This window comes from Sinocyclocheilus grahami, unplaced genomic scaffold (genome assembly GCF_001515645.1).
Source record: "Sinocyclocheilus grahami isolate Dianchi unplaced genomic scaffold, SAMN03320097.WGS_v1.1 scaffold29.1, whole genome shotgun sequence".
Lineage (NCBI taxonomy): Eukaryota > Metazoa > Chordata > Actinopteri > Cypriniformes > Cyprinidae > Sinocyclocheilus > Sinocyclocheilus grahami.
The window spans coordinates 479,796-551,884 of record NW_015505208.1 but is presented as its reverse complement, the minus strand read 5'-3'; the positions used below and the strand labels follow the sequence as shown (position 1 = coordinate 551,884).

General features: G+C 36.4%; 3 protein-coding genes across 3 annotated transcripts in view; 1 reads left to right on the top strand and 2 right to left on the bottom strand.

Moving 5' to 3' along the window:
- Positions 1 to 13,237: 13,237 nt before the first annotated feature.
- On the bottom strand, positions 13,238 to 18,954 carry LOC107571475 (rho-related GTP-binding protein Rho6-like). The gene is made up of 5 exons (XM_016257800.1): positions 18,903 to 18,954; positions 17,490 to 17,630; positions 17,172 to 17,305; positions 16,717 to 16,851; positions 13,238 to 15,806 (listed from the first exon to the last, which is right to left on the bottom strand). The coding sequence occupies exons 1-5, from the start codon at positions 18,952 to 18,954 to the stop codon at positions 15,561 to 15,563; spliced, it is 708 nt and encodes a 235-aa protein (XP_016113286.1). The 3' UTR covers positions 13,238 to 15,560.
- An 11,892-nt stretch (positions 18,955 to 30,846) lies between these two features.
- Positions 30,847 to 42,407, bottom strand: cacnb3b (calcium channel, voltage-dependent, beta 3b). The gene is made up of 14 exons (XM_016256436.1): positions 42,186 to 42,407; positions 38,804 to 38,923; positions 38,600 to 38,722; positions 38,393 to 38,514; positions 36,845 to 36,900; positions 36,612 to 36,631; positions 36,286 to 36,366; positions 34,542 to 34,600; positions 34,249 to 34,349; positions 33,951 to 34,102; positions 32,819 to 32,914; positions 32,526 to 32,696; positions 32,390 to 32,437; positions 30,847 to 31,924 (listed from the first exon to the last, which is right to left on the bottom strand). Exons 1-13 carry the CDS (start codon positions 42,225 to 42,227, stop codon positions 32,408 to 32,410), a joined length of 1,173 nt encoding a protein of 390 aa, XP_016111922.1. The 5' UTR covers positions 42,228 to 42,407; the 3' UTR covers positions 30,847 to 31,924; positions 32,390 to 32,407.
- A 15,549-nt stretch (positions 42,408 to 57,956) lies between these two features.
- Positions 57,957 to 72,089, top strand: part of adcy6b (adenylate cyclase 6b) — a 38,647-nt gene continuing 24,514 nt past the window's right edge. The window contains exons 1-3 of the mRNA XM_016257793.1: positions 57,957 to 58,265; positions 60,126 to 60,322; positions 60,825 to 61,713. Of these exons, the coding sequence (XP_016113279.1) occupies positions 60,826 to 61,713 (888 nt within the window). The 5' untranslated portion in view covers positions 57,957 to 58,265; positions 60,126 to 60,322; position 60,825. The remainder of the gene's footprint in view (positions 58,266 to 60,125; positions 60,323 to 60,824; positions 61,714 to 72,089) is intronic.

Below are 72,089 nucleotides of genomic sequence, written 5' to 3'. Positions count from 1 at the left end.
CAAATGATATTATCAGCATAAATATTTAAGTGAAATTTTAAATGATAACAATTTACATGAATTTCAGAATATTGTTTTTCTTTAGTCATAATAGTGCAGAATATTAGATATGATAAATATTTGTTTTTCATTTTACATCATTTTTTTTATTTTGGTTCAAAATACTTTGTCCAATTTTGTAAAGTATAATGATGATTAAAATTGGATTTAAAAAGTATTACCACTTTCTAAAAACATAGTATTTTCTGTAAGTCCAAACCAAAGTTTGGTATGTTTACCTCACTATCAAAAAGAACAACTGTGAAGTGAAAAGCAGCAGTGAAGCATCATGAAAGCTACATCAATTCCCAAATACCAAGAACATGACTTGTTTTTGGATCCCGTCAGCAGCATGGAACATAAAGTCACTCTGTGTTTCTTACATAACCTCCTTCAAGCTCACTTTGTGCTTCACTTCCTAGTCCTTATGAGTACATGGAGAAACATCCTCCAAGTGCTTGTTCAGGGAGTGTGATTCCTAATCGCAGCCCTGTCATTGGGCTTTAACATCAATTCTCACTCAGTCCAGTTCCTCGATCCTCAGCTTTTCCATGAGAGCTGTGCCTTTGAGAGCCAACCTCAGTCTGACGATAACAGGAGCTATTTTAATGCTTTGAACTGGATGGGTCAGGCAATCAGCTGACAAGGTGGAAGTGAAGGTCTGACAAAACATTATATTTTCCCACAGTGTGTAATGCTTTCTGAGTTGGACTCCTTTTTACTTAATGGCACAGAAGTAATTTAGGGACCTTGAGGTGATAAAATCTCATGGTTCTTCACACCACACATCCTGTTCTGAGCTTTAGCTAAATTGGGTTTTTAAAAAGTTATTACGCAGCTCTGTGGAATAACAATCACGATATTTGGTGGTCAGATATTTCCTAATTTTCACTGTTGTCACTTATCTGGAAACTAGAACTGGAGCTACTTTCACACCACAGACTTGCTCTGACATTTCATGGAAATGCAATTTGCTGAATTTTAAACCTCAGAGGACTTGTTATTAACATTGCTATTGTTGCAGTTTTTGTCTTGTTGCTAGAATGACTGTTTTGCACATTTTAAGGGGCCATTCCCACAGAACACATTTTAATGATTAAATTGTTTAAAAAACAGTCTAAAGACGCAAAACAACTTATTGTAATTTGAGCGACACATTTTTAGAACACTTTGTAATGTGTGAGACGCTGAAAACGACGCAAGACACAATCACAACAGTCAAAGACGTCCATCTAAGTAGCAAAATGATGGCTGAAAACACCAGCAGAATGCAAAAATGCATTCTGTGAGACCTAATTTTATCTTATTGGAAATCTAAACAACCTAAATAAAAACCAAAAACAATATTTCATGTACGCATATTTATTTGGTGAGTAGCCATGTTAGGGGCTGTTCACACAAAATTGTTTTTGTACTCCACTGTGCTACTTTTTCATAGTTTTTCTATGCAAACGTACTAGATGGATGCGTTTGGGGTGGTTTACACACAACACATCTCAGCTTTTAAAAATGTAAGACGCAGGGCAATGGAATAGAAAAAATGCAAGGTCTTGAGATTTCTTAGCGCAAGACTTAACACCTAAAAATAATTTCAACTCAATCAAATATTTCAATATTTCAAGGGCAAGGAGCCCTTGTTAGGTGCTGTTCTAACAAAATTTTGTATTCCACTGCACTGCTTTTCCATTGTTTTTTTATGTAAACATAAGCTAGATGAATGTGTTTGGGGCAGGTCACGCAGAATGCGTTTCTGCGTTTAAAAAAGTGAGATGCAAGGCAGTGGAATGGGAAAAAAACCTCCATGTTTCAAGGTATGAAATCAAGGTTATATTTTTTTTAGATGTGCGAATGCAACAAACAAAGACATCCGTCTAGTGCATTTACATGGAAAACAATAGAAAAGGACCACGAATGTGTCTTGTGTGAACGGCCCCTTTGACCATTGCACTTGCGTCACGCATGATAAGATAAGTTTAACTTTTAAAAAATGCTTTACAATGATCTTTCTGGTGCAAACTTTTGCATCGCTATGCATTTTTTAATTCCACTGCCATGCATCTCACATTTTTAAACACAAAAACGCATTTTGTTTGAACGGCCCCTTATGTTGGATAATGTACAGTCAGCCGGTCATCACTGCAAAATAAACCCAGACAGGGTGACTGAAGGGTAACTGAAAAAGCGAGTTGTCTGGGTTTGACAGGGATGAATCATCTTGGCCGTGTTCAGTACACAGTGGTTTACCCCCTCCTTGTTGTTTGGCAGATTTACTTGCAGGACACGGTTGGTCATCGCTTGGGTGCTCGCCTATATTTCGTTCTTTCTCTTTCACTTGGAGGTAATGAGAACAATGTCAGTAAACCTGACTTGTGGCTTGAATACACGGCTTTGCTCCGGCTGCCCCACTCAGGGCATTCAACACAGTCTGTCACATTCTGCACATCAGACCTCGCTGCCAATGCTGCAGCCTTTGTGTGCACCGTTGCCTAGTGATGTCACGAGGAATAGCACAATGTGAGTGTGTGCATATCTTTGCATGTTTGTGCGTCTTTTCTTCAGGTTGCTCAATATCCTGTTTCAGTTTATGCAGAGCAGGCATATTGTTATAATCGGAACCAATATTTAATTAGACAATTAAATGAGCACCCAAATAAATACACACAGATGAAAAGAATCACAGCTAAATTTGCAATTACTCATCCAGACAGGAAAAACGGAAACACTTGACTGAATCATGGGACAGGACATACCGTTTAATGTGTTTGGATGTGTCCTAGAAACACAAGGAAGATTTTAGTGCTTCTGTTGCAAAACAATGGAAGAAAGCGAGCCTGGCAGAGCTTCAGGAACGTTGAACAATTGATCATGTCTGCTTTTGCCCTCTTGAGAGCGAGTGGGTGGACAGGGTGCTCATGGGAGACTACAGGATCAGACTACTGTCAGCTGGTTGCAGGATGATTAAAGGAGCACACAAATGGAAAAGACATTTTGCTTGGGTAAACTAAATTGTTTATAATGTTTGTTAACCTTCCATGAATAAATTTGAGCCATTAAGAGAGGTTTAGGGTAATTATGAAAAGAAAATTTGGATAGAAAATGAACAAACAGAGCATAAAACCTAGAATATTTATGCAACACTAATTTGTTAACATTCTACAACTAATATCAAGAATAATATTGGTGATTTGTGTTCAATTTGAATTACAGTGGGGTCCAAATATCTGGAATTCAAAATATATTTTAAACCTGGAAATGAACAAAGTTTTAGGATTTTAAATGTGTTTTTAAATAAATAAATGAATGATGATGTAAAATAAATATATTCTGCACTATTTCTAAATCACTAATCAAGGTTTTACATAAACTTGAGACATTTTTACATAACATATTCTTTTATAATGAAAAATCTTGCCTTAAATTAGAAAAATTTAAAATAATAATATTAAAAATGTCAATATCCCAAATAAAAATACGATTTTCTCATTCAGAGGCCTAGACCTTCTTAACCCTATACAACCATTAAAATCATGACGGTTGAAAATCGGCTAAATTGAGATTTAATTCAGAGTATTAAAACTATTTTTAATTACTAATTCATTTAAATGACCAAGAAATCATGTTATCGCATGATTTTCCCATTACAAAAACATTCCTCAAATTTGTGTCATTCAAATTTGAAACATTTTAAGACAAGACGGCAATTAATTCATAATATTAATGTTATATTATATTGTATTTAATAATTAACAATTTCATTTTCTCAGTTTTACCCAAGTTACTGTAAGAAACAAAATATTTTGATTAATTTTCTAGTATTTATGAGAAATTTACCACTAAATATTGTTATCATTATTTTAACTTTTTATTATGTCTTTTATTTTCAGTATTCTTAAAGTCTATTTAATTGTAAAGTCTATGTACAGTGTAATAGTTGCTCTGTGGGGTTTTGAATCATTTTTGTTACTGTGGTAAATGCAGGGCACATATTACCCTTGCAGCTCTGCATGTCTGCTTCATTAGTCTGCCCAGAGCACACAGACGCTTATGGACCTTCACAAATGGAGTGCCAGATCAAATATGTCACATTATCATTGTGCAAAAAAATATATATTTACATACACCGCTGAAATGTTTTGGCCCGATATAAAAACATCAGTCACCCTCAACCCAGAGAGGGCACAAAAGAGTGCCTGCTGACCCTGACACGCCGTAGTAAGACAGAGGCAGTAGTGATGGCTGCTGATGATCTGGCTGGGCCCTGCACTGCGGCAGAGACTGTGTGTGAGACAGGGAGAGGGTGGAAGTGTCTGTGGGTCTGCTGCAGAGGCAGACGGCTCATCAGTAATCAGAGAGCGATGCTCGCTTTCCCTCCTCAGGAGGTGTGTGTTCACACACATTCAGACAAGGATAAGAAACCCTAACTGAAACAGTGATCTGGTTTTTAGGATTGCAGCTCACCGTTCTTTCAGAGACACTTTGAGAAAAGGTGCATTATGGGATGCTGAGATGTTTTTACACAAGACACACCTGTCAGAACAAGATCATGTCAATAGGCTCTATCAGCTAAAAATGTTGCTTTTGACCATCCTACCCTAGAGATGTAGACCTTGTTGACTGTATCCAACAATTAAAATCATACACCAAAGTCGTATTTTTCACATTATCTGTTGAATCAATATTCAATTCAGTGTATTTAAAACACTTTTTAATTTTTTCTTGCTGTTTTTATGAATACTTGAGGTGCACAAAAGAGAAATGTCAAATATTTTTATAAAATAAAGCATAAAATATATTTTTCATCTATTTTAAAACTATTAAATTACATTTTTGTTATCCATGATCTGAACCATTTCTACAAGACAGGATGTTTTTCCACTGGTTTTTTTTATGTAAACATGTTAGATAGACATGGGGCAGGTCACACAGAACGCGATTCTGCGTTTAAAAAAGCCAGATGCAGGGCAGTGGAATGGAAAAAAAGATGCGTGTGCAACGGAACAAAGACATTCATCTTGCGCAATTATGTAGAAAAACAATGGAAAAGGAACACAGTGGAATGCATTCCATGTGAACGGCCCCTTTGACCACTGCACTTGCGTCTTTTGCAGCGTCTCGCTATTGACATGGGTTTTAGAAACACAGCACTCAAGTTAAGTTTAACTTTTAAAAAATGCATTACGTTGATCTTCCTGGTGCAAACTTTTGGATCTCTATGCTTTTTTTTTTTCATTCCACTGCCATGCATCTCACATTTTTAAATGCAAAAACGCATTTTGTGTGAATGACCCCTTATGCAGGATAATGTCTGCCGGTCATCATTGCAAAATAAACCCAGACATGGTGACCCCCAACTCAGAGCATACATAATTTACATTTAATCCCATCATGGCACTTGAACTGAAAAAGCGTATTTGTGCATTTGGGTGAGTTGTCTGGGTTTGACAAGGATGAATCATCTTGGCCGTGTTCGGTAGCCTACACAGTGGTTTAACCCTCCTTGTTGTTTGGCAGATTGACTTGCAGGACATGGTTGGTCATTGCTCGAGTGTTTGGCTTGCCTATATTTCTTTCTTTTTCTTTCACTTGGAGGTAATGTCAGTAACCTGACTTGTGGCTTGAATACATGGCTTTTCTCTGGCTGCCCCAGTGCATTCAACACTGTCACACTCTGCACATCAGACCACGCTGCCACTGCCGCAGCCTTTGTGTGCAACGTTGCCTAGTGATGGCATGAGGAAAAGCACAATGCGAGTGTGTGCATATCTTTGCATGTTTGTGTCTTTTCTTTGGGTTACTCAATATCCTGTTTCAGTTTATGCAGAGCAGGCATGTGGATATTGTTATAATCGGAACCAATATTTAATTAGACAATGAAATGAGCGGCGGTATGAATCACCCAAATAAATACACACAGATGAAAAGAATCATGGCTAAATTTGAGAGTACTCATCCAGACAGGAAACACGGAAACACTTGACTTGCTTCACTAAAACATGGGACAGGACATACCATTTAATGTGTTTGGATGTGTCCTAGAAACACAAGGAAGATTTTAGTGCTTCTGTTGCAAAACAACAGAAGAAACTAGACTGGCAGAGGTACAGAAACGTTGAACAATTGATCATGTCTGCATTTGCCCTGTAGAGAGCGAGTGGGTGGACAGGGTGTTCATGGAGACTACAGGATCAGACTACTGTCAGCTGGTTGCAGGATGATTAAAGGAGCACACGCATGGAAAAGACATTTTGCTTGGGTAAACAAAATTGTTTATAATGTTTGTTAACATTCCATTAATAAATTTGAGCCATTAAGAGAGGTTTGGGGTAATTATGAAAAGAATATTTGGATAGAAAATGAACAAACTGAGCATAAAACTTAGAATATTTACACAAAACTAATTTGTTAACATTCTATTACTTATATCAAGCATAGTAGTGGTTGTTCATGTTAAATTTGAATTATAGTGGGGTCTAAATATCTGGAATTCTAAATTTATTTTAAACCTGGAAATTAACAGAAAGTCTTAGGTTTTTAAAAACAGAATGTGTTTTACATGAACTTGAGATATTTTTAAGCCCATCTTTTCACTTGAATTGTTATGCTGACATAACATTCTTTCATAATGAAAAATGTTGCATTAAATTAGAAAAATCATAATGTTAAAAATAATATCATTATATAATAAAAATTATGTCAACATCCCAATAGAAATATTGATTTTTGGCTATCTCACCTCAGAGGTCTAGACCTCTGTATACAACTATTAAAATCATACAAAAATGTCATATTTTTGACATAATCTGTTGAAATGATATTCAACTCAGTGTATTAAAAACTATTTTCAATTATTAATTAATTTGAATGACCAAGAAATCATGTTACTGAATTATTTCCCCCATTACGAAAACATTCCTCAAATGTGCGTCATTCATTTTTTGAACCAAGACAAGAAGACAAATCATTCATAATATTAATTTTATATTATATTGTATTTCATCATTATTATTAACCATTTCATTTTCTCAGTTTTACCCAAGTTACTGTAAGAAACAAAATATTTTGATTAATTTTCTAGTATTTATGAGAAATTTACCACTAAATATTGTTATCATTATTTTAACTTTTTATTATGTCTTTTATTTTCAGTATTCTTAAAGTCTATTTAATTGTAAAGTCTATGTACAGTGTAATAGTTGCTCTGTGGGGTTTTGAATCATTTTTGTTACTGTGGTAAATGCAGGGCACATATTACCCTTGCAGCTCTGCATGTCTGCTTCATTAGTCTGCCCAGAGCACACAGACGCTTATGGACCTTCACAAATGGAGTGCCAGATCAAATATGTCACATTACTATTGCATGAAAAAATAGATATATTTACATACACCGCTGAAATGGTTTGGCCCAATATGAAAACATCTATCACCCTCAATACTGAGAGGGCACAAAATAGTGTCTAACTGGCTTGCTGACCCTGACGCGCCGTAGTAAGACAGAGACACTAGTGATGGCTGCTGATGATCTGGCTGGGCCCTGCACTGCGGCAGAGACTGTGTGTGAGACAGGGAGAGGGTGGAAGTGTCTGTGGGTCTGCTGCAGAGGCAGACGGCTCATCAGTAATCAGAGAGCGATGCTCGCTTTCCCTCCTCAGGAGGTGTGTGTTCACACACATTCAGACAAGGATAAGAAACAGTGATCTGGTTTTTAGGATTGCAGCTCACCGTTCTTTCAGAGACACTTTGAGAAAAGGTGCATTATGGGATGCTGAGATGTTTTTACACAAGACACACCTGTCAGAACAAGATCATGTCAATAGGCTCTATCAGCTAAAAATGTTGCTTTTGACCATCCTACCCTAGAGATGTAGACCTTGTTGACTGTATCCAACAATTAAAATCATACACCAAAGTCGTATTTTTCACATTATCTGTTGAATCAATATTCAATTCAGTGTATTTAAAACACTTTTTAATTTTTTCTTGCTGTTTTTATGAATACTTGAGGTGCACAAAAGAGAAATGTCAAATATTTTTATAAAATAAAGCATAAAATATATTTTTCATCTATAACTATTTTAAAACTATTAAATTACATTTTTGTTATCCATGATCTGAACCATTTCTACAAGACAGGAAGGCAATAAAATTAAAATAATCAATAATTAATAGTGAATAATTGAATGTAAATAATATTGACCAAATATTATTAAACAAAACAATATTTATTTTGTTTTATTTATGGATTATATAGTATACATCCATTACTAACAATATTAATATTATTGAAACATTATTATTAACTTTTACTTTAAATATCATTTAAAAGTCTATTTAATTTGAATGATTGTTTTATTGCTAGAAAAATCTCATCTTTCAAAGCATCTTTGTGACTCAATTTCATATCTTATAGACTCAAATGCCTGCATTGCCTACTAATAATAATTAACTATTAATAATAATAATAATCATTACATAACTATAAATGTAACTTATGAGGGCAATGTCACTGCAACAAGCAAATGATGTAAAATAAGCTACAATAGAAACAAATCTGTTTCCTACCCAGCAATTTTGTCTGGTTCTTAGACTGTGCCATGATGCCTGTGGCCCTAAACCATATCTGTTCATAGCCGAGTGAGCAATTCCTTTCCCTGTGTCTGTCCAGATGTTGGCCTAATTTGCTATGACTATCAGCGTATGCAGTTACAGCTCCCTCTCCATGCGTATGTGTAAGTATATGCTCCTGTTTTGTGCTAGCAGACACTAGAGCGGGCTGAGGTGAGACTGGACCCTTAGGTCCTTGTACGTTCACTGCATGTGTCTAGCATGGCATTTAACAATAACCTAGATCCTTCTAGCATGCTTTCATAAGCGCTGTTGAGTGGCTCAAAAGCACCGCAGGTGTTCAAGAGGTCGGAGACCCCGCAAACTCACTGATTTGAAGCAGGAGGGCAGTGCTTTTGATAAATTCCCACACTGACATCACTGAAGATTTTCAAAGTTGTAAATAAAAAGGATTGGAATACATTTTACAATACTATTTTAGTCTTTCTATTTTAAAATGTTAATGTTTAATTCAATGGCCCTTTACTGGGAAATAGAGATCATATATGAATAGGAAAAAAGATTGTTCTGATGTAAGAAGTCTGTTTTGGGTCAGTCATAAAGCTCTGTCAGAGATGTTTACAGTAAGCTCCACTGCTTTTACATTTTTTTCTATGTAAACATGAGCTAGACGGACATCTGACCATTGCACCTCGTTTTGCACATAAGACCCTGTCAAAGTCCCTTAAAGGCGAGTCATTTCACTCGGTGGCCATCTTTGAAACGCCTTGCAGGCAGCTATTTCAGTCATGAAAGTATAGCTTATATCTCTTTGAATGAGGAAACATATTCTTCAGATCTGTTTACCAAGGTTACAATTAGTCTACATAGCTACATTTCATATTTGAAATCACCAATGAAATCTGATAACACCTGTCTCTACAATTTTGTTTCTTCTGCTCAAATAGTATTGAAAAAGCTTGTTTTTAAGGCTAGACCAGCCAATATTATTACTAACCTACTGTATAAAGACCTTATTATTCGCCAGAGAAATGAGAGTGCAGCCATCTTTAGAATTCTGTCTCTGAATTTCCGTTTTTACGGTAGCTGTATAGCATCTCTGTAGTTATTATCTGGTGAAGTGGTTACCTATTGTAAAGTTAAAGAAAGTTATCATGTGCATTATTATGTTCAAAGCAAATGTCATAACAAATGTCAGTAGACTAGAACAATTTTAAAAGTGGAATCGTTCATAAATTTGTACGACCTTACCTTTATGCTGTGGAAATACAAGATAGAAAACAAGGAGCACAATGCTGGAAAGGGGCGGAGCTACATAAGTATTCGAAAAACAGTAGGCAAAAAGTACTACTTCCGGCGAGTTCCTGAAGTGCCCCAGATAGCACACGTATGTCTGCAAGATGTCTTTTAAAGATTGCTTGATCTGGAAAGCATCTGGTGTGTACAGACATCTGACAGACGTCTGAAAGACAGCTAATAAACGTCTATTTGACATCTGATGAAATGTCTTATAGACGTATTGCAGAGGAGCAAACACTAAAAAATATGTCTTGCAGATGTAAATGCAGACATCAAATAGACGTCTCTGTGATGTACATGTGCTATCAGGGTGTGCAATTAATGGACTTTACTATCCCATGAGGCCATGGGAAAGGATTTGTGAATGGCAGTGAAGCGATGCAACTGATGCTGGTAGGTCATGTGATAGTAACAACATTGTGGATGTAGTACGAATTCATACTACCCATATTCATACTATATAAAACACACTTTTTAACAGTCGTAAAGTTTGTTCAAATTCAAATGTAGTATATTCAGACAGTATGCGATGTCGGGCGCACAGTGACTCTCTATAGCAAACAGATCTTCTAACGGCAGTTACATGATGAATTTACGTGTTAGCGATTGGTTCTTTTATTTAGAAGGCAGGAGTGTTCTGCCTTATTGCGAGTTGCACTTTCTCCCATTCATAAGTAATATAGTGCACACCTAGCCTTTTTGGCATATTCTTTTCATCATTGTGTAGCCTACTGTAATAAATGACTCCTGTGTTTTTAAGAGAGAAAAAAAACAAGTTCTGTGTGATCATCCCCTTACACCTGTGCAAAAGCATCTTATTAGTAAAAAGATGAAACACCTCGATTTTGTGGCAATTTACCAGGTTTAATGTGTAAATGGGGCTAATAGCCTAATGTTAGGCTTACTTGCTTTTTTTTGTATGAAATTTACTAGCATCTTCTGAGTGAAAATTATTTCTACACAATTTTGTAGTGTGTTTGAGTTTAAAATTTAAAGTCATACTAGTCCTCTGTAGCAAGAGTGAGAGAGAGATCACAGTGGAGTCAGCTGTCTTAACCGTGGCTTGTGTACTGCACACATACCAGCTTCATTACTGTGTCTGTCACGCGACTCTCTTCCCCTTTCGGGCTCTGTCTTTACATTTATTTTGAAAGATGAAGCTCGCGATTATGGTAAGGGGCGTAACATTTCCGACGAGTGCTTGCGGTGTTCGGCCAATCACAATGCACTGGGTCAGCTTTCCAATTAGAGTAGACTGCGCTTGTCGGAAGTAGGGACTTTGTAGAAAACTAAGCATTTGAGAGAGGCGGGGGAAAATAGAGGACCTACAATAATGTACAGCATTTGAAAAATAATGTTTTTTGAACATTAAAGCATGTCAACATATTCTGTTACACCAAATACACAAAATAATGATCTTTAAAATAGCATCATATGACCCCTTTAAAACATTGTAATGCACAAAAGGTAATTTCACAGATGGTCAAGGGACTTAACGTCTGCAAATAGCTTCGCTATAAACAAGCATCACGCTAGCACTTCTTTAATCTAATGTTCTACTTTGTTGGATAAGCCTTGAGAGATGTTGCTTTCATAATGGAAAGCTCATTTTACATGCGCCCAATGAGTAACTTCATTATGGTTGTCTTTGTAGAGCCGTTTCCCGGTGAGATTGGAATCTGGGCTGTGTGGATGTCTCTTGGCTGCTGAGTCGGGGTCTCCACCTCCTGGCAGCGTTCCTCTTTTGGACACTGGCAACAGCTTGTGTCCCACGCCCCTCCCAGATGTTGTGTCTTGAGACAGATGTGCACCCCAACTCGATATCCAAGGAATCTAGGTAAGTATGTGGTTAAGGCGGGAGATGTCTTATACTGGCTGATATAAGGAAGGAACGTGCCAACACGACAGCCCACCTGGCATCCAAACAGCCGATAAGGGACGCTAACAGAAGGAGAGCTTGTATTTTATTGATGGATTTGTGTCAACTGTAAAAATGCTACAATATTTGCTGAATGTAAGACAAGTAATCTCATTAATTGATCAATTTACCTACTTGCTTAACACCAAATATTAGAATGATTTCTGAAGAATCATGTGAGAAGACTAGAGTAATGGCTGCTAAAAAAAACTAATCTTTCACAGGAATAAATTAAATTATTAATAAATCCAATTAAAAAAATATTAATTTGTATCTTTGATTATATTAATGAAGGCTAGGTGAGCATAAGACTTTAAAAAACAAACAAAAAATGTGATTACCTCATTTTTAACAGTAGTATATATTATAAAATTATACAGCCTTAAAAGTTTGAGTACAATATTACAATATACAATTATTTATGTAGATTAATAAAATGTATCTATATAAAAAGAAAAAGACAAATTAAGCATATGGCTTTCTTAGTCAAAGAAACACCATTTTTGGGCAACTTTTCGGTTTTCCTTGGCTGGAAATTAAATTCAATATTTTTAAATTCATATTTAAAAAGTATGAATACTTCGAGTACACAAAATAAAAAAAAATAAAAAAATTGCAACATGTAACTGGGGCCACTGGGGGCTTTTATAGCCTATACTGTAAAAAATGACCGTGAATTTAACAGTAAAAGACTGTAAAAATGCTACAGTAAAAACCTGTTAAATGGTTAACGGTAAATTCCCCTACTATATACGGTGAAAAACTGTATTGGACATTACATGTAATCTTACAGTAGTATACCGTTTTTGGAAGTGAAAAAGATTGTATAATTTACAGTGAATAACCGTAAGTTTACATTCCCAGAATTCCCTGCGTTACATTTCAAATTTGAAATAACTGTTTCTTAGTTTTTTCTTATCAGTTTTGTATATTAGGGTTGTATGTTACACTGATGTTGTTAAATGAATGTTTATTGCTTTATTTCAGTTTCATGTGTGTTACCCATGATGGTGTTTAGTGTTTGTGTGACTGACACTTATTTAAAAGCTGCTTGTGATGGGCTTTGGTTTATCATGTGACTTTCTCATCACCACCTGCATTTGGTGGTTATCAGTGAATTACAAAGGTACAAAACAGATTTCAGTACTTCAATAGGTTGGTATATTAACATCATTTCATTTAATGAAATGACGGTATTTAACTGTAAATTTAAGTTAAAACGTTGTTACCATATTTTTTACGGTAAAATTCCGGCAACCACAGCTGCAGTTTTTTTACCGTAAATTTTACGAAAAAATGTTTATGTTAATAATGGCAATAAGCATTTTTCTAAATTGCCTTCACAGAAAAGGGTTTAAAATAAAATACTAAAATAAAAATACTCAAATAAAATACTCATATACACTAAAGTCATGTGTGCCATACAAAGGCAAGCTTTATTACTGGAAAGACAAAGGGAGAAGTCATTTTAAAAATAACATTTTGAAATAAAACTGAGAAACACAAAACAAAAGTTACCTCAATAAATGAATCCAAATAAATAGGACTAAGCAATTTTACATCAAGCACATCTGTGTCAATCCACAACAAGAACAAATATTTAATCTTGTGACATTCTTTTAAATGTCTTACAAAGATTACAAAACAGGATATGTACAACTGAAAAAGTAGAGGACATGCTTGAAGTGTATTTGTTCCCAATATTGTGCAATGGCAGCATAATTACTGAATGTCCATCTCCATCTGGACGCTCACATTACCCAGAACTTAAACAGTAAATCATGATTTAAACTTCAGTAAAAAGTAAATCAGCAGCTACAATGTCTGACCAGCCATGTGACATGTATACATGCATGTTTATACTCCCTAGCACCCAAAATTCATCTTCAGTTTCTTTATTTACGCAGTCACTAGACAATGCAAAAAGGAATTTGGTGTGTGATCACAGTGGCAGAACTTGTAAACAGCCACGGCGGCTGCTCGCATCTTCCCTCCCACCACTGATGATTGAACAAAATGAGAAAAATATTGACTTCAAGTATACACGGATAAAGCAAAAACAATTATTTGAACAACAGTTCAAACATGGAAAAATATCTTTCATTAAACAGGACCAGCCTGTTCAGTTTTATTCCAAAAGTCGGTTTCCATTTCCAGTTTGACCTTGCAGATTCACAAACATCAAAGCTCTTATCAGGTCAGCTGATCCATATATTTAAAAGTTCCAGTCTGAATTTCCTTTCAGTCCATCTGCTCCTCATGCATTAACCTCACTTTATGCTCATGAACAGAACACTAATATTCCTATTTGGTTGAAAAGGAGAAGAAAAAAAAACCTGTTGCACTCCAATGGTCATATGCTCATCTAATTACTTTAACAAAGTCTGAACAGAGTCACAATATATTGGCTTGTTTTTACAGCAGTGCTGATGTATATCCACATAAATATACGTACGTCCACAAAGCAGTAGCATGAATTTATAATAGCCTTTTTTGTTTTAATTATTGCCACTGTACACACTTTGCATTATAAGCAATTGAACCATAATTATTGCTTTGTGGTGGAAAGCAGACTTCAAGATTAGCACTTTGCACAAGAAAACCTTTTTTTTCCCATTGATAATCAAGTTTAGAAACACATTGGACGATATTACCCACAAATATTTCAGCTGCTAGTGCTGCAAATGAGCATGGAGGCAATGAAATGGGAGATTCTGCCGCTCGATGACAGAATGCTACATAAGATGCATGACAAACTACACCCAAGCTGGTCTGATCTTAAACATCTCAAACCAGGTGACTTAGAAACCTTCTTGCATACATTTTGGTTTCAGAAATCCTCAACATAATGCTACGGCATCTCTGGAGGTAATTTTCAGGAATGAAAGCTTATTCATCATGCCGAATTCGATCCGATTGAGCCCTCGCAGAACTAGCACAGGGATCCCTTTGCAAATTCATGGTTGCCTACACTAGAAAGCAGCAGGAGACGTTAAGATACAGATAATCACTGTAATATGTACCCCAGTCACACCCATCCCATCTCTCAGATAGCGAATGCCTCTAAAAATAGAAGCGTGTATATATCATACAGTGTTCTAGTAGAGGAAAGAAGGGAAAATTGACTTTGGTAGTATCATAAATGGTCTTTTTACAAATATTTTTGGCCCGTCTCCCTCTATTCCTCCATCTTAGCGTTCAGATATAGGCGGCTCCCACTACTCTGCAGCCAATTCAACTTGCGTGACAATGCCAAATGGGCCACCTTCACCTGTACATGACCCGGCCTTCCGCACTGCTCCATAACGTCCCATTTCACAATTTTAGTGCATGCTGTAGGTATTTATTTTGAGACTTACACTAGAGAGCCTGTATTTATACATTGAATAACTTACATTGAACATTGGATTTTTTTTAACTAATTTAAAGTTTTACTCCTTTCAATCATTCCAAGCTTCAACTGGCACGAGAGCAAATCTCTTGATAACAAGGAGTGAACAGATGAGGCTGATGATCGAATCTCGTTTAAAAGCGAGATACAGTACTGAAAATACATATGCACTGTTGAAGAGCTCAGGACAAGGAGGACAGCGAGGTGTCCACTTGCTCTGAAAGGTGTTTCTTTGGGGGGTGAGGAAGGATTCCACACGTCAATGATGTGGCAATCGGAACCCACCCCCCTTCCCCAGACCAAAGCACAGGGAATGGTGTAGCTTTTGTTATGGGGGGTGAAGATCTCCACTCACATTACAGAGCAACTCTTGGCCTTCTCCTTTTTGAAGGTGGAGGAGAGGAGCTCGGACTTGCTGGGCAGGTGGAGCAGGCGTTTGGACAGCCGGCGGGTCGGGCTGGGTTTGGCGAGCGGCTGTAGCTTGTTGATGCAAGCCAGCGCAGCTGTGCGGAACACGCTGTGGATGCTCTTCTCAGAGGTGAAGGCTGAACACTCCAGATAAGCCTCAGCGCCCAACTGTTTGGCCATGGCAGAGCCCTGTGATGGGAGATGCACAAACTCAGTTTGCCATAGTTTCTCAGTCTTACAAGCTACAGTGTTTCAAAAGATCCAGTTTATAAATTCAAAAGCTCTGTTCATGTCATCAATAGTCTACATAGGTAGATGAATATTAATTCAGTGCACCAAGTAAAATAATTGTCTGATTTAATGATTTAAAACAGCAATTTATGATGTTCTTCCTTCCTAAAATATAAAGGACAGCTATATGTTTACATGTAACCATTTATATCAAGAGAAACATTTTATTAATATGCATATTGAGCATAACCATAACGGCATTGTATTAAATTGTCACCGTACTGAAGCCATAGCAAATTATTTAAACATTATCTAGCAATAAATGTGCATCTTATTTGAATAATAAACTATTTGTATTATAAGATTTCAAAATATAAACACACAGTTCAAACATTTGGGTTGGTAAAAATTATTAAATATTTTTGAAAGATGTCTCTTTTGCTCACCAAGACTGGATTTATTTGATCAAACATGCAGTAAAAACAATAAAATAACTGTTTCTATTTTAATATATTTTTAAATGTAATTTATTCCTGTGATGGCAAAGCTGAATTTTTAGCATTCATGACTTGAATTAAATCATTCTAATAAGCTGATTTGGTGCTGAAGAAACATTTCTTATTATCAATGTTGAAAATATTTTTGTGGAAACCGTGAGAATTTTTTTCAGAATTCTCAGGTTAATATCAAAGGAAATGCATCCTTGCTGAATGAAAGTATTATTTACTTTATACTTACTTTATACTTTTATATGCTTACCCCAAACGTTTGAATGGTAGTGTAGTTCAAAAAGCACTTTTACAGAGAATATTGCCTTAAAGTAAGCAAGATCAATGTGACCGTGCTAAGAAACAGCTTGCGGCTGTACCTGCTCATGAGTGATGGGTGTTTGTTTCTGATTGGACAGCTCCATCAGCGTGCAGACGTCCGTCCGAAGGTCCGTCTTGCAACCAACAAGGAGAATACGAGTACTGGGGCAAAAGTCGAGGATCTCAGCCCTCCACTGCAAAGACAGAATTCTAAGATGAATCAACTCTTGCAAAACACAGAAAACACATATTGTTCTGTATAACTAGGGTTTTGCATAACAGCGATTATCATAATCTGTGGTTGTTTTTGAGTGCCAAGCACTTCTGGCAAGTATAGTGTGATAAATATTGCAGCCCAAAATGAAGTACAGTAAGAAAACAAAAACAAATGAATCATTAATTTCATCATTCACCCAACAAAACATATTACAGTGAAGAAAGCACAACGTAATGATAAGCTCCTGCGAATCAGGGTCAGTGCTGGGATTGAATATTAATAGGAATATCTAGTTACCTTCTTAAGTCCACTGTCAAAGATATCTGGCCGACTGATGTCAAAACAAAGGAGCACTGCATCCGAGTCACTGTAGCAGAGGGGTCTCACATTATCATAGTATGGAGATCCTGAAACAACAGAGAGAGATGCTACTGAATAGGAAAGCACAATTCAGTGATGAGAGAAGAATGCTTTCTTTCTTTTAAACATGCGAGAGTTACAATTCTTTTAAAAAACATGATCAAATGTTCTTTCTGTTGAGCCTCAAGTGCAATTTGAGTGTCCTTGACATTGTTAAAATAATAAAATGCCCAAGACAGATGAGAGAACAACCACCTGGTTTCACAACACATTTAACTTTCATATGACACTTAAGTCCACTGTCAAAGATATCTGGCCGACTGATGTCAAAACAAAGGAGCACTGCATCCGAGTCACTGTAGCAGAGGGGTCTCACATTATCATAGTATGGAGATCCTGAAACAACAGAGAGAGATGCTACTGAATAGGAAAGCACAATTCAGTGATGAGAGAAGAATGCTTTCTTTCTTTTAAACATGCGAGAGTTACAATTCTTTTAAAAAACATGATCAAATGTTCTTTCTGTTGAGCCTCAAGTGCAATTTGAGTGTCCTTGACATATTGTTAAAATAATAAAATGCCCAAGACAGATGAGAGAACAACCACCTGGTTTCACAACACATTTAACTTTCATATGACGCATTTCAGAATGAAGCGGTTGATTGGGCGGATTTGTCTGTGCCTGTGTCGCCTTGTTTAAGTCAGCAGAAAACAAAATGTCATTTCAGAGGTGGAATGTTTTTAAATGTTACATTCTGATACAAAGTTATGAAAGCAAGCATTTTTTAGAATATCATTCATTGATCAAATCTCACAGTAAACAAGGAACATTAACAAAATAGTACATTTTAGTTTCACATCTTCAAGTTTTCAATACATTCGTTTGGATAAATCAAAGCAACATTTAAGACCATTTCAAATGCTTTTAAAAATATGAATCATGACCCTGCATTCTGAATCACAAAAAAAATTTATTAAATGACTAATGAAACAAAATTTTACACCATTTAAACTGTAGTAACAACTACATTCCATCCATCCATCAAGCTGTTATTGTTTGAATAGTGTAAAATATTTAGAAGTTACCTACATTTTACTTATAATGAAACAAAATTTTACACCATTTAAACTGTAGTAACAACTACATTCCATCCATCCATCCATCAAGCTGTTATTGTTTGAATAGTGTAAAATATTTAGAAGTTACCTACATTTTACTTAAAACGTTAGTCTAAATTAATATATTCATATTTTAAAGATCAATCATAGCTTTTACAACCGAGTTCTTGTGTATGAGTCTTTTAGCTAGAATTTAAGAAAAGCAGATCTGAGGAGTATGAATGTGCTGTATAAATCTGCAGCAGAATCAGACAAAGGCCGGAGGTACAGCTCCCCTCGTCATCACTTCATTTCCAGTCGGCTCAGCATACATCCTGTTAAAGCCCTCTTCCTCTCACTGCTTGCCATATTGGTATTTTAAAGGAGAAGAAAATGACAACTGAGCTCTAAATCCTCATTGATCTATGTGTCTCGCTCTCTCCCTCAATTTCTTTTTTCCAGTAGATTATGCAACTGGAGCGATGGGGCTGGGGTAGGCACTTCCTCTCACTCTTACTCAGAATCTTTAAGTATGCCCCCCCCCATACACACACACACCCCCACACGTACCCAATACCTCCAGTCCCCCTGTTTCCACAGCAACAGCCTTGGAGTCAACCATCTGCAGAGCGCCGTCTTCCTAAAGGCGTCCCTTAACTGCCTATCAATCATTTGATACAGAGCAGTGGCCACCCACTTGGTACGGAGGAGATGCTGGGGTGGTGTAAACAGCCTTATATACACCTCACTATTGCAGAGTCTCCTTTTCTGGATTCATTTTGCCTCGGTCTCCTCCTGAACCTCACATGTAACGGTCTTCAGGTCTTTGCATGAGTCATTAATACAAAAGTTAGGCCATGCATTGTAGAAGCCTCAAAGTTAGTAATATTGATTAACTTGCCATTGAAAATGGAGACCATTACCACTCAATAAAAGAAACATTTCAGTGTAGCCCAAGTGATTCCCAAACAAATCATGCTTATGAATTGAATCAGGTTTTTTCTTTTTAGCAAATCTATCAAGCATGCCCACTGTAAGACCGGTTGATTCCTAAACAACGGACTTGATTCTTATTAGACCAGCAAACAGTATAGTCTAACCGATTCCCGAACAAATGACTCATGATGTGCTAGTTCTTTGTAGTGAATCAAATATTATGCACCTGTGTGTAGTTTAACTGATTCCCAAACAAATGGATTCTTATGAGCTGGATCTTTTTAGTGAATCAAACATTTGATCAGTTATGTGCCATCTTTGAAAACATCTGAAAAAGAGTCTAAACACCCATTTAGCAAGAAGTGTTTTAAATTTATGCATTAATTAAATTCTCATCATTTGGCAATGACATTATATTTCTTTTTCCAAATATTACTTTCTCACAAGCAGTAAATCATTAATGGAACCAGAATTAAGGTTTTTTTGCAATCCCCAAACATTAAGTACAATCATGAGGCAATAAGTAACATTTGACATTTTATATCATGTTGATTTTAAGTTAATTAAAACTGTCAACATGATGCTTGAACAATTCTTTCAGTTAATCACTCACAAAGACTCAAAGAATCATGAGTTGTCATTTTGAATCAGTCTGATGAATCCTTCACAGACTTATTTCATGTTGACTGCAATTAAATCGCATTCAGTGAAGGATTCATCAGACTCACACAAACTGACAACTTTCAACATTCATTGAAAGAATTGCTCATAAGAGTCATGTTTTAAGTTTTAAATAACCTAACATCAACATGAATGTAAATGTATAAAGCCAATTTGCCTTCGTTTCATTATGGAGATCACTAGTTGAAAGGACTACTGCAGACTATCTTCACTCTGAAGCACAGATCACTGCCTATTTTCTCTCTCCTACCAAGACATCACGGACTCACAAACCTGAGCGTGAGGCTGCATTCAATTGCTGCTGATCCTAATGCAGCGATCGATGTAGATGTACACCTAGGGACTGAGGAGCAATTTCAATTAAACTTGACAAAATGACACATCCCAGCAGTCAGAGACAAAGACCCTCACATGACGAGTTTACCAAAACTCACTCAAACCACTGTTTGAAATCTGAAAAAGGACACATTGACGCTTACACTTTTGTCAGTGAGCATTATCTAACTTGAATCCTGTAACACCCGCAGTCTTGGATCACAGAACTGCTCTATTGAACAACCCTGCACACAGTGAACAAACCACAGCTCAGCTCTCAACCCTGGGCCACATGTTCCCCGGCTGAACAAGAGGATGTTATGCTGTCTGTGTATTAACAGATGGAGGGGTTGTGAAGCATGCAAAAAAGGGTGGGAAAAAAAAAGAGCAGAGCAGAGTTGCTACAATCGGAATAAATGCTTTTTGTTGTGACGCCATGCCTGGAGCAAAACTAGCTTCGCTGAAAAGTGGGCCAACGTGTGCATGTGATTGATATGAGACGGCCTTTTCCTTGGGCGCAGGAAGAGTCTTGTGAAGAGAACAGATGGAGGTGGAGTGGGCTGCTTTTGTGCGCCGCACAGACGAGAACCGTACCGCATTACATCTGCTGAACCCTTTCACTCTTTGAAAAACTAATTTAGCTGTTTTACCAATGACTTCGAACTGTGAATGTAACTAGCAAGTTGCATCAGACATATTCTGAAACATAATCAAATTGTTAAATACATACATTTTGGTGCGCACATGAGTGTGCTTGACGTCACATGTTTGTTTTGTGGAAACGTCACTTAAAAGGTGGTCTTTTTAATTTAGGAATGATTCATTTCAGTACTTATTAAAGGAGTTATGTTCACAGTTCTCATCTCTCATGACTAAGCCATCTCTGACAGTCTCAATGATACAGCAATAACAGATCCTGTCAATTATTATTGCTTAATGCTTTACTAAGGAAAGAAAATATAATTCAAGCGTGAATAAGATGGTATCATATAATGAAAATAATATGCCACTGTTTCCTGCTTCTCTACTCTCAATCTACAGTGACAGATCAAATAAATCATTTTATTCAAGTGAGTGAGCTTGTGGTCTCTATTGAATATGATGAGATAAAGACTGTGCAAAATAGTGTCAGACAATACATCTTTTTACGATGCTTTAGTTAGCTAAACTTAAAAAAGGTAAACATCTAGTGTAGTATTAGTATAATTAAAGAACAAATAACAAATTATTATTTTAATAAATCACTCAAAAAGACTAACAAGTTATCAGTTTGAATCATTTTGATGAATTCACTTAATGAACTATTCCGCAAATCATCAGCATTCAAGTTTGACTCATAATAAAGCATACATTTTGTGTACTTTTATATAGTTACTGATTATGTGTAGTTAAACATGTGCAACAAAATGACTTTAAAACGTTTTTTTTTATTATTTTAATGGAAAGATTAACTTTCATTTTAATGTAGGCTATAGGTTAATGTTTTAAAATGCATTTACTAAAACATTAAAATATTTTTTTGTATGTTAGGTGGGTAGATTTACAGAAATCTATATGAACTACTATTGTATAAAATGTAAAAATGCTTCAAATAAATGATAAGCAAATATTAAATGAAAAACTTAAGTTATAAAATGTTAACTTGGCAACTAACTGAAGACAAAGCTAAATATAAATATTAAAAATACAAAAATCACAAAATTACTAAAACTTATGCAACAAATAAAATGAAATAAAAGCCAATTATCAAAATATTAACGGTACATAAATATTGCATAGTAGTTCACATTTTAAATGTGGCACAGAATGAAAAAGCTGACTAAGAGTAAACTTCAAAGCAGTGGAATCTGTGGGAATTAATCAGCACTCTCAGACTCATGTAAATGTGAGTAGGGGGCTGAGAGAGGTCAACGTTCACAAAGGAGCTAGAAGCAAATGAAAGCCCCTGTCTGTCTTCCCAGTAGAGATGATGAGAACAAAACCTAGAGCGTTCTCCATATCCCCCCTCCCCCCGTTCCTTAAGATCCAAGAGATTCCATCACAGAACATGATGGGGGCCCAACAAAGAATCCCCCCTCTCTCTCTCACTGCGAGGGGCTGGCCATGACCCCTCAGGGAATACCATCTCGGAGCTACGGTGGTGTTTCCTCATTGGTGCCTGTCATCAACTGCTAATGGCCACTGGAGAGCCCATTAATCTACTGGCTGTTTTAATGTGCTAATGGAGCACTATTTTTACGCACATGATCTTGTGTAGTCATCCCATACCGAAGCAGAATTCATATTCGCAGAAGTGTACATCCAGTGTAACGGCAAATGCCACCTAATCCATTGCTAATTCCTCGATGAAAATTAAATATAGCCTCCATATTAGAAATACAGACAGCCATCTTCTAAGAGCCTGCAGTAGGTCCAATTGGCTGTCGTGATTAAGTGTGAGGATTGATTTTCACCTGTAACTCCTTTCTGGGCCTCAAAGCATGCCATTTGAAACCCAATGATGAGGTCAGCTCAATCAATGAGGAAAAGACTAATAAGAAGCCTCATTCACAGAGCTGATATAAACAGCACACAGCGAAATTCAAGAATATTACCATCCAGCATCTTACAGCCCATAAACAACATACATATGCATATGCAAAACTGCCACGCTGTAAAATTATTCCATCATTATGTCATAACATCTTTGTTTCCATTTAAATGTAATTTCTACTTCAGTTCAAACTAAATTTACTTCAGTAGTAATTTAATTCAAAGTGACTGAAAAAGTGAAATGAACTAATTACTCTAGGTTATGACTTTGGCACCGGTTTGATTTTATGCACAAAACTAAAGCAGCAGCAATTCAACTTTTTACTGTGCAGTGTGCACTGAATGTAATGGAACATCATTTAGCAGTTCTGTATAAATATATACACGCATTGAAATGTCTGGGACCAGGAATTTTTTTTAACAGAATTACTTTATATTTAACAGTAAATATATTTATAATGTTACAGAAGATTTCTATTTCAAATAAATGCTGTTCTTTGGAACTTTATATTCAAAGAATATTGAAAAGTCCACAAAAGTCAGCACAACTGTTTTTAACATTGAAAATAAAGAGAGTTTCTTGAGCACAAAATCAGCATATTAGAAAGATTTCTGAATGATCATGTGACACTGAAGACTGGAGTAATGGAATAGATGACATTTTAAACTATTTAAACAGAATAGAATTGTTTTAAATGGTCATAAATAATTCACAATATTACAGTTTTTACTTTTAATAATTACATTTTATATTTGAGAGTACTTTGACTTGGAATATCTGTTTGACTTAATGGAAATACAGTTCAAAATCTACAGCCTCAGCCATGATTAACGGCTAAAAAATTTATAAAACTCTGGTTTGCCCTCTCATCCTCATACAAGCCAGGACTCATCCCCTTAAACTGTACTCTGCGTTTCAGCTGGCTTGTCTCCAAGCAGACTAAATCAGATCAAAAAGCACGAGCAAAAGACTGAGGCATATTAACAGCACATATTTCATTCAACAATCTGTACATGAAATCGCAATCCTTGCTTGCTTGCTTTCTCACTCACAGTCTGCCAATCTCCACTGCACGCATACAAACACATCACAGAAACCTAGTCCTATCACCCACACTTCACAGTCAGTGGACGGCCAGACATTTCTGGGTGCTAATTATGATGCTTCTGTTGGCGTGCGTTTAGCACACATCCAAAGACACATGAGATTATAATGTCTGTCATTTACTAGGGATTCAGAAATGAGCAGTGTGAAGCAGACAAACAGCACATTATAATCAGGTCAATAGGCTACAATAGGAAGCCGTGGGCAGATGTGAACTGCCTCAGTGACCACATAGGCCTACTCCCTCGTTAGTCTGCTGACTTTGTATGGCAGCTGATAGACAGACAGACAGACGTCTAGTGTCATGCCTGACGCATACTGCACAGAAAACTAGAAAACACTGTTGATTTGACAAGCACTAATCTGATTGGCTGACTTTACGCAACTTCCTATATTACGGGCATAGATAGTTTATCATCAGTTTATCATAATTTGCTTCCATCTGAATATCATGTTAACAAGGTACTCAAGCACTTTTGAGAATGAAAATGACAGGATTTTCTAAAGTTTTACAATATTCAAGTTAACTAGATACCAGAGTGGTACAGTAAAATAATAATAATAAAATCATCTGCACTTATTACTTTCGAAACAGACAGAAGTTCTAATCACACTGAATTTGGTCCAGTGGACACTGTTTTGAATTGGTGACATTGATTTTAAACATCAAATCCATATAAAGCATGTAGAAATTTGTTTTTATGTGTGGGTTTCCTAATCAAGTCCAATCAGTATAATCAAACACAGCTGGATTCAAATGAAGGTGTAGAACCATCTCCAGGATGATCAGAAGAAATGGACAGCACCTGAGTTAAATATATGAGTGTCACAGCAAAGGGTCTGAATACTTAGGACCATGTGATATTTCAGTTTTTCTTTTTTAATAAATCTGCAAAAATGTCAACAATTATGTGTTTTTCTGTCAATATGGGGTGCTATGTGTACATTAATGAGAAAAAAAATTAACTTAAATTATTTTAGCAAATGGCTGCAATATAACAAAGAGTGAAAAATTTAAGTGGGTCTGAATACTTTCCGTACCCACTGTATATATAAGTGTGTAAGTGTGTAAGTGTGTGTGTGTGTGTGTGTGTGTGTGTGTGTGCGCGTGTGTGTGTACATGTGTTTCAAGGCCTAAATATGCCAAATGTGCTAAACATATAAATCATTTTTGAATAATTTGTAACAATTACATAATTATAACATAATTATTATACATAATTATAAAAACTAAAAAAGTTTTACATTAAATTGAAATATTACACATTTTTAAATTAAATGGTTTAATTATTATATAAAATAATTTAAAATAAACTATTATTTAAATTATTTGAATATATTTTTGAATATATTATTAAAAATTTTGATTTAATGTTTATTTTTATATTTAAATTTAAACATTCATATAACACACACACACATTGATTTGAAAGTGAAATTTTGAAGTAGAAACCCCCCCCCCCTGAAATTTAGTTTATATATTTTAGTATATAAATACAGTTGAAGTCAAAAGTTTACATACATCTTTCAGAATCTGCCAAATGTTAACTATTTTACCAAAATAAGAGGGATCATACAAAATGCATGTTATTGTTTATTTAATACTGACCTGAATAAGATATTTCACATAAATATGTTTACAAATAGCGCGCAAGAAAAAGTAATAGTTAAATTTATAAAAATGACCCCGTTCAAAAGTTTACATCCGCTTGATTCTTAATGCTGTGTTCTTACCTGAATGAGCCACAGCTGTTTTTTTATTTTAGTGATATTTTTTTATGAGTCCCTTGTTTGTCCTGAACAGTTAAACTGCCTGCTGTTTTTCAGAAAAAATCCTTCAGGTCCCACAATTTTTTGTTTTGCATTTTTGTGTATTTGAACCCTTTCCAACAATGACCAATAAATTACAGAATGTTCAAACACTCACTGATGCTCCAGAAGGAAAAACGATGCATTATGAGCCGGGTGAATTGAAATTGGTGAAAAAAACTTTTTGAATTTGAAGATCAGGCATTAACTTTTGAACAGAATGAAGATGTGTAAATTTTTCTTATTTTGCCTAAATATCATATTTTTTTCATTTAGTACTGCTCTTCAGAAGCTACAGAAGATGTTTCCCAGAAGAAAATAAGTTAAATTTACCCTGATTTTTAAATTCATTGCTCTTAATGCATGGTTTTTCCTTCTGGAGCATCGGTGAGCATTTGAACCTTCTGTAATAGTTGCATATTAGTCCCTCAGTTGTCCTCAATGTGAAAAGATGGATATCAACATCATACAGTCATTGTTGGAAAGGGTTCAAATACACAAAAATGCTGGAAAACCAAAGAATTTGTGGTACCTGAATGATTTTTCTGAAGAACGGCAGGCAGTTTAACTGTTCAGAACAAACAAGGGACTCGTGAACAACTATCACTATACACAAAAAACACAGCTGTGGATCAATCAGGTAAGAACACAGTATTAAGAATCAAGTGTATGTAAACTTTCGAATGGGGTCATTTTTATAAATTTTATAAAACTATTATTTTCTCTTGTGGACTACATGTATCTTTTATGTGAAATATCTTATTCAGGTCAGTACTAAATAAACAATAACATGCATTTTGAATGACCCCTCTTATTTTGGTAAAATAATTAACATTTTGCAGATTCTGCAAGGTGTATGTAAACTTTTGACTTCAACTGTATGTAATAATACTATATGTACTATTATGTACTACTGATAGCCCTCTCTTTTGGAAAACTTTTATCTCATCTTAAACTAATGAAATACATGTTATCACAATCCCATAAAATGTATTAGAAGTTTACATTTACGATGAAACAAGAGGCTTTGTATAGATTCATGCTACAGAAAATTAAATTACCGGGTCAGAATAGCTTGTACTTTATTATGCTCAGGGTCCCATTACTCCTCATTTATATGTGTAGTCATGCATTCTTTGGTCTATCACATGCAAACTAAATTAGGCCCTTTACCAGTTTTTCCAGATTTTCTGCATATGTGTGTGTCCAAAGTAATCAATTGAACTGTTTTCTTTCAGCATCAATAGCCTCAAACATGAGGACAATAGGACTGTTCACACATTCTTGTCCCTCCTCCTAACGACTCTAACCTTTAATGATCTGTGAATCCCCTAATTTCCTTCTGAGAGGAGCTCAAATATTTTGATTGCCTTCATTTTGGTGCATTGGGTCTATAACTGTATAAACAACTGTCCTTTATTGTCTTATCCACAGTCTGAGTGCAGTGAAATATCTGTACAGTATATCTACCTGTTAAAGCAACAAACAAAGACATCTGTTTCAGCTGTGCCATAAAAACAGTGCTGGGATGTTATACATCAGTTAAAACGCATGTAATGTATATTTGTGCCATTTCATGCATGTAACTTCTGTAGATGGACGTTTAGCATTTGTTAACAGCGCCAGAGATAAAGATAAACCCTCATGTGTGACAGATGGCTGTGTCATTTGCAGATAAAAATGAAAGCATTTTCAGTGTCAGCCTCTCAGGAGGGAAATGGAGCATAGTGAAATGAAGAGAAGCAGCATATGGAAAGGGCAAATCCCATTTGTTCTAGGTTATGTGTGGATCTGATGAATAGTGCAACGAGGTCAAAAGGATTAGTGGAACTGCTCTCCGTCAAACTTCGTTCTGGTCAGCCGATCCAGACTACCTCTGTCTGTTTTTCTCCAGCTTTCTCATTAGCCAAATCTCTCTTTGAGCTTTGCTGCCGGCCCCGTTATGCTCTGATGACAGGGAATGTGATACTGAGAGCATATCAGGCCACACCAGTAATCAGCTCTTGCTACTAGAACACCAACTTAGAGAGAAAGAGAAAGACTCCAACAACACCATCTGACCCACAACCGCCCACTTGCAGCAGACAGAGGCCCAGCAGGCAGCTAATTAGCATGTGTTAATGAGTTCCTGTGCCAGGGTGACCCACTCAGTAGTGTTGGAAAAGTGTGGAGGTACACTCTTAAAAATAAAGGTGCTTCAAAAGGTTCTTCAAGCGATGCCATAGAAGAACCATTTTTGGTTCCACAAAGAACCATTCAGTCAAAGGTTCTTTAAAGAACCATCTCTTTATTACCTTTTTGTAATCTGAAAAACCTTCTTTCGCCACAAAGAACATTTTGTGAAACAGATTGAAACAGATGTTAAAGGTTCTTTATGGAACCATTTAGACAAAAAGGTTCTTCTATGGCATCGTGAATCACCTTTATTTTTTAAGAGTGTATGGTGTGTTTGCTTCACGGTGCTTGTAAACACAATAAAAAACAAGCCTGACGTACTTTGGAAGTGCAATTCTAGCACATTCATACAGTATGCAAGGGTTTCGTAATGCAGTTCACTGTTCAACTGGTTTGCTGCACCCTTACAAAACAAAAAAAAGAGGGAATATACTGGAAACTAAAATTTGATATATTAAATAATAATTTCCATATATGGGAAAGTAGTGCTTATATTTTTCAACATACTGCAATATACACATTGTCCACGCATGGTCCACGCACACACACACACACAGTAAATTTTTCTTTGATTAATTAATGGGTTTACTTAAAGCTAAACACATATTCATAAATGTATAAGAAAAAACTGACTGAACTGAAAATTTGACTGAAATTGCATATTAAAGCAGATATTTAGTCTAAACAACAGAAACAGAAAACTGGTATTAAGTAAGACACTCACTCTTGCAGTGTCAACAGACAAATCTCTTTCTCGCTTGCTAAATTCTTATTCATGGCAACATGGTGGAAATGAGATTTGACATTTATAACTTAATTGAGTGCTATATAGCACAAATCTGAGTTTGGCCCTCAGTTTTCCCATGTTTGTGTGTTTTTGTGTCAATACATGACAAAATAGCCTCACTGCTAAAAATGCATGCACTGTAAAGGTTTTTAGCACGTAATCTAAAATCTGCTTAATGTGGAAACATTAACTATTATTAATGTCAAAAATATCATTTTAATATCACTGAATCAACCTGACTAAATTGAATTACATTAAAAAGGCTCATAAATAGTTCCTTAAAGTAACAATTACTCAACTGCCATTTTATAAATATGAAATAACTTGGGAAATAACAAAATTATAATTTTCTGAAGTTTTAGGAAAAGTATTTATACTAAGAGATCAGAAGCAGTGTTTGAATCATTTTGCTTTTTGCACAACAGTTGCTCCTGCACTGACATCTAGTGGAAATTTTGGAATTTGAAATTTTGGAATTTGAAATTGTGGAACTTTCTACATGTGGGTGATTAGCTGATACAGGTATTTTTGAAAAATTGACATGTCATCAATATTTTTATTCGTTTATAATTCTTGTGCATGCAGCATTGTGCATGCAGCTTTTATGACTTCATATTAACTTAGAGACTATATATCCGAAAATGTATTTGTTACACCACAAGATCATTTAAAATGTTTTTCAGATACATATTATGCATCAATAGCACAAGCTAAAGTGACAGAAACCATGCAGAGACCATTCTTTTTCTTTTTTTATTTTCTTTTACATTATTTTTCTTCCCCAGAGCACACAATAGTTAAATTTTTTCTTTCTTTTTTCAGACTTAGTGCTTGGTCAGTGTTGTCACATTTGTACAATATGATAAGTTAACTACTGGAAGAGGGTTTACACACTTACATAGTGCATTTATTGCATTGTAAACCAAAAGAAAACCTCAAACACAAAACCAAAATAGTGCAATCATATTAATTTCCCTTTATTCAGTGATAGACCTTTACCAATCCAAGCCATTGTCTTCCTCCTTCCTCCAGTGTCGCATACAGTACAGTATATTGTGATAGAGAACAACATAAATATATAATAAAATAAACAATCAGCCTTGAAAATATACTTTGGAGACCCGAATACATAGTTCTGGACTATGTTCAAATCACCTGGAAAGATATCAAGCATATTTTCAATTGGGAAGATCTCATTGTGCTTTGAAGCCTGTTTCTCTTGCTTGTTGCTTTTCATATGCAGTGATTTAAAAATTGACAGAAGATTCAACATGGTCCCAAATAACATCTTTGTTCAATATATGTAAATAATATTATGTACACCTTAAACGAACAGACAGCCATTTGTTTGGGCATTTATATATAGATGGAGGGCAATGCATTTTAATGTGCAAACTCTATATACTCAAGCAGATGTTTGTGATGGTTTATATGTTTCAGAAATGTCCATTGCATCTCCCTATTCAGTTTACAGTGCTGTTTATTTCTACAGATGCCTGATTGTGTCATGCATAGTCACGATTAGCTTGAATGTACAATGGTACTGCATGTGCATGTATGCAAAGAGTAAAATTAGTGATCATTTAGTGAAGAGATTGTCTTGCAAATAAGACATAAGTCATTCTGTTAAGTGTGATAATCTTTGTAAATGATTTTGGTATTGCATGGAAGAACAGCAGCAAGCAAAACTCAACAATTACAGCAGCAGATATGTCAGCATGATCATCACTTATCATGCAAATAAGTGTTGATGGAAAAAACTATCAGGAATTTTTATCAGTGTTTTGAGATTCTCGAAATGCAGAAAAGGATGTTCAGCGGTTCTGAAGCAATACTGTTACACATCTTACAGTTGTTTTTGAATTAATGGTATGATTATGTATAGTTATACTTTTGTGAAAACAAAGATGCTTGCAAGGGTCTCACTTTTGTGGTTTCAAACATAACCACTAGATGTCCCTGTAATTCAAACATTAGTATAGAGCAGAGGTTCTCAACTGGTTTTACTTTGACACAACACAGCACCAAAATAGTTTATTGCACAAAAGAAATAAAAAATGCTCTTAAAATCAAATATTAAAATACATTTATATTAAAAATGAAATCTTAATTATATGAATTCAAATATAGTTATAAATAAATAATAAAATAAAAGAATCAAAATGAATAGTTCATAAAACATTGGGGCACAAACCATGTTTCGCTTAACTACAAATTAAGTTTAATATATTTGGGGTAATATTTTTTCAGCTTGTTCATGATTTTAAAGATGAGAGCATGTCATCCAATGTATCCATGTTGGTATCTACCTAATTTACCTGGTTATAGATTAATTTGCATCAAAATGCCATATAATTTTCTTTTAAAACTTAACAAGTCTTATCATCCTAACTATGCATGATTATAATATTAGTTGCATTTTATTCTGTGCATTTAGCATAGTTTTATCACGTGTCCAATCAGAACAGAACTGCGAGGTCTCAGTTGAGAACCACTGTTGGACAAAATAAATAATATGTTAGGCTGTTTAATGCAATACTGAGATCTAGGCAAAAGATGTACAAACATTCATGTGGTCTGCTTTTCATTGATCTGAAAGGGTGATAGTAGTGCAGTGTGGTTGGAAATACTGATGAGTTACTAGTTGATTTGCCCTGGTTGACATAAACCTAAAGTTTCCAGTGGATAAAAAGACACAAGAAAAATGAAACAGGATATAACAGAAAATAAAAAAGTTTTCAGTTAAAAAGTCCCAAGTGTGGTTTCAGTATATGAATTAGTTATTTGAGGGTTGTGCTACATAAAGCCATTTGGCCTTTCTTTGTGAGGGCATGGTATGGATGCTCTGATGCCAGTGCCAGAGTCAGGCTGGCAGAACCTGGCGGACAGATGGCACCACCAAGGGGTTGGGGAAACCCCTGTTGATCTCAGCGTTGGGCTCAGCAGGGACATTCAGACCAGTTGAATGTGTGTATACTTGTGTGTGTGTTGGCTGAAGGCCTGCAGCAGAGTGGCCCTGAGATGTAAAGGACGACACATGTGTTAGTGCAGGGTTAGTAGAGGGTGTGTGTTGTCACTGCCAGTGAGGCTGGGATTGGTCCACTTCTCCGCTGGTCCTCTTTCTCCATCCCTCCGTTCCTCCTCTTTCTCATCAGGGGGGCAGCTGCTCTGAGCCCCGTCTCATTCTGGGGCAGTGAGTGGCTGGCCTTTGAGGAATATTCTGGGGGTCTTTCTGGAATGTTCTGTGTCACTCTGTAACAACCAGAGGGCAGTGGAGGAAGTGATCATTATGGCTAAACATATATATAACTGACAAAAGCATATAACAAAATTGCTAAAACCAACTAAATCTAAACAGAAAACTTAAACATAAAAATAAATACTAATTCAAAATGTTAATATCATAATAGTTTGTAGATACTACTAAAACAACACTGGTTACAAATGCAGAAATTAATTTAATTTAATTTAATTTAATTTAATTTAAAAACCTTAATAAAAACATCCTTCATCATATTTATATTGTAAATGTAATAAAAGTCTAATGTTAGACATTATTTTAAACTTTTTTCAAAAGTACTTGTCATTTAAAATAAGCAAGCGCACATTTGATATTGATTGTTATCATTAATATTTATTATTAATATGCCCTGACAGGAAAATACACATTCACGATAATAATTTTAACTGGCAGATGAAAAGCAATCAAACACTCACCCTAATTTGTGGTAGTGCTCATTCAATTAGCTCCTGCGTCTCTGAGAACTAGAGGAAGAGGATGAGAGAGTGTTTAAGATCATTTAAGCTTCATCACAACAAGGGAAGGCCATGCAGGTAACATTTAAACACTCACCTGTTGGCTAGAGTTGGCTGAGGGTGGTGTAACTACATTTTGCTCCACTAGAGGGTTCAGGGGGGCGGAGCCTGGCAGGTGAGTGGCACGCCAGTATATATCTAAGTATTCGGCCAGGTGTTCGCAGGCATCCTCTAACTGATTCTCATCCAGTATAACATCAAACATTTCCTAATGCAAGATAAACACAGTGAAGACAAACAGTATTAGTGCAAGATATCGCATCTGTTCACTTGTTGCTTCAGTATAATGTATGTTAACAGGAGCTGAATGTGTGTAGTAGTGGGACTCACTGGTGGGCACTGTGCTAGTTTATCTCCAGCCATCATTTGCACATTGAGATGTTTGCTTTGAGATTTCCCTCTGGACTTAATGAGTCTTTGAAGAACCTGGGGTAGAATGAGTAACACTGAGAAGATGAGAGACAAGTTTCTTCAGGGAAATCTGAACCTACATATATATAACTTAATCTTGCTGTAAAGTTGCTTTGCAATGATTTGTATCGTGAAAAGCACTGTACAAATAAACTTGAATTGAATTAATCATTTAAATAAGCAAAACAACACTTTTAGCTCTGTGGACCTATAAATAGCACTGAAGATAGTCCAGCATGGACTGAAAAAAATACATTGTATGGGTCAAAATTACTGATTTTTCTTTTATGCCAAAAATCATTAGGACATTAAGTAAAGATCATGTTCCATAAAGATATTTTGTACATTTCCTACGGTAAATATATCAAAACTTAATTTTTTATTAGTAATATGCATTGCTAAGAACTTCATTTGAACAACTTTAAAGGCAATTTTCTCAATATTTAGATTTTTTTTGCACCCTCAGATTCCAGATTTTCAGAGAATTTTCATTTTTTGGGTCAACGATCCCTTTAATTAGTCTATCATCAGTGTTCGAGAGTAGATATACTGTACATGCATCACAGAAAAACTAATTTTTCTGAACCAGCAAATGAAATTTCCACCACAACTGTAATAATGTATTTAGTTTTCTCTGATTTTAAACACTCATTGGTCATGCTAAAACACTTTAATAATATTTTTTGACTAATATTTGAAGAATATTTAAATAATAATTGTGGTGGAAATGATAGAGGGGTAAAATAGGTCTAAAATGATATAAACAATTTTCTAATAATAATTTGTTTAATTTACTAGTGTTTGGTGATCATAGTTTCATAATAATTGATAATGGATTTCTATATTAGATGAAAAGTCATAGTCTGGGACAGGAGTAAAAGAATAAAATACATTAAAAAAATACATTTTAAAGGGTTTCCCAGGCCGTTTTACAGTATTGTGACCTTTATACAAGTGAAGTTCGTTTTAATATAAATCTGTAATTGGAGAAACACCCATTTATAGCTTTTTAAGAATAAGTGATTTATTGACTGGTTAAATATAGTTGTACCTTTGGAGAGGACACTTTGACGTAGACAATGATGGGGGCGAGGGAGGTCTTGAGAAGCTGTGTGGGGTGGTTGATAGTATCTGCATCCAAGACCACCAACTGCAGGCTTTTAGCCAGTTCAAATATTCTCTCAATCTCACTCTGCACCTCGGCTGAGAGAGAGAGAGACAGGCATGATAACACGAGCCACATTAATAATGAGACAACAAATGATGCCATATTAGGTCCTTCATAAAAAAATACTTCACATTTTATATGAATGTACTATTTAGCTTTACCCTTGTATGTTGTCACTCACCCAGACTGGAACGTGTGTTTGACCTCTCCATGATAGCTTTCTTGTTCAGTACAGACCTCTTGGCCAGAGACAGATCTGCAGTCATTCTTGTGATAGAAATCCTGCCATGAAACCACACCACACCACACACACAAAAAAAAACATAGCACACAAGAAGTATGGACCACTTTTATGATACTTTACAGAAGAAAAAAGGTAGATAAATGATTTATTTTTGAATGAACTGTTCCTTTAAGACTAACGCTTTCACTTTTAAGCTCTAAACCAGTGAAACAAACAGTTTCTGCACTCACCTCCCATCAAACCTGTGTTTCAGGAAGTCAAACAAGGCTTTCTGCATCATATCAGTCACCTGCATCAGAAGATTGCGAGAAAACGTTCATTCTACATTCAACCAGAAACGTTTCATATGTAATTAACCTGTCAATCTGAGGTAGTTTAGGTCCTGAGCTATTAATAGTGTTAACATCCACCCAGTGATTTTGTTGTCTAAGGATCGTAGGGGGAAAATAAGGAGTCCTATCCTAAGCAGGGGATTCGGAAGAAGAGTCGTGTATACGGCTAATATGGTTTGGATGAGGTGATGTGGTTTTATTTAGACACAGGGGTGAAAAATGAATGACTCCAGAAATAGAGGGTAGAGAGTCAGAAGGGGAAGCAGGTCCCTGGTGTCTCTGTTAAAGAGCTGACTGACAAATGTGTCCAGAGCACCGTGCCACAGCTGGACTTAAATATTTCACGTTCGTGAATCCTCTCGCACACCAAAACGGCCTGAGCAGTCATATACATACAACAGGATCCAAAATGAGCTTTTTGTGAGTGAGTGAATTATGAGAATTTACAGACTGTAATTACTTTTCATAGGCCATGAAACTGTATTGTGCATTATTTTATTAAATATAATTATGATAAATATAATTATATAAATATTGTTTAGTAAATATACATACAAATACTGACCACAAATATTTTTCATAGATCATGAAAGCGTATTTTGCATTTTTATTAAATTATAATCAAAATAAATGTATTTATAGAAAGATTATTTATTACATCTAAATATAAATATAAGCTGCATATATTTGTATAGGTCATTGTGTAACTTGTATATCACATCATATATTAGATAAACCAATCTCTGCATAAATTTGTTGCAAAATGTGATTTTGTTCCAGTGTTGTTATTAATAGGTTTAAAACTAGTGCTGTCAAACGACAAATAAAAGGTTTTGTTTACAAAATACATGTGTGTATACTGTGTATATTTATTATGTATATATAAATACAAACACATGCATGTATATATTTAAGAAAAATATGTTATGTTTATATATTAAATATATTTATATATGATATAAAATATAAGAATATAAATATATAAATGCATATACATGCAAATATTTTCAAAATATATACTGTATGTGTGTGTATTTATATATACATAATAAATATACACAGTACACATACATATAATGTAAACAAAAACTTTTATTTTGGATGCGATTAATCACGATTAATCGTTTGACAGCACTATTTAAAACTAAACCTATTCAATCATTTTCAGTAATTGAAAGAAACTTTAAATAAAATAAAATACAAATATTACACGAATAACTTAACGTAATGTAACTGAAAATTACTAAAACGGAAAATTTTTATAAATGCTATAATATTATATAAATAATAATAAAACAACATGCTTGTTAATTTCATTTTGGTAGCTTAATATATATATATATATATATATGTTGTCACATTGAGTTCTGGAGAAAAAAAGCCTTCAGGCAAATTTCTGTTGGAAAATGTTCCACAGAGGTGCTAGTTAAAAGGCACAAAAGTCACATGAGTGAGTGATGTTTTCTTTAGTAAATGGTTTGCATGATTTGATTCAGTGAACAATTTCTATTTCTAAAAATTTGTTTTTACTCCTCAAACTCAACTTTTACTTGCTTGGTCGTTGTCAATTTTGGACCCTGCATACATAGAACAACTGGCCTGTCTTTTAACTGCCATGATGATCAAATTTATTATCCTTTACCTCATAGCCTTTCAGCGAGGGGCCAACCAGAACAACAGGCCTCATGGATGGAACTACATCATAGGGTGGAACGTGCTCTGTCTACAACACACACACACACACACACACACACACACACACTGTTATGTCTCACAAGCTATGAACCTTAACTAACATTTCTCAACATCTAATGAGTAGCCTAAAGGGATGCATTTTCAATAACACAGCATTAAAATCTCTCACAGAGAATTGTCTGAGAGGCCAGACACAAACTGTGAATATTTAATAGCACTTTTTGAGGGACTGTTTTGCATTATGGAAGCAAGGAAGCAACTTTAACCACCTACCTGCTTCTGCTTCTGTTTGGCTTGTTTAAAATAAGAGAAATGTGTTTAAGAAAATCTAAACAGGTTGTTTGTGTTCATAATGGTAAAACTATTTTATACTGACATATTATGTAAATCTTGACATATAAAATTAGCATATACCCTGAAGGGAAATGCAGAGGAATGCTAGTGGCTCAACATTACTAGCGATACAGTAAGACAGGAATGTGTGAGAGTATTTAAATACCTCTCACCTGCAGAAGGAGGAGTAGACCTCCAACCACCAGATGAAGCATTTCCACCCATTTTCCTGTTACCAACACAAACACTTTAGAAATTACAGGATGCTGATATCATACTTTAAACTAAAATCCCATGCTGAATTTATGTGCTGGGATTTCTTATAAATAGCAAGTGCAATGGCAAATCACAGCAACTGAAGGTAAGATTGTTTATTTCTCACTTATGGTAGTTCACCAAAAATGATAACTAATAATCTTCACTTTATTTATATCAGTCTGCTTGTCTTTGTGCATTCCAAACCAACTGTATAGTTGCATATTAGTAGTGGGGATTTTTAATGATTCTTTCTGTAGGTAGTTAGCTAAGCCAGTCGGTGGTGACAACAAGTGACTCTTTAAAAGCCATTCAAATGATTTGTTCAAACACAATAATTCAGTTATTTGAATATGCATACTTCCCTACTATATAGTAGGCAAAAAAAAAACAGTGTGAAAAAAATACCTCTATCTATAACTAGAGGTACCTAATACCTAAGTCCTCTCTCTAAAATTATTTGTTCTCCAGTGAAAAAGTCACCTTGTCTGAATCAGGAGAGAAATATGCACAGATCAAGATCCATTTACTAGTGAAACCTAGTTCTAAAAAAATAAGTTTGTGTATTTTGATGTGAGAGGGCAACAGTTGACAGACTTTTTCACTGGAGCATTATTATGGATTATGGACTGGTATTTTATATGGAAGCAAGAGTTTGAAGTTAAAAACATCTTAATGATGGATTTGTTTCTTACAAACATGCAATTTTTCACTTCACAAGATGTTATTTGATGGACTGGAGTCGTGAGGACTACTTGTCGATTATTGTGATGTTTTTATCAGCTGTTTGGACTCTCATTCTGATGGCACCCATTCACTGTAGAGGATCTGTTGGTGTGCAAGTAATGCTAAATTTCTCCAAATCTTTTCTGATTAAGAAACAAACTAATCTACATCTTGAATGGCCTGAGGGTGAGTACATTTTCTACAAATTTTCATTTTTGGGCAAACTATTCCTTTAAATGCTAATTCATTTACTAGTGAAACCTAGTTCTAAAAAAATAAGTTTGTGTATTTTGATGTGAGAGGGCAACAGTTGACAGACTTTTTCACTGGAGCATTATTATGGATTATGGACTGGTATTTTATATGGAAGCAAGAGTTTGAAGTTAAAAACATCTTAATGATGGATTTGTTTCTTACAAACATGCAATTTTTCACTTCACAAGATGTTATTTGATGGACTGGAGTCGTGAGGACTACTTGTCGATTATTGTGATGTTTTTATCAGCTGTTTGGACTCTCATTCTGACGGCACCCATTCACTGTAGAGGATCTGTTGGTGTGCAAGTAATGCTAAATTTCTCCAAATCTTTTCTGATTAAGAAACAAACTAATCTACATCTTGAATGGCCTGAGGGTGAGTACATTTTCTACAAATTTTCATTTTTGGGCAAACTATTCCTTTAAATGCTACACAGTACTGAATAACAACTACATAGATATGATGAGAAGCAACTGTGGACCTCTGAGCTGCTTTCTGTTCCTGCTTGATCCGCATGGCCTCCAGTTTAACAGGGCTGGGGATGAAGGCAATATCTGCCCCCTCCTTCACCAGCCTCCCGATCCACCAGTCATTATTATACTTCTGTAGGATAGGAGACAATGTGCTCAAAAATATCACAGTGAAACATAAGCTAACTGTTAACTTCAGTTCACTGGTTGCTTCCCACCTCTTTTATGTGTAGAAAATCTTTGGTTTCAAAGTTGATGGCAGCACCCTGAACCGGACAGTCTTCATCGAGAGCCCCGCAGTAGCTGACATTGGTTCTCACTGCAAACGCCACTGGTTTGGTCTACAAAGAAAACAAAGAAAACAGTCAACATTATATTAAGAGGTGAGGTAATTAACAGTGTATCCATTTGAGAAGATGAACCTTGGCTCTCTCGAGCTGGAGCAGGGCCTGGCGCTCGGCCTCACGCCGAGACGCCTCCTTGTCCTCCTCCTGGGACAGGTCGGAATCCGATGGTCTACTCGTGTAGGAATCAGCAGAACTCTGCAAAAAGAGAGGTGCTCCATTGTGAGAGGTGCTCTTTCACTTTTTCATTATAATTACTTTTATTCATTGGTATGTTTAATGCCCTTTCTACTTCTTTGTCAATTACAGTGGGTCTCATTCACTAAGCAACAAATTTCTGCTTGAAATCTGCATATAATCATTTTCATGAACATATCATGATTCACAAAATCATACGGAGGTATATACACATATGAACAGCTGGCTAATGAGATGTCTGTTATCTGGGTCTGTATTAAAAGTATTTATTGTGTTTGAACTGGTTTTGAGGATGGCGCACTTGGCATTTTTCAAGGTTGCTGAGCCAAAAGCAATGGTTTGAAAAAAACTGTTAATGTTCAATTTGTTTATTAGAAACATGCAGCTTTCACTTCACAGTATGTTAATTGATGGACTGTGGTTGTGAGGATTACTTGTGGATTATTGTGATGTTTTTATCAGCTGTTGGGACTTTTATTCTGACGGCACCCATTCACTGCAGAGGATTCATTGCTGAGCAAGTGATGTAGTGCTACATTTCTCCAAATCCATTCTGTTGAAGAAACAAACTCATCTACATCTTTGATGGCTTGAGGGTGAGCAAATGTTCGGCAAATTTAAATTTTTGGGTGAACTATTTAAGGTTAAAATCAAATTCATGAAGGTACACGTGTTGTGAATTAGCCAGAACTTTTCGTGAGAAGTTCTCCTGTGCATATAAATGCGAATTCACACAATTCCTAGTGAATGAGACCTAATGTTTTTCGTTTGCACTGTTGTTTTGCACTATTCTCATTTTGCACCATTTTAACTGCACACAGCAATTGCTGCAAATGCTTTGGCAATATGAATATATAAATATTTATATTTTTCATGCCAATAAAGCATTAAAACGGAAAACTAAATCACCAAATAACATACGATAACAAAAGACCTAGTAACTGTAAACAAGCATTGCAAAAACCTTTCCTCTACCATCTCCTGCATCCCTCTGATCTACCCTCCAGACTAGCCTTTCTCTCTGTCTTTTTTCCCTCCAAAATCCAGACCACAGTGAGGATATGATTTAAATATCAAAGGCAGCCGCAGGGCGCAGATGTCTGCGACACCTACCGTCGAAAGAGATAAAGCATAATTATGCAGACGCCGGCTAAGATAAGATTCTTATGTGCGATTAAAATATATCTCTCGTTGAAATGAACGTGTTAATTAAAAGCCAGCCCTGCTATGGGAGGCATCTCCATCACCAAGCTGTCCTGAACCAACCCTTGGATGATCTACACCGTGTTCATCTCTTTCATGTGTTCGGCTTAGAAGTAAATGAAAAGGAAGATAGTGTAGGGCTTTGAAGTACAACAACACACTATATCAAAAAACATTTTTGGCCACTTTTATCAATAGGAGGTAATAGTGATGCAGGGGTCACCCACATAAACATCACTACCTGCAAGGCTATGGCACATTTTGTGTTTCGTAATTCGTACATGCAGTGTGCATTAACTTGGAGACGTTTTCAGATGACCCGACAGACTAAGCAATTTTTCGCTCAGTACCTGGATCGATAGAGTAATGTAATCTTTTAAAAGACACAATGCATCGCATCCTCATCCGCTAAGAGTGTTTCCACAACACCTCACCCCATATTCCACTTACAACACACATTTTAACCATCAGACATTCCCAGAAAAGGCTGTATAGAATGTTTACAGTATGTAGCTTAAAAAAAGATTTAATAGATTTTTTAATAGAATTTCAGTCTTAGTATTCTGTTTATCTTCCTTTTGCTTTAATGACAGCAGCATTAGATCTGCATGAACTCTGCAAGTTTGTGTAAAACCTGATGTTCTCCAGAATGATTTAAGAATGATCCATCTTGAGCTTCAAACGGAAGCAAGAATTTGACCATCTGAATTTGAATTTTCTCACAATGAGAAAAATGTCAGAAGCCTGACTGAGATATTAATTCAGAATTGTGAGATTCACAATTTGTTGTGCAATAGCAGCACACAGCCAACAGGGGGCGAAAAATCAATGAACCTCCCACAAGGCTTGTTAGATAACAGTCATTCATTCTCCTATATTTCACAGTTTTGTGCCCTATTTTCATTCATATTGTCAGAATCTGATTCCCAGTCTCCTATATAGAGCAGCATGGATTTGATGCTCGCCACGGCAGAACTTGTCCTGACAAGGACAGGGATCAGAGTTCATAGAAATCAACAACATGCAACATGTATAGATAGAATACAAAATAAACACATGCAGTGGTGCAAATTTTGCATTATATTATATCAGTATACTGGCTGCAGTTACATATATATTTTTTATTTCAAAAGGATTTTTACCTTTATAAGGGTAGTTTTTAATACAATACAATATAATATAATATAATATAAATAATAATAATAATATTTTTGCCCTTATAATAGCTTTTTAAAAAATTAAATCATTTATGTTATCTATTTATGTCAACTGAATAGTGTCCAAAACCTATAAAGACCTATAAGTATCCTGAAATACAATTATGAATTGATCAAATCAAAAACAGATTAATTTGAATGTACATAAATATATAGGCCTGAATTTATGTAAATATACTTAGTTCATTACACTCTTGAATATAAACATATACATTTATATAAATATCTGTGCATTGTGTGTGTGTGTGTGTGTGTATGTGTGTGTCACTTTTCAGTGGCATTTTTACCCAAAACCGGTTAAATTCTGACCATGGTTTGCTGGTTATAAAAAATTACTCCAACCACTAAAATAAACATTTCTGCATTTTCTGGCTATTGCAACACAACAAATCCATATGCCTTTTTCCCCCTAACACAGATGACATATCAACAACTTGTAATACTATTTGAAACCATAGGCTACTCACATACAGAAAGATATGAGAAAGTGAAAGAGATATTAACAATCTTAGTCAGGTAATACACATGGTCAATTAAACAATCAATGCAGCTGAATGCATTTGATGAGTCTGCTGGTCGAAAAGCTAAGACGTGCATCTCGACTGAGAATAATTTATTCATAAAAAAAGGCTTACACGAGGATATTAATAGACTATGACCCAGGCAGAATGTATGCAAAATTCATTCACTCCACCAAAGCAGCACTGATTGATTACAGAATCACATGGAGTGAAAATGTAATAGAGAGGGAGCGCGCGGGAGAAAATCAGTGAGCGAGAGAGAGAGAGAGAGAGAGAGAGAGAGAGAGAGAGAGAGAGAGAGAGAGAGGAAACTATCCCTACCTTGCAGCTGAGCAGCGCTGCGCTAGAATCGGACGCGGACATGCCAATAGTATCGTGTCGCTCCCCATCACTCTCTCTGTGGTCGAGCGAGACGCGAGCTGCTCTCCATGGTCAGCGGTAAAGAGAGGGGAACGCTCTGGCACTGCACTCAACGCCTATACAAAATTGATGCCCTGACTGCAGCAGCTGAGTTGTGATGTTCACTGAGAGCAAACGCCCTCCCTCTGTCGCTGCTGCCTTTCTTCCGCCTGCTCTCACGTTCAGTCAGGCTCCATTTTGTCGCGCTCCACACACTGGAGATGCGGTTCTGCAGCCCTTGCAGCGGGGGAGGAGATGTTACCTCTCACACGAGACACTGACACTCTCACATCTCATTCTCCTGCAGCAGGAAAAACAGCTGCTTTGCAAGTGGGATGTGTGGAGTCAAACTCCCGGATCCGTTACGTTATTGTGGAAAGCAAGACTGGATATACGTAAAACTAAATGAAAAACATTATATTTTAAATTAAATTGCATTTATTTTACATGCTCTGACATGGCCTGTCTCTCTCTTATTTCTTGTACAGTACATCTCAGTAAAAACTCGATAATGTTCATGTTCGTTATGTGACATAAATCATTGTAGCTTTCTGCCACGTATTTGGTAAACTATTAAATACAGGCAGTTTTTGTTAGTATTGTATTGTTGTCTTGTATGATAAAATTATGATATTCCTCATTTGTAAGTTGGTTTGGATAAAAGCATCCATTTAATGACTAAATATGACCCTGGACCACAAAAGCAATCATAAGGGTCAATTCCCTGATGTATGGTTTGTTAGGATAGTTCAGTATTTGGCTGAGATACAACTAGGCTATTTGAAAATCTGGAATCTGAGGGTGCAAAAAAAAAATCTAAGTATTGAGAAAACTGGCTTTAAAGTTGTCCAAATGAAATTCTTATCAATGCATATTACTAATCAAAAAGTAAGTTTTGATATATTTACAGTGAGAAATTTACTAAATATCTTCATAGAACATGATCTTTTCTTAATATCCTATCCTGATTTTTGTCATAAAAGAAAAATCGATCATTTTGACCCATATGTATTGTTGGCTATTGCTACAAATATACCCGTGCTTCTTATGACTGGTTTTGTGGTCCAGAGTCACAAATGTGACTTGTTAAAGACAGTTTTGTTGATTTATTTTTTATATCTGCCCATATATTTGGTATACATTATATTTGGATACAATAATCAATATAAAAAAGCTATATTTAAAAATATAAAATAAAACATTTTAACCATTCTGTATGCCAATGATACTTAAATTATTTAATTCTTTTAATTTTATTTAAAATATCCAGCGATCAACAATTGCATCATGGATATTTGTTTTGGACCTCACATTTATAGCTTTCAACTCATTTATGCTGGTCAGTTTTAAAAGCCCCTTCTCATTTTACCAGGAAAAAGTAGTCCAAGTAAATTTAAATATGCAAATTTTATTTACATACAAATACATTCATGCATAAATGCTTTCAGTAGGCTATGTAACCTTCTTAACATGCAAATATTATATATGATGTACAGTCAAGAAAAAAATCACTATAACTAATCTGTAAGTCTGTCTAACTGGATAGTACCAGTCCTTTTTTCTTTTTTGATGTTTGCTAAACAAGCAGTTTGAATATGCCAAACAGTCTGTGCACCGATCAGTGATCATAGTTTTTAAATGCACTGACACTTTGCTTCACTATTGTTAAATGACTTAATTAATTGCAAAACCTTTTGTGAATTAATCTGATTACTGCACTAATGTACCGTAGTATTTCCCTGGATGCTCTAATCATTTCATTTCCTGCTTGTTTCAATGAGCAGAAGACTCCGACACCAGCAGAAGACTCCAAAAGCTAATGCAAATGTTAAATCAGGACCAGACACTGAAAGCTCACTTGTGCATGAATTAACAATGCAAACAAACACATCTGCCTGATGAGAAACAGCTGGGAAACCCATTGCACTAATGCGTTTAGTGCCCTATAATGGGGAACAGTGAATTAAAAGTAAATTAAGTGTTTTCCAAATCCTATGTAAATGGATGATAATACACTTAAAAAGAACAATCAGTGTTTTGACCCCAGCATCAATAAATTATTGTAAAAACAGCAGAGACCACTCAAATACCAAAACCATGATAACCTAAAACTACCCATGCACTAACCATAGATTTTATAGAGCAAGTAAGCGCAAACAATTGACTTTCTTTAAGAGTGAATCTTTGAATCATTCAGTCAACTGATTCATTCAGCACATTGATTCATTTAGCAATGACACAAGTGAATTTCTTTACGAATGAATCATTGAATCACTGAAACAACAGAGCGTCGCTATTGTGTGCTTTTTGGATATTCGCAACATGCAGGCGATTCAGCCTTGACTTTGTTTGGAACTATTTTGTGTTAAAAATAATAGCCTACACAATGTAACAATCACAATCTAAGCTACTCAGTGTTCACTTGGTTTATTGAACTGTTCATATCTCTTTGCATCATAACACCGTTTAGGTTGGTTCTATTGGTTACCGAATTCACGCAGTATTGCTTTTGTTATGGCACTAAAAGGATTTACCGGTCCATTACGATTACATTGTTTTGCATCCCTCACAGCACTGTAAGATTTTCACACAAACTGCCTGGGAGTCTTGATCTCGATAACCTCTCTCTGTCTGCTAATCTCTCCAGGCCTGATCCCACTGAGAGTAAATCTGTTCCTCACAATGAGGTCGGGGATGGATGCATTCACAGCAGCTTTACTGTCCTGACAATAGCATGATGCAGAACACCACACGAACACAAGGTGAGTCGGCTTGCACACACAGTCATAATGGGGCGGTACCGCCGAAAATGAATCATGAAAACGGACCCTTTTCCTCTTCAGGTTGTATTAAATCAGCAGGCTAACAGAGGCCTGAGGCTGCCCCAGGTTGTTTGGACCTCTTTCTTGACTCCATTATAGCTACTGGAAGCTTGTGCTCTTTCTTAATTCAACTTTGTCAGCTGTGGCTTTTAGAGCTGCGGATCTTGAGGCTATGTTACTGCTGTGCTTTCTTTTATACACTTTATACACATGCTTGCAAGTGGGTGAGCTTGAAAACAAACACAAGGCCACTCGCATACCTCAGCTCTTATAATTTTAAGGAAAGGAAAGAATGTGACATGTGTCCCATACTCAGAATTTGTGTTCTGCATTTCACCCATTAAAAAGGCAACCACTGTGAGTAGTGAACAAACACACACACCCGGAGCAGTGGGCAGCTATGATAATGGGAACGTAATAGAATTATTTAATAGAAGTACATTGGAATCCTATAGTTTGAGACCGTATTGAAAATCTAGGGTTTAAAAATAATTACTATATATAGCAGTAAATGATAAATAAATAAGATATTTAAAGTTAGGATTTTTTATGATTTTGAAAAATGTAAAATACAGGAGCATTATGATATAACAAATAATAGTTGTGTCTATTGTTCTCTCAGGTTCACGCAGATCTGACACTAAAAAATGAGGAAATATTACGTTTTATCATTTATAATGGGGGAAAAAGTTACTTAATTAGAAAAATTTATAACAGAGCCATTTTCAGGTTTCAGACTTTTGGTGACCTTTAGGGATGCACCGATTTAAACTCTGGCCAATATGATAATTAGGTTCATGTTAACTAAAACTAAACTTAGAAACAACATTTTTCATTACTTGAAATAAAATATAAACTTATTTTATTTCAGCTGTTGCGAGGGAAACATTTCTAATTTGCATTTATTTTAACTTACTAAAACAATTAAAACTAAACTAAAAACCATAACGTAAGAAAAACAAAAAAAATCGACTAAAACTTCTAATTTAAATATTTAATAAAATGTAATATATAAACAAAAACTATAATAGTATATCGATCCTATACTGAAATAATACTGGTTTATATCATTATTTGCATATACTTAAGTTCCATCTATAATAAAAACAGCTTATAGATATCAGAAGTAAATCAGGTATCGCATGAACAAGAGAACAGCTTAGAGGGAGAAAAAAGTGAGAGGAAAAAAGCGATAGAGCTTGAGGTGAAGAAAATCATGAGGGTGAGTGGAGGGACAGAAAGTGAGGATGTAAGCAATGGAGAAAGTCTGTATATGTTTTTTTGTGTGTGTGTGTGTGCTGTTGATCTAAATATAGCTTTTCTTCCACCCTACTTGCTTTTCTTCTGCTGGGTGCATACAGAAAGCTGCCTAGATGTAGAGTGATGACCCATGAGGAACAGAAGGGTGGGCTGGGTAAGGTAGAAGCCCTCACAGGGGCTAAACTCTGCTACTGTATGCAAATATCCTTGACAAAATTCACATATTAAGTATTATATATTTTGACTATACTCAGAATCAGAATCAGAATGAGCTTTATTGCCAGGTATGTTTACACATACGAGGAATTTGTTTTCATGACAGAAGCTTCCACAGTGTAACAGAATTACAGTGACAGAACAATAAAACAGATAATAAAATAAAAATAGTAAATAAGGAATAAAAATATACAAATCGACAATTGTATGTACAGGTATATAACAATAGACAGTTACTATATAACAGTAGACAATACTTAGTTAATTTACTCACCCTCAAGTTTTTTTTCAAACCTGTTTGAGTTTCTTTTTTTATGCTGAACACAAAAGAAGATATTTTTGGTAACCAAACAGCTGATGGTACCCATTGACTTCCATATAATTTTTTCCATACTATGGAAGTCAATGGCCACCGTCAGCTGTTTGGTTACGAACATTCTTCAAAATATCTTCTTTACAGGTTAGGAACAACTTGGGGTGAACTATCCCTGTAAGCTCACTAAATGTTTAGTTCACTATAGCAGCTGAAATGACTTCACGTGTGGTTGATCATACTTTATGAAAACCAGTTCCAGAGAGGACTTAAATTCAGTAACCTCTCGTTTCTAGATTACTAACAGCATAAATCAACACCAGCAGTAAATAGACTGATACCTCATCCTATCCGGGTGAGAACTTCCTGACCTTGTGTTATCTTGCAAAGTTTCATCTTTCTTTCTTTTTTTTAAATAAGAGCTCACTGCTTATCTAACTCAGTCTCTTTTAATTACACAGTATATCCTGAATTCCCACACGCCTTGTTATTGTACCAAGGACACAATTCCTATCAAAGATGAGTTCCCGCTGATATCTGTGCAAGGTGATAAAAATAGAAACGACATCTTGTATTTCAGCCACAAGCAGTGAAAGTGGAATATGGACACCAGAATGACGCAAGTCACCAAAATGAGATGACAGAAGCATGTGAGAGTTATAGATGTACTTTGGCCACACAACACACAGTATAGCAGCACCATGGCATTGACCCCTACTGATCAAATGGCATGATTGAACAACTATATCAAGATGGCAAGAAAGGCAAATGAAATCAAAAATGAAGTAAGAGACAAATTGATCTACAATACCCATGCTTACATTTACATTTATTCCTTTAGCAGATGCTGTAGTAGTCTATATAGTCCACCCTTACCAAATTTCAAGGGAGTGTTAGAATTGCACAGCGGTAAAGCATAAGAGTACATTACTGTAATTAAATGAGGCTAAATGAGTTCATTCATAAGTGCAAAAACAGTAAAGCAGGGTGCTAGCAATGGCAAAGTTATAGTTTGTTTCACTGGGGATGCATGAAGTGATATAATGTGTGTGTGTGTGTGGGTGTGTGTGTATATATATATATACTGTATATAAAAGGGGAAAAAATTAAAATGCAAGCAGCCGACTTCAGTTTTTGATTTTGGAGAAGTTTGGAAGGTGAGGGTTAGATCAAGAATTTTTTTAAACAAATTATTTGTAAAACTAACATTTGTTTAAACACGAATGCAAAAAAAATTCAATTTTTATCTAATTCAAAATGATTATAATTAAGCACTGGGTTAAAAAAAACAAAGATTTCACCACAAAAATTTTTTTTTTTTTTTAATTCACTTAGCATTCTTAACATTTTGTATCTGATCATTTAATTTCTGGTTTAAAAATGTATAATATGTTTAACAAGTGTATTTTTAAATATTTTTTATTTATTTACTATTTTATTATTAAATAAAAAATTGTAAAAAATGTATCTGAATTTTTATTTATCTATCTGGAGGCCAGAGTTTCACATAATCTCTATGTACAATGCTTGTTAGTTAAAATTATGTTTTTGTACTGTTGCTATACAGATAAACTCATAATAATAAAAACAGAAATGTTCAGTACATATATAATTTGTCTGATAATTACAGATTTCAGAAATTATTATTCAAAAATATATTGCATATTGTACTATACTGTACCAAACAATACTGCAAGGTTATTCCATGCCATTTCATTCTAACTTTTATTCCTGCCTCCAAGAACAAGCATAATTTTCTATAAAACTGATTAAAGGAAATGTCTTCACCTTTAAAAACTTTGCTGGTTTATCAAATTTAATCAAGGCTTTGTGCGTTGATGCTCCACTGCAGACACACACACACACTCACACACACACACACACACACACACACACACACACTAAGCACTCCTCTCCTCACGGGACAGGCTTTTAGTGCTCTAGTCTCATGCAGTATTTAATTGACCCCACACAGGAAGCCCAGCGGTTCCAAATGCATTCCTTCCCCCAACACAAAAGAAACACCATGAGTGCCTGCAAGTATGCCAACAGCTCCATAGACACCACGATAAAACAGAAACCTATGCATATTCCACGTAAATCTAAAATATGTTCTGCATAACAAACATATTTTCTTTGGATGGAGAGACTGCGAGAAAGAGTAAAAACCTCAGCAGAGTCAAAATAACATTCTGGCCTCAATAAGTGACATGTCAAGCTGCTTCATTTCTGCTAAAACAAGCTGTTATTTATCCACTTGTGTGAGAGTCAGTTTTTATTGCATTGAATATTTCATATTTAAAGTTTTTTCAGACCACACTGCTAAACCAAACTGAATATTCATCCCAAAGTCTGTGAAACATCCACTAAACACATACTTTAAGCATTTCTGGTTGTGCTAAAGGTTAGAGAAGTGGCTGTACTCACTCAGTTGGAGGTGTGGAGAGAGTGCACACTCTCACAGCTAGCTGGTCATGGTGCGCTCCCTCTCCAGAGCACAAGTGAAGTGTACTGCAGCATCAAACTCCGGTTCCCTCTCTTATTCCCCCTCCCCCTGCACATTAGGCAGTATCTATCTCATATTCTCTCTGTCTTATTCCTTTCTCAGCTCCCTCCCCTTCTCTCTCTCTCTGTCTCTCTCTGTCTTTCACCCCATGTAGTCCTTTATGCCTCTGTGTTCTCTCATTTTTCTCGCACCACACTGACTCAAAGAGTTCATTCATGATATGAAGGTTATATATCAGATCTATGCCATTGTTTATTTTTGGATTCTCCGAGATATTAAAGTTTATAATTAAAAGTCAGATATGAACCAGTCAAATATATCCAAGAACACATTAATTTTGTAGCTCTATTGCAAGTGTCTTCTACCTTTTTAAAGCCAAGGACCTCTTGGTGAATAGAGATCATATAAAGATCATATTGCAAAGCTATTAAAATTTCATTTTTGATATGTAAAGTCATATTCATGTACATTACATTCACATATTAATACTCAATTCTTAATTTTTTTTTATATTTTGAATGAAGAAAGGGCAATGTGACATTTAGTGGAAATTTAGCTTGCTTGATGTTGTATTTTTGTTTAACATATATTTTCTCTTTTTTTTTTTTTACAAATAAAAATAAGTATAATTGACCGACCAGACCACTTGTTAAAGACTCCTGCTACTCACTAATACTTTATGTCAAAAACTGAAATTTGTGTCTATTCATCCTCCTACATAAGTTATGTTGAAACACCTTAGATAAACCTTATTTTTTTTAACCTTCTGATTTTTCTTGTTTGAAACATCAACTTCACAATTTTGTTAGATTTATACATAAAACACACTGCATTAAAAACTGTTCTGCTAGTTTTGCATTAACGTTATGGACATTTCTGTAAACCCTAAAAGACAACGCAGTGCAGTACAAAATTAAAAATACAGGTAAAACACCTGTAAAAAAAAATGTGCAGGAAAAATCAATGGGATTGGAAAAAAAATGTTTTGCTAAAAGTATTATTATCATTAACAATTCCGCTTTCAGCAGATATTTTTTTACTGGAAAACAGGTCTGATCCAGTGACAGTGCTGTGGTTTGGGAGAGAATGCTGGGCTGTCAGGTGTCTCTTTTTTCTGTGTTTATGTCAAAGATGTGAACATGTCCCATGTGTGGTCTATTGCAGTGAGACGGGGCTGTCTTAAATGCTTGCTGCGCCTCTGAGCCTAGAAATGCATGGCAGAACAGTTCTGATCAAACTGTGGCTCCAAAGCAGTACTCAGAAAGCAGAGGAATCACAAATACACAGCTCAGGAATACACTGTAACACACACACACACACACACACACACACACAGTTTTGGAAAAGATTTAGACAAGCACTGCAGTTACAAAAAGTCACATTATTGTCCTGGACAATAAATACAAAAATGAATGAATGAATGAAATATAAAAATAATATATGGAAAATTGTATTATAAAATCTGAAAAGTGAAAATAAACAAAATTTTGGTAATGATACAATTTATAAGTAATGATTCTGATATAATACTGATATAATATTCAGTAATGATTATTAAAAATACTTACATATTTTAAACTAATTTTAAAGAAGGAGCGATAATGAAGCATTTGTCTATATAAAAATTAACCCTATATAAAACATATATATAACATAAAAAACACATACCTACATAAACAAATATATCAATTTATCCAATGATAACAGTGACCTATAACGAGAAGCAGTGGATAGCAGATGGTGGTTCTCATATAACTTTTAATTTCCACTGTCCAGTAGATCTAAGATCCATAATAGATGAGGACATGTTGCTCTGAACAGTCAGGCATGGAGAGCCAAGGAGGGAGCCCATCAATTTGAGTTCCATATAAGTGGTGCATGTGAATAAAACATGAATAGGGGCTTGAAATCCACAATGTTATCAGAGCAGAGACGGAAAGAGAGAGAAGGCTAAATTTCTGGCAGGATGTTGGCAGCCCTATAAGCTCTGCCCTAAATTCTGTCCCATGGACTTGCTCACTGGGCTGAACCCTCTGGCATGCATTATGTATGAAACCTCTTAAGAGCTTGAGTTTGGAGTTTAAAACTTTTTTGAAATTGTGGGCTGTGACAACAAGCCATAAGACCAAAAAGATCTCAGGGAGGAAAACCTTCATATTTGTAAATCCATTTAAAATTATGAGAATGAATGAATGAACAAATAAACAAACAAATAGCAAATCACAAATGACAAAATGGGTTTGAGCAATAGATAATGGAGATGCTATTCATGCTGCTGTCTCAAATAACACACACATAGAGAGAGAGAGAGAAAGAGAGAGAGAGAGTAATATAAAGAGAAACATCTGTTCATACTGTGGTCTCAAACTATAGAAAATGAACAGGAAAGATGTTTATTATACTCTTTAGAGTAATATCAAGAGAAACTGCTGTCTAAACTAAAATAAACTCTACAAAGAAGCAGAAGACATAATGTGGACTGAGTCAGGTGTTGCATAACGTGTCTGTGTTGTTCTACTGTCTCTCAAGGGAGCAAACACACGGTAAACAGTTGGGAATTTACAGTGAACACTACACGAAAAGCAACGACTGGACTGTTCTTTCTCAGTGGAAGGTAGAATGATCTTCATTACAGAAAGCACTGTTCACTTTCAAAACACTCACTGCTTATGGATGAGGCACTAACAGGTGAAGTTGTCTCAGTTATGTCTTTGTAGTAGCCTACACGTCAGTGTCTGGACAAAACTAGAAGTGTGATGATGGGGATGCTGATAAAAAGATCGATTAACAGACAAGGATTTTTAGTGATAAAAATCACCAAACTTCACTACTAAACAGCTTGACTGTATCTCCGTATCCCACGCGGCCTCCATAGACACCATGTCTGAGCATCACTTGCGACTTTTACTCTGGTTTATTGCATTGCGAGCAACATGGCCGTGCATCCATTCATTCCCAATAAACGCCCATAGGTAGCTAACCTGCATTTTTAATGTTATAAGTTTGAATCGGACTCGTGTGAATTCATCATTGACAGCAAACACAATGCACTGGTGAAAGGAAGGATTAGATTACCCTATTCCTCATAAATAATGGAACAGCACTTTTCACGTTGTCCTTTAGGACTAGAGATAAAGATGGTTCAATCTAATATGAGCTGATCCAGTTCAACTTACAATGCAGCGTAAATAGGAACACACTATTGTTAACACATTATGAAAGGAAAAGTTAATCCAAAATGACCATTTCTTCAGGCCATCCAACATGTAGATATGTTTGTTTCTTCATCAGAACAGTCCATTACCCACTGACATATTGGTTAAGAACGATTTTGTACTGTTTTTGCTTGTAAAGGATGCTTGGTCTGTGCATATTTCTCTTCTAAATCAGACAAGACAATTTTTTACTTTTATTTTTTTACTAGAGAAAGCAATATTTTGGATAGGACTATATAATGGATAGTGGATATAATCTGAAAGCCGCAGTTTGAAGTAAAAAATATCTTAAGGATGGAATTGTTCCTTACAAACATGCAGCTTTTTGTTTAAGAAAAAAGATAAGATGTTAACTGATGGACTGTAGTCGTGTGGATTACTTGTGGATTATTGTGATGTTTTTATCAGCTGTTTGAACTCTCATTCTGACGGCACCCATTCACTGCAGAGGGTCCATTGGTGAGCAAGTGATATAATGTTAAATTTCTCTAAATTTAACATTACAAGCAAATGATTAAGATAGAAACTCATTTACATTTTGTATGGCCGGAGGGTGAGTATTTTTTATTTATTTACTTATTTAAGCAATTTTTTTCATTTTTTGGTGGACTATTCCTGTAAAGTGTAAAGTTAAGTGTATATTTTTGGTCACCATTTATTTGAACTTTTTCTTCCTTTTTCCTGTTGGCATGTTAAATTTCTCTAAATTTAACATTACAAGCAAATGATTAAGATAGAAACTCATTTACATTTTGTATGGCTGGAGGGTGAGTATTTTTTATTTATTTACTTATTTAAGCAATTTTTTCATTTTTTGGTGGACTATTCCTGTAAAGTGTAAAGTTAAGTGTATATTTTTGGTCACCATTTATTTGAACTTTTTCTTCCTTTTTCCTGTCGGAGTCAAATGCATTTTAAAAATGCCAAATATTTTATGTAGTCTCTCAATTAATATGAGATCATAAAAACTGCATGCAGAATAATCATACACGAATTAGAAAAATGTGTGTAGCATGTCACTCTGTGGTTGTCTCTGCATGTTATGTTTGCTACAAAAGAACAAAGTGCAATAATGTATTGCATCTTCCAGTCTGCTTCCCATGATGCTTCAGTGACAGATAGAGTAAGTATCTTTGGTTGTGCAGGCACAAGGATACTGTAGCTCCTCTCGTTTTTCACTGATCTGGCACTTTGGATAGGAACACGACTTGCAGTGCTGATTTTAGATTGAACTATTGACTTCTGAAGGCGGTTATATCAATGTCAAATAGACAAAGGAGTTTTGCAAGCTGTCTCTCTCACACACATACACACTATTCCTCTTATACATTTTCAGATGGACTTGTATGACAAACAAGCAAACAAACAAAAAACTGCAGCGTATATAACATGTTTACATATTTTGCAATAATGTAATATGCACAGAATGTCATGTTCCTAAAACATCATAGATGAGAATTGTGTACATTTGGAACATACTGTATTATGTGAGGAAAACGCTCTTTTAATGAAATCAGGGTAAGCTAGAACGGAGGGAAACTTTAGTTATTGCTGCCCTCTGGCGAACATTTTGAAACACTGCAAATGTGCAATTAATATGGCATAAAATCGATTTTGATTAATTATTAGAATTGAATGGAAAGCCATGTCATTTATTTATTTATTTATTTGCATAAGTAATAACCTCAAACTCTGTACTCTTATTTGCTTGTGCTTGTCGAAGAAAGGCTTGATGAAACTTGTGGGAAAACTCGAATCAAATTCGCAAACACTGAATCAAATCATCTTATGTATATGAATCGGTTAAATGAATCAAATGCTACTTATGTATAAAACACACTACGTTTAACTTGAGAGGAGCAATCTATAAATAATCATTACATAGTGAATTTAGTCAAGTCCGAAGTTTGTCATAGGCTATTTACAGTAGTAATCTAAATGAGGAAGCTATTGAAATTTTATAAACCCTAGATGGCAGTACACTGCAAAACTAAAAATTTTTTCAAGGTTGAAAATAAAACAAAGATTATTGAAGTTCTACAATAAATACTATTTCAGATTTTCTACTTCAAAATGCCATGTATTATTCAATGTGGTATAAGTCTATAACTTTATTATAAAAGTTTTGTCTCCTGGTAAATTTAATAATGATGTATAATCAAATCTGCTAAATAAAACTGCATTTCCTTTGCTGCATTGCCCCCATGGAATGCTGATTTATCATCTTTATAAATGTTAAATATTGTTGGATGAACATGTAGTATGCCATCACAGTGTGGCATTAATTATTGGAAAAATCACCATTAAAAGACAAGCATTGACTATTTAATAGCAGCACAACTGGGTGAGAGGAGGCATGTGATAAGAAGTGTGGTTATTGTAGAACAAATCCATTAAATGTCAACTAGACTACTGATGCAACAGAGACAAAATACACAGACTGTTTTAAAGCTGATGTTTTATCATCGATAGAATCTGTAGAAAGACAAGTGTAGTCTTTTCCTCTGACCTCCAATTTCATGCTTTGCTTGGGGCTGCTGAAGATTTAAGACAGGAAATTAAAACTTCAGACAGAACTGAGTAAGAACAGTGGCTTGCAGAAGGTAAAAGTGCTGGAAGGAGGAGTCGGAGGAAAATAAAGCGCAGGGAAACTAGTGTGGGAGTTGGTGTGGAAGGCCAAAGCCCAGCTCCAATAACTCAAAGTTCATATCCTAAAATATTTTCATTCTTGTTGTAAAAGTGGGATAAAGGTTTATTTGAAAGTTAAAGTGTGTGTTTGTGTGAGCAGTTATTGATCTGGGTGGTTGGCACTTTACTGTTATGGGAGGAAGTGTTTATTTAAAGTGACATTATGTTTGGAGTATTTGCGCACTCAAACATGCAGCGGGGGATATTTTTGTCATATGTTTGCTTATGTTGTGGAGTATTAGAATAATAGTTTAGTGTCGAATTTTACACATTTTGGACTTTGTCTCTAATTATTATCATCTGTCTCATCATTTTGTGCTTGTAATGTCATAGGACATTGAGGAAAAAGATATTTCAAGTTTCCCTCATCTTTTGACCAACGAATTCTTATCCTATATAGATTGCACTCGCAAAATTATATTCTATTATTAAATAGCATTATTATACATTAGTCAACATCTGAAGTGGATCAAAACCTTTTAACAAAGTTGTCCTAAAACCTAAAACCAAAATGCGGTCTTGTCTTAGGACAACTTTGATGAACATTTTTGATCCACTTCAGATGTTGACTACTCTAATTTAATATTTAAACGTTGAATATAAGAAGAAAGGTATGTTTACTATAAAAATGCCATATAAAGATAATAATCGCATGTTTCCCATGCTGGCTAATCTGTATTTCCTGGATATTTCCATTTTTCCACGATTGTAGGAAGCCTGGTACGTGTTTATGTGATTGTGGGATGGTCAGACCCTCTCACAAAAGGTGGTAGTTTTCATTTAAATCATGAAAATCAGTGTTGTAAATGAAAACCAGGGTAGTAAATATATTTTTCAACACCTGGTTGCTGTCAATGCAAAAGGTCATGCAATCTGTGCACTTTTCTGTCCAACCAGGGGGAAAAAATGTATATGTTTAGATTTTCCTATTGTCTGTTTATGAGCCTGATTTAAATAAATCAGCTTATGATTGTAATTATGATTGTTAACATGAAAGTGGGATTTGCTGTGTGAAATCTGCCTCAGTAAAAACAGATAAAACCCTAAAGCACGATCACGGAGGACACTAGACACAGCTCTGACAAGGAGACCAAACTGCACTCAAAGGTTATGTGTTCTGTAAGCAGAACAAATAAAGCTTTATTTGCATAGTGGGGCCACTAACCAGTCACACACACACACATACGCATGCACAAGCACATATTGTTTTTATCAGCGTAGAATCCTCAGGCAAGCCTCACAATGGAGCTTCAAAAAGAAAAAGAGAAAGTAAACACTGTCCAGAACAACCACTTTAAAAGTTAGTGAAGCCACACTGTTTGTCATGTACTGTCATGTAATTATTCTGATGAAAAACATACACTACCAGTAAACCGTTGGGACACACCTACTCATTCTTTATTTTTTACTATTTTTAACCTTAGAATATAAACAACACAAATGGAAGTTTATGGAACTTTATGTTGTGAGCTGAACACTGTTAAACAAATCCAACATACTTATATTTTAGCTTCATAAACATAGCCAACCTTTACCTAGATTGCAGCTCTGCATACACTTGGTTTCTCCAGTCAACTTTTAAACAGTATTAAATGAATATCTATACATGTTGAACACCTGTTGTCTGCTTTTCTTTCACAAGAAAGAATATTATTTCATATTTTATTTAAAATTATACATTTGTGAAGGAATTCATATACAAACAAAATTATATCCTACAATATTTTATTTAAATGTATTCATTTATTTATGAGAACCATGAAGTCAGTCAAGTGTGTCCAAACCTGTGGCTGGTAGTGTGTGTTTACACAACATAGAGCAATTAAACATCTTTACTGTCAGCAGGGGGAATGTGTGAAACATCCCATATGTATGATATTCCCTCACCTGTTTTAGCACAAACACATACAGTAGAAAATGTAGAAGCTTAGAAGCTACATTAGTGATGAGCTTACATACATGCATATAAACATAGCTTTTTGTAAATTGCAGGACATCTTTTTTCAAAATTTCTAACAAGATTTTGTCAAGCCATCTTACATTTTTTCTTGTTAAAAATCAGTCATACAAATATAACATATTTTCCTTGAATTTTCATTTTTTTATTTTAATTCTACTTTTCTAAATCTAGATGTAAATCAGTTCAATTCAATCTTGCAAGTGTACAACCCCTTGTTTTTCATATTGGGGACTTTCCATTAAATGTTATACTTTTTACGCTAAACTAACACCTTATGTCTAACGATATCCCTACCCCCACATCGAAACCTTTTCTTTCATTTCTACGTTTTCATTTCTATTTAGCATGTTTATTAAGCCTGCCCTCGTGGTATTTGGGCTGGTCACCACAACGTCAAAAATGTACCTGGTTTACTGTCTACGTGGAGAGAGACATTTGCTCCCCACAATGTAGGCAACACCAAAGATCACAAAAACACCACAACCTCCCCCACACACACATGTCTGGTCAGCTATCCTTCTGGGGACTCTCCATAGGCGTAATGGTTTTTATACTGTACAGACCCTATATTCTATTGCCCTACACCAACCCTACCCCTAAACCTAGCCCTCATAGGAAACTTTCTGCATTTTTAGATTTTCAAAAAACTTAATTCTGTATGATTTATAAGCTTTTGTACCCGTGGGGACCACAATTTAGTGAGTCGCCACGGGTCCCCATGAGTTTGTGTAGTCAGGTTTAAGTCCCCACCAGGATATATAAACCAGCACACACACACACACACACACACACACACACACACAGACAGAGGCTGCACCTCTAGGGGGACTCCAGACTTCAGTGGATAGTAGCGGCGCGTGAAGAAACATGAAGACGAACGTGACTGTATCAGCAGCGTGCGCGAGAATGTAACATCGCCCAGTCAGTCACTCGCGGTTAAACACGCTCTCGGTCAAGCGACAGATCCACTCCGTGATTTCGCGATTGAAGCACGTTGCGCTGCTGATTCATGGGGGCTTTCGGTGAGTGCTGCTTGCCCTACGGTTGTGCTTTCGCTTACTCTTGAAATGTGTGCTGGTTTTGCAGTGTGTTGTGGGGCTTGTTAGCAGCGGCAGCGGCGTAAGAACCTCGGGCAACATGTTATAGTTGCAGCAGTCGTTGATGAAAGCGAATTAACAGCAGAGCAAGGATATGTAGCTGCGTTGGTCTCTTCGCGATCAGGTATGTTGAGCTTGCAGGAACCTTACTGCAGGGACTCTATAATGCACTGCACTAGAAACCAGACACATTCTCTACATTTCGGAGTTTGTTTATGGTGATTACTTGTTTAGCAACTGTGGCAGCATTTAAATGTAGTGTGACTAAATCATGCCATTGGACTGGATAGGTCATGAGATTGTCTAGTCTTTCAGTGTTACGCTTGTAGACTCTCAAGGCATTGCTTTTGAGGTATAGACACATTCTAAGTGGGATACACTGACTTATTTTATGATATCTCTCTGTTTTTGTATGAATTGTTTTGTGTGAGGTGTTAAAGTAAAGGCCTTTTCTTCTGTCAGACATTACTGTTTATAGTTTTACTGCAGCAAGTTAAACGTTTCATCATCCCTTACTTTTTTCTCATGTCAGTACTGAATGAATGGTTGAATCTTCCTGCCAAGTTAAATTAGTGCTTGCAATCGAACGTGAAGCCACAATGTCTCTAGAGTGGGATCCATGAAGGAAAAACCAGCCTGTGTTTCCCACAGACCAGCATAACTTTATTTAGATAGCTGTGTTTGATTTTGATCAATAATACACATTTTGCCTTTCCAGCTTACGCATTAAAGGGGAGTTGAATTTTGAAATGTATTTTTGACATGTAGATGGTTTTTATTCCACATTATAAATTTTTTTTCTGCAAGACTGTAGGCTAAAATATGTTTTAGAGAAAGTGTTTATCTTGGAACTGTCAACATTTCTATTAGGTTTTTCAGAACTAACACATTTTTGACTAGTTCATTTTAATGAATTAGAAAGACAATGTATAAAGTGTGTGTGTATATATATATATATATATATATATGTATATATATATGTATATATATATATGTATGTGCGTAATGGGGAAAAAAACTAATTATTTTTAGATTAATTGCATGCTAAAACTTTTTTGATGGATGTAATTGTGGTTAAAATCTGTATTTCAAAGTTACATTTGAGTTGGTTACATCTCATTTAATTTCCAGACAGTCCTTTAAAAAAATCATTTGAAGTCACTAATGCCGCTGACATGAGGTAAAGTGGTGACTCATCTGAGCAAATTTGGGGAAGCATGGACAATTTAATCTGAATTACAGAGCGTTGACTTATGATGACAAAGTCCTTTGTTGTCAGACAGCAAGCTAGAAACTGGCCTGTGTTTATATTTTGGGAAAACGTTCCTGTCTTAAAACACACCGTTTATGTGGTTAGCTTTGAAAGTCAAATCCCAGGCATTTGGAAAGTCGGATTAACCTAAGTCTTTTCAAACGTTTGTATTTGTGATGCTATTTTTCTTCCTTGTGCATTCGTAGGTTTACTGTGAGATTGATTGGATGCTTTCAGCATCAGTCAATTCTAGCTATAGAGTCTTTCCTCCTTATTTTATTTTCAGCTCTTTCAATTTGCTCTCATGTGAACTAACATTTCTGAGAGAGCAGAATAGCTGGTTAATTACAGCTTTATTAACCTATTGAGGCATAAACATGAATAAACACATATTAATGTCAGCAGCGAATTCAGCAAAAGCTATTAGCAGTAATCACAGTCACGGATAATCTCAGAGAGGTTTGTGTCTTGTTCCTTTTTCATTTTCATGCTTCACTCATGCTGCATGTGCTCTATTTGTATTGTACCAGCAGACTCAGGTGGCTGAGAGATGCAGAGATCTTGGCACTATACGAGGATTTTCTGTTGACCCTGTGCTTAAGTGGGTGTCGTGGAACTTGACAAACCCTGTGCTCAGAAAAATGCTGATAATATTAGCTCTCTACACTAAAGTAAATGCAGTGCCTTGCTAAAAAGAGCAGTGCCACCACACAAAGGGGAAACCACACAGGTAAGTTGACCTCGCTAAACAACTTGGCAGCTTTCACTGTGTAAATATGCTACCAGTTAAAAGTTTAAACACAGTTGGTCGACTTTGCTTCTCATGATTCTAAAAACCCTTTTGATCTAAAGTTCATGCTTAAATGCATGGAATTAATTGTGTAGGCAAATATAAATTGCAGTTATCTAGGAATTTAGAAGGAAAAGCATGGGAATTCCTTCAGTATCGTCTAAAAAACTGGATAATAAGTGTGGAATGGCCAACAATTATAGTGTCAGTTATATTTTTAGAAACTCTTATGTTTTTAAGAATGAGCTTCTGAAGTTTTGAAGAAAATATTTTGTATAGTGTGTTTATAGTAAGTTTAATTGTGTATATTTTATTATTTTTGACATGAATATAGACTTTGATGCTGATATGTCAAATAAAATAAATAAATAAAATAATATATGTTCATTGACTTATTTTTAAGCAGGTTTTCTGTTCTTATGGACCTTCTTTTTGCTTTTAGAATGTCTTGGGTCAATGGCTTTAAATCTGCAAGAGTGGACAACCATACGACGGCATGGGGTGAGCGCAATGGCAGGAAGTCAAGGCGTAAAAGGGGCACGTCCCTGTGCAACCCACGCTACATGAGCTGTCTACGGGACCCCGAGTCTATGGAGCCCCCATCGCAACACTACTCCCGTGCAGCAGGGGGCGCCACCAGCAGCAACTTCAGCACACGCTGCGTTTGGCAGGAAGACCATTATGGCAGGAAGGGTGATGTGGGTCTGAGAGCCGTGGACCTGGCGTTTGAAGATTCTGAGACGAGGCAAATGAAAGATGGCGAGGACACCGATGACGGTGGAGAGGAGAGGAAGGGTCCCGACAGGTGTTTGTTGACTTGCTTGTTGCGTCTGGCTCATGTTTTTCAGTCCAAGAAGTTTAAGTCGGCCAAGCTCGAGCGGCTATATCAACGGTACTTCTTCAGGCTCAACCAGAGCTCTCTTACAATGCTCATGGGGGTCCTGGTTGTGGTTTGCGGGGTTATGCTGGCGTTCCACTGCGTCCAAGGTCCACCAGATGTGGCGTTTGCCTCAGTGCTCTCCGTAGCCATGGGCCTGTTCTTAGCCTTGATGGTGGTGTGTAACAGAAACGGCTTCCACCAGGACTACATGTGGATTGTGAGCTATTTGGTCATGGCGGTGTTAGTGGTGGTGCAGGTGTTTGGCTTGTTAATGGTGGATCCACCCAGTGCATCTGAAGGGATATGGTGGACGGTGTTCTTCATCTACATCATCTACACACTGCTGCCGGTGCGAATGAGAGCAGCTGTGATCACTGGAGCTGTGCTGTCCACCATTCATATGATTATGGCATGGAGACTCAACCTTGAGGATTACTTCATTACTAAACAGGTATGTGTATGCTTCTGATACAATTAAAATTTAAAGAGGAATATTACACACAAATATGAAAATTAGGCTATTTACTTAACCTCATGTTGTTCAGAACCTTTTGTATGCTGTTTTTTTTTGTTCAGTGAAACACAAAAGTAGAATTTTCTAATGAATCATCAAGTTCCCTACTATGTATGTCAATCTCCAAAAAGGACAAAAAAGACCATAAATGCACCATTTAAGTGCTCCATACGACTTATGCATGATATTTCAAGTATTCTGAAGCCATATGAATGAAAAACAGGCCTAAATGTGTTATTTTAATTATTAGTAATTTAAAAAATAATTATTTATTATTTACTGATTGCTCATCCTCAAAGCTCGCATTTTTCTTCTTTTTAAATAAATAACTGTTTATTTATTTATATTTATTTATTTTCTTTTTACGATTTTGACAGTATGTAAATAAGGCTTCTAAATAGGATGCTGCATTTTTACAGTTTATTCACAACTGAGAATTAAAGGTAAGCTTCACTTGCATATACAATTTTAAAATAGTTTATTGGTGATTTTTTTTAATGTTTTTGTCCTTTTTGAGCTTGTCTGTTTTGGTCTGTGTAAAAATGCATAAAGAATGTTCCACAGAAATAATAACAGCATATGAATTTAAAACAGCATGAGGGTGAGATAATAAAGACAGAATATTTATTGTGGTTGAATTATTCCTTTAATATACAGGAAAATGTCCAGCATGAGAGATTTGTATTTTTTGGTATGCGTGTATTAGCACTAGAACACTTTGAAGAAAAGAATTGCACATTATTTACACCACATGTTGCAACGCCACAGTGGTGGAGAATAAGCTCCAAGTAACTGATCAGTTGAAGGCACAATCTTTCACATCTTCAAATTCTTTGGAGTCACAGAGTTCAATGGATAATTGGTTATTGTTTGAAAGCTTTGATTGTTTCAGTACTTTTAAAGGAATGCCTGGCATGACAGTTTCAGAATGCAGTGTAGATGGATCCTAGTTAGCAAAATTCTATTCCCTTTTCAAACTTTACTTAGTCCTTCACTGCTCTTAATATGATGCATTTAACATGCAATGTTTCCATGCAGGGGCTAAAATGCGTCTATTGTGTCAGCTCCACGTTCGATGTGATCTAGTTCTGAAACTGTTAATACTGGTTCAGTGAGCTTGGGCTTTTGCGTGTTTGCTCCTTAGACAGCTGGGTTGTGGGCACTCAGCAATATTGAAAATGGATTGGGAATGGGATAATGGCTGCTGATTGACTCAGGCCATGGCCCGGAGCATGTACTTGTAGATTCTCGTCATAGACATTTGGGATAGGTTCCAGCCCTGTGGGCAATCAATGCAGGACAAAAGTCCATTGGTTGTGTGGCTGCTTAGTGCCTTATATAAATGCTCTCTCGTAGAGAGCAAGCAAGGTATGCCTCCATGTTTGCTCTGTGATCTTTTGTTCTTAAAGTACATTGATGAGAATAGTCTTGTGTTGAGGATGGTAGGAGCTGTTCAGTATTCTTGTAGTTTACAAATGTAGAGTGACCGGTCAGTTTGATTACAAGAACTGTATAATAAACACTACAGTTTGGGAGTCAGTAAGATTTTCTTTTTTTAATGAATACATTTATTAATCATTACAACTTTTAAACATTAAAACTGACAGTGAATAGTCAGTAAAAATAATTAAAACCGACATTTACAAAATATTTCTATTTCAAATAAATGCTGTTTTTTAAAACGTTCAATTCATCAAAGAATCTTGGAAAAAGTATTGATTTACACAAAAAATATTAAGCAACTGATCTCACCATTGATAATTAGAAATGTTACTTGAGTGCCAAATCATCATATTTGAATTATTTCCAAAAAACAAAGTGCAGTATTTTCAGTATTAATTTAAAGGGTCATGAAACCCCAAACTACTTTTTCTGAGATTTTAGCTGAAGTGTTTGTGTTGCACATCATAGAAGACAATGTTAGCATCCAATAATTTTAACTATTGGAGAAAACTGGTTGATTTTAAGCTTTTTTGCGCTATTTTCTAGGGATGCACCGAAATGAAAATTCTAGGCCGAAGTTGAACAAAATGAAACCGAATACCGAACACTGTTTTTCACATTACCCCCACCCCCCAAGTAGGTTTATTTTGCAATTTTTCCACAATTGCATTAATTAAATTGCCAAAATGTGCTTTTTACTGTTTTGTTCTGCTTTTCAAATAAAAAAATGTATTACAAAACGACAATTAAAAAATATTTACTTAACACTGAACTTTTTTTTTTTACATTTTAGCAGACATTATACCAACAAAGCACGGTTTAACTTAAAGGTCCCATGACATGTTGCTTTTTGGATGCTTTTATATAGGTCTAAGTGGTCCCTAGTAATGTATCTGAAGTCTCTTTCCCGAAATTCAGCCTTGGTGCAGAATTTCAGCCACTACGAGCCAGTCCCACAATGAGCTTTCCTTAGGACGTGCCATTTCTGTGTCTGTAGCTTTAAATGCTAATGAGGAGGAGAAAGGCGGGGCAAGGTGCTTCGCTCGTTTGCAAGCCATGATGTCTCTCGTGGAAAAAAAAATATTGCGCTTGCCTTGCATGGTAGTAGCTCATTTTCTCATGGGCGGGCCAAATTCTCTGGGCGGGCAAAGCAGAGAAAGGGGAGGTAACCTTTCCCCGTATGACGACATAAAGGGAAGCTTCCAGATTGGGCCATCTGAGCTTTCATTTTCTCAAAGGTGAAGCAGGATACCCAGGGCTCGGTTTACACCTATCGCCATTTCTAGCCACTGGGGGACCATAGGCAGGCTAGGGGAACTCATATTAATGTTAAAAAACCTCATAAAGGGAAATTTTCATGCCACGGGACCTTTAAAATTAATAAGTTAGTAAAATAATATTTTTTGGCCATTTTTGAGACTTAAATCAGGCATGTATTTTTTACTGAACAAATAAAGGCAGCCTTGCTGAGCAGAAGAGACTTCTTTTAAAACATTAGAACATATTACAGATCCCAATTTGAACACTATGTGTGAATGTTATAATAAATGTATTAACAGAGCTGTTGTACGGTAATTATTATTATCATTATTATTATTGTCTTTTTTATTTTATTTTACATAACGACAGTAAAATTACAATACTATCATTTATGAATGTCGATGGAGTTGTTGCTTTTTCTCAGCTTTTATTTTGGCAGAAACCCGCAGGAAGATCTCTGTGCTTTTTTTTTTGTTGACAACAGCATGCAGATTTATAAATGATTTATGAATGGCGATGGAGTTGGTGCTTTTTCTCAGCTTTTATTTTGGCAGAAACCCCCAGGAAGATCTCTGTGCTTTTTTTTTTGTTGACAACAGCATGCAGATTTATAAATGATTCTCATTACGAATTTGGGAAGATGTCTGTCGCATGTATCACATTGTCACATGTCTTTAAAAAAATTCACAAAAATGTTACTGAGCAACTGACGAGTAACACAGTTTTAGCGCAGATTTTCCTCGTGCTTTGAACCCTGGCGCCGAGAGCTCATGCAGCGCTGTCAGAATACATGCAGTTTATTTACTAATCGTTTGAGGTAATTTCACGATTTCAGTCATCATACAGTAACCTAACCACCAGCATTAGTCACCTCTTCTCATCGGAGACTTGATGCAGCACTAAGTCTCGCTGTCGGTGCTTCGTGCTTGTAATGATTTCTGCGTTTTTCTCTGATAGTTTTAAATACTTTCACACTGTCGACATGTTTGCTGCATTAGCGTGTGCCTCTATTTTGATCACGTTCGTCATTGTTCGGTTCATATTATTCAGCCTTTTCGCTATTTTCGGCCGAATAATTTTGGTTGCCGAATATTCGGTGCATCCCTACTATTTTCATCTTCCAGGTTTAAAATCTACATCGTGTTGACGTCACAATTTGTGACGCGGCAATGGACTATAGTACATCGATGACGCGTCGGTGTCTATTAAATTATTCATGAGACTGCGTGTTCTTATCCTATGAGAAGCTTCGCTTAATTATTCACAACAGCATGTGTTGATTTGCTATGACAGACGTTTCAGACTGTGAGATTGCGTACATTATCTTAGAGAAACGTTCATGAATCGAAGGAGAGTGTTTGTTTTTGCTTTTTTAATAAGAGTTCGGCATAAACGCGATTCATTCACTTATTGAGTATAACCGTTTTTACAGCTCCATGACACAACCCGTCAAAAGGCTTATATAATCGCAGCAGAATAAGCCTTAAAAAGTTATCAGAGGTGCAACAGCGTTTCATGCGGTCGCGCACCGGACGAGAAGCGCAGCGTCGCGCCACATCTTTAAAATTCGAACACATTATTTTCTATGAGTGTAGGCACACCGGCGGCGCCGTTCGGCGTTTGTCCGTGGCGCGCAGCTACGTCATGTTATATTTGTAAGAATTGTTCTAGACCAGCGGTTCTCAATTCCAGTCCTCGCGTACCCCCGCTCTCTGCATGTTTTGCACGTCTCTCTTTGTTAATACACCTGATTCAGATCATCATCTCGTTAGAAGTGAGCTCCGTGCATGAACTGTGTTCCCATTGACATGGTCCCTACACAGTGTCCATTGCTCCCTACTCCCTGAGCAGGGGAAATCTGTTGAAGTTTACTTCACTTCGGAATATTCATTTACAGATTTGCGCTGCGCGGCTGCCTGCAGCATCTTCACACACAAACAAAGCTCACTAGAGAAGCGTGAAGTGGGACATAATATGCCTCTGTAAATAAATACAATTTAAATTCACGTCTCGCACACTTAAATGCCCTTTGTATGGAACATATACGCTCCCTTCAAACTGGAATCATGGAGGAATATCCGGTAATGTCCACTTCGCAGGGCACTTACAGTCAAATATAACAAACGTATGAAGCAATAAGAGAAACATACAAAATGTACAGAGCGGGGGTACGCGAGGACTGGAATTAAGAAACCGCTGTTCTAGACATGCCAAAAATGTGAGGCTACAGCACAGCAGCTCTTCTTCTTGGTTTTCTCTGATGCACTAACTCTGCAGCAGCACTTCTTCTTCGTCGTCTCGTCTGATGCAGTCACTCAACCAAACGGCCCCCCCAACCATTAGAATTTCTGTAGGCGGGAATTCTTTGTAATGAAATTCTAATGAGCCGCTTTGTGATATCACAAAGCCCGGAAACCAAACGCTGTAGTCCAAACGAGCCATTTGCTGTAGTTCTTGAAAATTGATTTTTTTAAAAACTAAATATCTCCCTTTGGAGTGGACTTTGAGATTTGTAACTTTCTAGATCTTTTTTATGCCCAAACATACACACTACACACTGACTAAAATTTTAAAATTGAAAAAGCATAATAGGACCCTTTAAGATATTACTTCTAATGTTTAAGGCATATTAAATGGTCTTGCGCCTCCATATCTGTCTGACCTACTGTACTCCTATTCTCCTGGCTGGTCTCTCAGATCATCTGAGCTTGGTCTTTTGTCCATTCCTCGTTTTCGGCTGTCCACTGTAGGTGGTAGGTCATTTTGTGTTAATGCTCCGAAATTATGGAATTCGCTACCCCTTACACTTCGTAATATACCATCTTTGTCTACATTCAAGACTCAGCTAAAACGTATCTTTTTAATGTGTATTTTGGATAATGTGGCTATATGTGGCCTTATGTGTTTTGTATTGTGTATATGGGTGTGCAAATGTTTTGTTTAGCACTATGTTAAGTGACCTTGAGCTATGGAAAGGCACTATATAAATAAAACCTTCTTCTTCTTCTTCTATATCCTTTGGCCAAACAGGAATGCAGAAAGGAATGAGAAATGCAGCTATACCTCAGAAAGCTCATCTACTGTTCATTCCCTTTATCTCTCTCCCTTCTCCATTCTGTCTGTCCCCCACCATCCCTCTCACACTCCTGCACTCCTCCTCACTGTGCTGTTTGCGTGTCCCTCCGAGATGACCAGCAGTGCAGTGCAGATAGAGCAGGTCAGTGGGTGATCACCAGTGGGACAATAGCTGTCTTTGTGAAGATACACACTGATGGGGTGGTGTGGGGCGGAATGTGGTGACAGGAATGGCTGGGGATCGACAGTATGAAATAGCGCTGGGCTGAAAAAAGACAGCCAGCCCAGGCCTTTCTTTCGCTTGCTCTCTCTGTCTGTCTGTCTCTCTCTCTCACTCACTTGTAGTCACGAATTCCCTTTTCACAACAGGACTCAGAGATGGCCCTCAGTCATGGAAGCCGCAGAGGCTTTATGTGCATGGCATGCCGCTGTGTGGGTGAAAAGCTCCATACTGCTGCTCTCTTAAAGTTCTGGGCTGAATGCAGGGAGGGAAAGTATTTAATTGATTTTGCTGTGTAGATCTTGGTAATTGACATGAAGCACTTTTGGAAAGTTGCAAAGTCCTGCTGTGTGCCATACTGTAGCTCATCTAAAAAGGTCTTTGTTACAACGTTCGTAGTCATGGGAAAAAGGAGGCGGGAACCGGCGAACATTTAAGATTTTAATAAAATAAACAAACACAAAATGAAAGTAAAGCAGCAGCCCCTCGTGGACGATTGCTGCACACAAAAAAATAAATAAAATCCAGGCCTGGTCCTCTCTCGTCTTTCGCTGTCGTCACTCCTCCTTTTATCCTTCTGGAGCTCCTCCGTGGGACTCGAGACCGGTGAGTGGTGCAGGTGTCGCTCATTATCAATTACTCCACCGGCCTCGCTCCGTTCCCACGGTTCTTGGCCCCGCCCCCACTCGTCACATACCCCCATCGCCCCTCGCAGGCCGGGGGGGTACTCCCGAGACTGCACTCTACTCCCCCCTCCCCCCTCCGGGGGAGCCGATCATGCCGGCCACGGCGTACCTGGGGGTAAAGACAGACAGACGAGGTGAGAGAAAAGGAGACGGAAGGATGAGGAGAGACAGATACAAGAGAGGGGAGAGAGGAAAAGAAACAAAAAAAATAATTATCGGTCCGGTTCCCGGACACACTGCCGCTTGGTCCTCAACCGGCTGAGAGGATCTCACTCGCGGTGCCATGCGATGGTACTGGACATCGTTGGTGGACGGCCCACCCACCGCTCCTCCGCCTCCTGGCGGACAGCGATGGCTCCTCCTATTGAGGGCAGCCGGCAGCGAGTCCCCCATTCCCTGCTCCTCCCCAATCATGGCAGATGGCAGCAGGCTCCGGCCTCCTGGCGAACAGGGCCAACTCCTCCGCTCCCTCTCGGACGGCAGCCACCCCTCCTCAACCCAGGTGTGCGGCAGCGAGCTCTCCGTCCCACCTCGTCTTCCATAGTTCCAGCACCACCACCTCGGGACAGCCACCGGCGGTCTCTCCGCTTCTTCCGATCTCCTCAGCACCGCGATCCCCCTCAGAAGCGAGGGCTCTCTGACAGCATGTCCCTCCTTTCTCCCGGGTTTCGGCACCAATGTAACAAAGTTCGTAGTTCGGGAAGAAGGAGGCGGGTACCGGCAAACATTAAAGATTTTAATAAAATAAACAAACACAAAATGAGAGTAAAGCGGCAGCCTCTCACGGATGGCTGAAACACAAAACACAAAATAAAGTCCAGGCCTGGTCCTCTCTCCTCTTTCACTGTCGTAACTCCTCCTTTTATCCTTCCGGAGCTCCTCCATGGGATTCGAGACCGGTGAGTGGTGCAGGTGTCAGTCATTATCAATTACTCCACCGGCCTCGCTCCGTTCCCATGGCTCTCGGCCCCACCCCCACTCGTCACAGTCTTTTATAATTATCATGGTTTTTATATCAAATAAATATAAGGCAATTCAAGACAATTATAAGTAGGGTTCTTGTAAGGGTACCGACTGAATTGCGTCTGCACTACCGAGTAGCGAATCACGTTAAATCAATCGGTGCCAAATTTCGGTACCTGAGAACGCGTGTGGGCGCATACGCTACAGAGAGAGAAAGAGAGACCTCATTCAAACAACACACAGGGCAAGCCGAAATGTTCTGAAGTATGGTTACATTTCTAGGGCCATAATGGTTTCTGCGAAAACGCGGACGGGATCGTGGAGTCCATTCATAAAAACGCAATTTACTCTATAGCACGGAATGCCATGGAATTCGTAAATTTTGGATGAATAAATCAAAAGTAGGTCTGCCATTTAATTCGAATCGCGATATGAACTAGTGTCTGTGAATATTAAAATGCAAAAAGACGGTTTAAATATTAATCCTACATGTTCCGCTTGCCTTTGTATGTATGAATGGCGGAAACGTGGTTTTGTTTGAAACACTTTATTTTTACCGCTATTTTGAAGTTATTGTAGGTACTTTGCCTTTGCACTGTCTGCAAAAAGTGAGATGTCACGCCAAGGCAAAAGGCAGTAACTTCCACAATATTATATACAATATTTGGGTGCTGATCACCATTTACAGAATCATTATAGTAACATCTGTATAAAATCTAGTGATCATTGGCTAGGCTATAACATGTAATGTGATTCAGTTTTTTTTTTCTAACCGTAACACCCAGACAAAAAGTTAAACGTGAGTGGATACCGTTTTGCAACCAATTTATTTGCGATGTTCGCTAACATTAAAGGATGCAAAACATACTTAGCCTATTGTGTTCACATCGAACTGAATGAAAATAGCTTGACCTATAAGAACGACTTGTGGATTGATTGTGAACGCCAGCAGGAATAATGCTCAGAATGATTGTGAATTAAACCTCTCAGATGACGTTCATTGCAGTGGTTTTTATCGAGTTACAAGAAAAGGTAGGAAACAGATTTAATTGCGAACAGTTACTGATTTTATGTGATACGCTGCCATGGCATTCGACACGTGCAGAAGTGGGTAGCCCTAGACTGACAGCTGGCATCTGAAAAAAAACTTTAAAGATTATTTACGATTAATTATTGTTGCCAAGTTATCTAGTTGTTGCTTGTTTACAGTGCTTTGTTATATAAAGCAGTTTGTTAGATGTTTGTCTAAAGAAGTGCAGACAGATGTATGAAAGTACACAAGTTACACCGTAATTTAAACGCGGCAGACTTTAATGTACAGTAAAACAAAGGCAGAATACCGTATAACTCCAGGCTGGCACAGTAATATTGACGAACGGCTTAACAAATGCAGAGCACTGTAACTTAATTTGAGCGTTCTAAAACAAAGTCAAAGAGAGGTAACTGATGATACTGTGTTCTGCCTTGGTTTCTCCGGGGTTTTCTCCAAGATACTTATACACATGATAAAGGAGGTCATATATGTCCCAAAATCATCAATAACTAATTTTCGACCGAAAACAAAGTTATGGTGTTTTGTCTTTGCACGGCAGCACTGCTATCACTATAGACTGGCATGGTTTCAGCAACCAGGCACTTCAGCTTCTCCCACGTCCCGCCTTTTTGCCCATTTTCGATTATCCAGGAGTGACGCGCGGTGACGCGCTGCCAAGATGGCGACGGTCGGTTCCGCCCACTTTAGGCTTCAAAAATGCGCTTCGGAAAACTACAAGTGATGTCATGGACACGAAACACGTCCATGTTTTTATATAGTCTATGGTCTCACTATATGACGGCTTGAACACAAAAACTTAATCCCGAGCTGCTGTGAGAGTCACTTCGCGAGAATTTTACCGTTTGAGAAAACTAGCATCATCGTACTGTATACACACAGAAAATTCATGGCAACCTGTCAAAATAAACGTATGGTTTAACATGTAACTGAAATATATTACTCTTGTATTACTTTTGCACAGTATAATGTATATCTTTAAATATTCAATTTTCTATAAAATTTAAAGAAAACTATTTAAAATATTACAACCAGATTAATCACTTAATTGTAGAAAAAATTTTTTTATTATAAAATGTTTTAAAGCAATATTCACACAATCTTTCTTCCATGTATTACTGTCAACAGTAAACCTCAATTTGTTTGCCAAAAAATAAAAGGGTTTAATTTTCATTTGATTTAAAATAAATGTTTAATGCCTTCATTTGATTTTTTCAGAAAAATTAAAACAAGATTTTCTGGGGAAAAAAAAAAAAAGTTTGTAGGGCCCTATTGTTCAAAATGTTGAAATTGAGACTTATTTTTTCACTGAAATAAATGTTTTTGTAATTACACAGAGAGTAAAGTACCGAAATTCAGGTACTGATACCGGTACCGTACCGGTTAAAATGTGAATGGTATACCCAACCCTAATTATAAGGCAAATCAAGCAGTTTTCTACAAGTGAATGGGCCAAATGCATTGCCATACTGCTCTGACATCCCCTTAAACCTTAATAAAGGAGAGATTACACATAATATTTTGTACTTAATAATGTACATATAATATGTACTTTGTTAAAAAAACAACATCACAAGACCTTTTAAATGAACTACAGTAGGCAAGGCAAAAAGTA

Coding starts and splice junctions, on each gene's coding strand:
- LOC107571475 (XM_016257800.1), bottom strand. CDS start 18,954: ATGGTTGACTCCAAGGCTGTTGCTGTGGAAACAGGGGGACTGGAGGTA. Junction 17,631..18,902: donor AGGGGGACTGGAGGTATTGG/GTACGTGTGGGG, acceptor CTGTTGTTTCAG/GATCTCCATACTATGATAAT. Junction 17,306..17,489: donor TAAATGTGTTGTGAAACCAG/GTGGTTGTTCTC, acceptor TTTCCTATTCAG/TAGCATCTCTCTCTGTTGTT.
- cacnb3b (XM_016256436.1), bottom strand. CDS start 42,227: ATGTCCGCGTCCGATTCTAGCGCAGCGCTGCTCAGCTGCAAG. Junction 38,515..38,599: donor ATTTTCTACACATAAAAGAG/GTGGGAAGCAAC, acceptor CCTATCCTACAG/AAGTATAATAATGACTGGTG. Junction 32,438..32,525: donor CAGCCAACTCTAGCCAACAG/GTGAGTGTTTAA, acceptor CTCTTCCTCTAG/TTCTCAGAGACGCAGGAGCT.